This window comes from Saccostrea cucullata, unplaced genomic scaffold (assembly GCF_032062105.1).
Source record: "Saccostrea cucullata isolate Sc308-1 unplaced genomic scaffold, CSIRO_AGI_Scuc_v1 ctg2905, whole genome shotgun sequence".
Lineage (NCBI taxonomy): Eukaryota > Metazoa > Mollusca > Bivalvia > Ostreida > Ostreidae > Saccostrea > Saccostrea cuccullata.
In genome coordinates, this window is record NW_026937687.1 from 1,772 (window position 1) to 73,860 (window position 72,089).

Genomic DNA, 72,089 nt, shown 5'->3' on the forward strand with positions numbered 1-72,089 from the left:
CTTCCATGCATGTCTAATCAATATAGGACATAGAAGTACTTAAAAAGAAAACTGCTCCAAAAAACTTAATCTTAACCCGGGACGCCGACGCCGACACCGACGCCGAGGGTATCACGTAAGCTCCCCCCAACTTCGTTGAGGTGAGCTTAAAATGATTTAACAAGATGTGTTTGTGAAACACTGATGCCCCCGTATGGCAACATAGCAAAGATTAAACTTTTCTTAAATGCAAATTTAATGGTACCAAAAGTAGCGTATTCTCACTGGAAAACGATTGTGAAATTTGAAAGTAGGCCAATGTTAAAGTTTTTTTCAATCAGTGCAAAATCTCCAAGGTCAAGGTCAAAGGGTCAAGGTAATTGGTATCCAATGAAAGATCTTGCCACATAGAATACTTATGTAGAGTATGGAAGCCTTAGCCCTAACCGTTCAGAAGTTATGGCCAATGTTAAATTTTTTTTTTTGAAGTAGGTCAAACTCTAAGGTCAAGGTCAAAGGGTCAAATTTCTTGTCAGCAAATGAAAGGTCTTGTCACAAGGATTAAAAATGTAAAGTATGAGAGCACTAGCCTTAACCCTTAAAAATTTATGTTCAAGGTTTGCTTTTTTAAAGTAGGTCAAACTCAAAGGTCAAAGTCAAAGGGTAAAAGTGCTTGGTATCCAATGAAGGGACTTCTCACAAGGATTACATATATAAAGTATGAAAGCCCTATATCTTACCGTTCAAAAGTTATGGCCAAGGTTAACGTTTTTTCACAAGTACAGAAATCCACAAGGTCAAGGTCAAAGGGTCAAGGTTGTTGGTATCCAATGAAAGGTCTTTTAACACACATTACATATGTGAAGTATAAATGTCCTGGTATCTACTGTTCAAAAGATATGGCCAAAGTAAAAGTTTAAAATTTTCATGTAAAAGTGGGTCAAACTCCAAGGTCAAGGTCAAAAGGTCAAATTTGGTGGTACCCAAAGAAAGGTCTTGTCACAAAAAATACACATATGAAATATGAAAGTCATAGCTCAAATCAAAAGTTATGGGCAAGGTTAAAGTTTTTGCGGACAAACAGAGAGACAGAGAGACGGACGGACACGACAAAAACTATATACCCCCGAAACTTCGTTTACGGGGGCATAAAAATAGACATTTACATTTATAAATATCCGTTGATATGTATCTAACACGTTTCACAATGGTTTACCGAACTGGACTGAATGACTCTACCATGAACGTTATATTCAGCACATCTTTTACCTAGAATGTTCTCGTTCATTATAGAAATGGAATATCGAAAGAGAAATAATACACATATTAAAAAAATTACAGTTATCTCACTTGTCTTCTAGGTGAAGTTTTCAGGAGTACGTTTTGTCATTGCAGTCTTAGAAAAAAAAATTACATACTAAACTATAACATTTAGCTCTCTGGTCTGTGAATATTTATACCCCCCGCTTGAAAAGTGGGAGGGTATATAGTAATCGGGATTTCCGTCCGTCCGTCCGTCTGTTACGCTTATCTCTTATCAGCAACTCCTCTTATACTACTGGGTGAAATTTAATGAAACTTTCACAGAATCTTTATTACATATTGCCATTGTGCCCCTCCTATTTTACTTTTTTATTCGACACATATTTTAGGTCTCCCATAGCAAAACATGGACATTGCCATTATATGTTTACCTATGACGTCAAATATAGAAGCTTCTGGATAACATTTGATAGGACAAGTTATTCCTCTTTACACATTACCGTAAAACAATATATAGCAACTCATGGACAATATGGGACTGGGAGGCGGGGGGTATCATTAAGTGAGCTCATTGCTCACAGTACCTCTAGTTTTTTTGCTGAGAGCTACAGTTCTGCAGCTAATTTTTACCACGACCTTATTGGTTTCAAAATGCAATACGTTCAAGTCATGGTAACTGAAATTGAAAATTATGTAAAAATTAAAAGCTGCTCCTACAGTTGAAGTCTTGTTGCAATCTTGCCACAAAAAGAGAGTTAATCAAGAATCATTATACTATTTATTGTTGTTGTAAAGTTTCAAGTCCAAACTGGAACTTTTCCTTTGTTATACATGTAAGTACAGAACAGTAGAGCTACAGTCTCGACAGAGACTTCTGGTTATCGTTTCAATGGACTTGTTAGCTTGATTTCTGACCGTTATATCTAACTACGTGTTCCATTCTTTAAAAAACCTTGGCGAAGTTTCCTTCGATCTTCCACATACCTTAGTATGTATGTTGCAGGCATGCAGACTTCGTACGTTGCATTCAAAACTCGTTTGGCAAGCGGTGATAAACGAACGTTAAATTTGAACTTCCAAATGCAGCACAGGTATTTTGAGGCACATAACATCCTTTTAAATGTTCCCTCTCTCTCCATGTCTTAATAGGTTTAGGACATGATGTTACTTTCATACTTTGTTGACAGGAAGTCGATAATGTTCTTATGACCTTTTAAAAATACACAGCATAAACAGGCATAAAATGGCATAGGCACAGGCATAGGATGTAAAGCATGTTAAAGTGATTTGGAAATTACCTTAAAATTAAGAATGATACCAACGATAGCTGTAATTGAAGTTTTCATTTTATCTTTTCTTCTTGATAATTTACCTACAAGAGAAAGTCGCAAATATAGTCTCGTATCATAAAGTTTTGGGCAAGATTAAAGTTTTTGCGGAAAAGCAGATAAACAGACAGGCAAACAGACGGACAGGAAGTTATGGACAAAGTTAAAATTTTAGAGGACAAACAGATAAACAGACGGATAGGACAAAAACTATATTGCCCCGAAATTTCTATTATGGGTCATAAAAAATTATCTCAATTTGCAGAAACTTGAATCTACAATAACTTCAACAAGAACCTTCTTTTGTGTGGTAGTTAATGAAACCACTTGCCAATAAGCTATCTCATTCACAGCAAATACGTGAAATTTTATCAGTTTGCCAGTTTATGAAGGGGATGTCAAATATTGTGAATGAAAAAAATCATTTCAACCTCTCTATTATTGTACTCCTTAATTTTTAAGCGTAAAAAATTAAATGCTCATTTTAGCATCAAACTGTTTCAACAGACTGGAATATACATATTCACATAAATTTATACTTCCTTAATTATATTTCAAATTGAATGTTATATTTTTCAGATAGGTCATATAATCAATCTGTAAAGAACAGGAAGAAGTTGAAACAATTATTCCAAGTGCCTGTTTAAACAGGGTTCCAAAAATGAAAATTTTCTACTTGGTATTATGTCAGAGTTTCATAGGAACTCTTTCCAAATCACTTTGTAGGAGGTAAAATTTATCCTATTTACGTAAAAGTGAAGAGAAAGAGGAGTTTTACATTTTCTAAACTGACTGTAAATATTTTCAGCAAAGAAGGCAATGTTATATGCTGTCTTGGATACATTTGGGACAATCAATTAAAAGACTGCACAAGTAAGAATTTTTGTATAAATAATAAATAAGCAACAAATACACAATATCTGATCAATAGCTCTTGGAGCTACGAAAAACTTTCCGTTTCTAAAGAATTACATTGAGCAATTTTAGAAAGGTTTCCGAATCAGATCAAAATGTTTGTAAATTATGATCTTAGCCTGGTGTGCCTATGAAGTCGATCTGCATTTTACTTCACTTTATACATGAAACTTCTACACGCCGAAAAATGGACGGATGATAATAAATTGCAATATTGACCTAAAAGTACTTTAACTAGTATGCCCCCCCCTCCACCCCCCCCCCCCCCCGCCCCAAAAAAACAACGTAGACTTGAAAGTCTCAATTAATACAAATTCAGTTTTTGTTTCAGAATGTGATATTGGGTATCATGGTGCCCATTGTCGAGAAAAATGTCCTTATCCAACTTATGGAGAGAGTTGTTTAGAAACATGCCAGTGTGGTGAACATCTTTGTAATTTTGTGACAGGGTGTGAAGATGAAGGTACAGTTAATTCTCGATAAACTGCCACCTTTTTGTAATTTCGAATTTGGGGATGAATTGAATTCCCTATCTTTTAGGAAACAAGAAGTAGAGTTACCGTTCTAAGAAATACCATTTAGCGTTTCTATTCTTATAGTTACATGTAATAACTTTACTTTAAGACGAATACTATACGCCATACTTTATACAATCAACACTATGTCTACAATACATATACTCATACACTTATACTTTTACTTACAACATATATACTTTACATGAGCGAATACGCGTACTACTTTGAATCTAACTTACGAATGAAAATATAGAACAAAGTTCTGTGGCCATTTCAGGAATAAAAACCGCCATAACTAAAAAAATACAGCTTACAATAATAAATAAAATACACTTACCCAGAATAGGCGGACTTCTGGTCATGAAATATTAATCAAACATAGAACAAAATAATGTAGAAAGTTAAGCAGTCTTAGACACTTCTGCTCTCTTCAATTGCTACGCCAATCTGATTTCTGAAATCAAGGGATTTAAAGCGCCAGGTAAAACCTGCTAAACAAGCTTAAAAGTATGGAAAACATATTGGGCAAATAATATTAGTTATATAGTAATCAGATAAAACATATGGAAATCAAATATGGACATGAAATGTGACATTTACCTACCTTGCAAAGTTATTTCACTTACACGAGATACCACTGTATGCCTTAAAGGCTTTAAATTTATACCCTTACTTGAATGAAAAATACACAATGATAAACATTCTACAAATATTCAAAGAATGTTGCTATAATTTGAGGTCAAGGTTTTTTTTTACAAGCAATAAATATTACTTCAGCTGCAGATACTTTAAAAGATTATTAATTACATTCAGTTGATTTAAAGATGCATGGACACAGATTTAAAGTTAATATTTTCTGTATAAGAATATTACGACTCATATATTTTAATAGCATTTCACACAAAATAAATTAAACATCTTATTTATCAAAAAGTTATTAACACTACAAATTTTTAGACAGGTTTGATTGACTCATCCTTGCACTTTCACAAATTTTAATTTTATACTTAATTCCGGTACTTAGGAAAAGTGGCAATATTGTTGTGTATAAATGAAAGATGTTAAAACTATAATCCAGAAAATTCGAAAAAAAACATAAACACAGTATATTGTCAGTCCGTGCAGTTGTAGTGAGCAGACTTTAACAATTGAACGCACTCGCTGAATCGTAAACATCAACAATAACAGAGCTCGTGTCATGTTTACAAAAACTGCCTACGTTTTACGGGTGTTATCAATTTGCTAACCTCTGTACACAACACTAAGCTCGGAATGACGATACTTGTGAAGGAGTTTTGCTTTCTAACATTTCTACTCTGAATATAATTATTTTTCTGGATTAAAGTTTTGATATTTCTCATTAATATACAATAAGATTGCCAGTTTTCCTAGGTATTAAGAATAAATTAAAGTAAAAATTGTGAGAGTGCAAGGATGTGTCAATCAAAAACTTGAATTAAGATGAAATAAAATTTTTAATATATTTTTGTATGAAATGGTATTAAAATATATATGTCGTGATATTATACAGAAAATATTAACTTCAAATTTGTGTCCATGCACCTTTAAATACTAGACTTTATTTCATATATTCATTATTTTCAATAATGGTCTTCCCGGAGTGAGCCTGAATGTATTCATAGAAAAAAACAGCCCTGGTAATAAACGTAACAAGTGTCAGTATTCAAATTGAAAAAAAAACCATCAACAACATGATCATGGCTATGCGGAGCATTTCTTTGCGACAGGAACTTCACTGGTCAGGCAATGTCTCCATACGAGAAAAAAATTTGCATTAAGGACGTTTACACAAACACACATACACACAAGATATAATCATCTAGTAATCAAGAGCACACAGTATTACTATACTATGTAAAAAAATATATGATTGCGCCCATGACAAAAGGGTCCTTATGGCATTTTCACTAAAACAGAGAAATAACGTCATAAAGACGTGACGTTGCAGATCGACGGCGAGTGTCAACTCAGATTTTTTTTACCACATGTTTACGGTTTTGACACTAACTTTTGTCGTAGGTCTGAATATTGATAATAATGATAGAATTTCATTCGCATATTTGATCTGTGTCCAAATCCTTTTGTCCAATAGTTTTAATAAAAAATGACAGAATTTTTATTCCAGTTCGGTTCCTTTACTAGTACAGTTGAAGCTAGTATTTATTTATTTTATTACTATCATACTATGATCTATATATTCATTAATTTTTTGCCAAAAGCTTCATAAAATGGATTAACTGGCTTGTTGAATACATGGACGAATGAATTCGATTTTGATATATGTGGACCAGTTTTAGATTACGTATATGTATTGTACTAGACACGGACATAAATATAATATAGCAAAAGGATTTTGATCCGCTCCACCATTCACAACATGTAAACATTGAATCACCGGTGCAGTTTTTATGCGATGTACATATATTTGGTATTAAAATGAAGCTCTGTTAACTTCTCAAGAAAGAAATTAAACTTTAAAGTATAATTCTTCTGAAGGCTTCACAATTCAAGAAGAATATACACAAGAAGAATATGATAGATTTTCTATGAATAAAAATAAGAGAGATAACTCGAGGTACAAGAGAGGTACCAGAGAGGGAATTTCGATGCAAGTGTACATTTTTTCCTCATTCGATCAAGTTCAATTTCTTAACAATCGTCTTGCATGGCTTTGCTACTGGATTTAATGTAAAATATATATATATATTAATTTACAGCAGCTTAAACGTTTTAATCATCATCATTTTTAAATAAAAATTCTTGTACAATTCTCTAAAAATGTCATGTTTTTTTTTATTTAGCTGTATGACAACAACAAAAAAATAAATAAAAATATCTAAATTAATAAATTTTAAAAAAGAGAAAATAGCATAAGTTTAATAGTTCACATTGCACTGATCATTCAGTAATTTCAGCACATTTAAAATATTTTTTCTTTCTATGTTAGATAGCCAGGATTTAAAAATTATGAGAGAGAGAGAGAGAGAGAGAGAGAGAACATTGAAATCAATTTATATCCAATTTGTTTGTTTGATTTTCGTTTGTTTTTTTTTTTTTTTTTTTTTTTTTTTTTTGGAAAAATTATTCTTCATGAATTAATTTATTTCGGGTTTTATTTTTACATGCTATAAAATAAAGCAAATACACTGCACAAAACATGATCATTATGCTTGCAAGATTCTTGTTTTGGCTGCAGATATGGGGGTTGAGGCATTTGAATTACCAAAACCTTACTCTTACTCTTTCTTCGAAGTTTCGGGTGATCATTACCGCCGCTACATTTTATCAATAAATTTATGGGCAATTACATATCAATACAGTTACATATTAGAATCTGCCAGTAATGACACATTATATGAGTTCTTTTCAGACCGGAACGAGAATTACAACAAAAGTCAGAAAAAAAAATGAAAGTGGAATATAAAATTGGCGAGATTTCCAGACAGCATTACCTCAAGCGAAAGGCCTTCATAGTGGTTATGCCATACATGTACAAATGTACAATGACGTTTTGTTTTATCCATAAAATAATGGTTTAAACTTTTTTGAAATGTTTTATTCAGTAAAATAGGTTTAAAATTAAAAAAAAAATAGTAAAAAAAAAAAAAATACATGTACTGCTTAAAGTCCTAACACCCCCTCCCTCCGATAGGACCTGTTATACATGTTGCTATTTATGCAAAAGCCGCTGGCTAACGAAAGATGTAATGTAGAATTTTTTGTCTACTTCTAAATGTAGCAGTAATATAACTTTTTTGTAGCAGTAGTTTTGTGTGTAGCGGAATTGACAATTTTGAAAATGTAGCGGTAATGATACACCCAATGCTAAGCATATTCATGTCTTTTTTATGGTACCAGACTGAAATTCATAAAAAGCAAATCATTTGGAATACTTTCAACATAGGTATGTATTTTTTTATTAAACCTCGACACAGCTTACATATTAGAATTTCGTACACAAAAGAAAGTGCAGAAAAGGGGGGGGGGGGTAAGTGTTGAATTTATTAAAACAAAAATTACATCATAACTAAACAACAGTATACCTAGCTATATGTACCCCTTTGCAAAAATTTGTCATTTCAGAATTTGGCCAATCAGAGGATATTACGTGTACATTGTATATAACAGACGCATAACTGCATGGACACGAACCACAGGCACTTGTTTCGGAAATTAATTTTAACCCTTAGTATATATTATACTATGGTTTAAAAATTAATTTCTGAAACAAGTGTCTGTGACATTAACATAGAAGTCTGATTTCCAATTGAATTAATCTTTTCTATAAATTAAACGGCGCGATTTATTAAAACAACACATAAAATTACATGTATTTCTTATCACGCGCGATTTATTTACTAGTATTTGATTAAAATAAATGAATAGACCGACAAATCATTTTCACAATTTAACGAAATTCGGATTAAAATTGTTTTTTATTTTAACCAAAATGCCCGGAATTATATTATTACATTAAAGGTTACGCTTCGGTGCCATTTCACTCGTTGATAGTGGTCAGTCAAGTTTCTACTTCGAATTCCGGGCATGTGTTGCCCAATAATTGATCGCTGACTGGTTATGAAAACAACATTGTTTAAAATCACCATTTGAAAAATAAATTAAAGAATAATTTCCCAATATTATAGTCTAACTGGGTTGTGTATTTATTTTTGTATGGGGTTGGGGTGTGGGTGGGGGAGTGGTGAGGCTCATATTGACTACTTGTACATGTATAAGTATGTCATTTATCTATTTAACGCCTACCCCCACCCAACTGACATCATCCCGAAATAATTACCACCGGAATTCCTGGAACTGACCCTGTCTTATTTCATGCATGCGAGTTTTATATTATTTTAATAAGCAGCATATTTTATGAGTAAATGATAAAAAACCGTTCAACATTGGGATTGAAAAAAGGGTGTATTGTTTCAATTAAAATAAAGATTTTATTACCAATGCAAGACAGATTTCTTTCCAAATGTTTTTACAAACATTCTATGGAGTATTGCTTAATGTGCAATCTGTCTACAGTGTATCAAATTATTGTTCTTAAAATAATTGTATTTTCGTAAATAATTGCTTTTCAAATGTTTGTCTTCATCATATTTATATATAGAAAAAAATATTCTACATTATTGGGTAGATTCTGGTTTATTGTCGTTCTCGCGTTTTTATTTTCACATTTGGAAAAATGTATCAGATTTATACTGTACAACCAAACAACAAAATTGTTGCTTAATTTAAAATGAAATTTTAAATATAAAATAAAATGACTTTTGAACTCATCCTGTATACTTACAAAACAATTTTTGCCCGGAAGTTGCACCTTCTCAGGTGTAAATTTTCTGTTGTCCAACATGAGAGAAATGTAAAACAAACAACTCACATACCATGCATTGATAGATAATATTTATAACAATTTAATATTTAAAAAAAAAAAAAATGAGAAAAAAAGGCTCTATATCTTTGATGGATACTACTTAAAACAACTAAAAAAAACTATAAAAAATGAGTCCTTACAATCATATTAGGAACGTTACAAAAAATGTAGTAAATGTTTGACGTAACGTTAACCTGACGTTATGATTCCACTGTTACAAAATAGAAGTATCATTGATATAAACGAAGAAAAAAACATACTTAGAGATGGATTAGAACCATAAAAATTCATATTTGACAACTCCTGACCTTGTTCTATCAAAATTCATGAAGAACTCAAAATGTGTAAAAATTGCCATAAGGACCCTTTTCTCATGGGCGCAATCATATAAGGGAAAGAAAATAAAATATATTGCGAAACTAGTTTTTAACAAGTCAAGACTGATATCATAGTGGGTGGGGAGTGGTCCATTTTTTACAAAAATCAAGGTGCATAGCATCTTTTGGGTGGATGGGGGTATTGCATACATATGTAATTCGATAGCTTCCCTTACTCCTACTCACATGACGTATGCTCTAACTTTTAGTAATTTACCTTCTTGAGTTTATCCCGGCCTAAATTTGCATGCTATCTGCATAAAATCTGAGAATACCCAACGGAAGTAATATTTTTGTAATGAAAAAATTACTATATCCAGGTTTGAAAGGTCAACGAATGTTTTGAAATGTCCTAAAAAATATAGCTTTCAAGAATTATGTGCGCCTCAAATATAATTTTCATTTAGTAAACAGACCTTAGCTAATGAAACCGAGACATTCATCAACTTATTTGATTTTCAATTTATACAATGTATACAATTCAAACAGACCCTCGGAAGATACACACAATAATATATGACGAAACGCAAATATAAAACTTACAATAGAGACTCTCTCGAAGCGAACCATATTTTCCAGTTTAATTAAGTGAGTATTGTCAATTCGAACGTCAAAGAAAAAAAGCAAAAATAAAATTGAAGAAATCAAAGATATGAATACGAGGGACGTTCAATAAAGAATGTCATTGGGACTCGGAAAGAAACAAAAAACGCTTTTCTATGACTTAGTCTTAATGATTTAACTAAAATATTCTCTTTCAATTAAAACGCATATCCGTAACATTTTCATTCAATTTCTAAGTATTTTTGAGTATGACCCTTCGTATACTGGAATATGGCAGATCCTATGATTTGCTGTACTTGTTTTTTCTTTCTGATAGATGTTTTTCTAAGTTTAGGAAATGAAACAAGTCAAAGGTTGAAAGATCTGGCAAATTATGTTGTTTGTTGGTATTTGTTGGTGTTTGTTGGTGTGACAAAACATTAACTTTCTGTTTATCCCCAAAACTCCTTTACTCTTCATGGTCTGTGGGTTTGGACGCCGTCATGAAGACATTTAATGTAGTTAATTCCTCATTCTGTTTCCTTCCTCTCATAAACCTTTCAATTTTTATTTCAAAAAATTGTTTTCTAGACTCCTCCAGAAATTGAACTTCCTCATCGAATATGAATTTGAACAACAAGCCTGCTAATATTTAAGAAAATAGCATATAAAACTGCTTTATGCTCTTGCAATTCTTTGCTCTTCTTAGGCATTTGCAGTTTTGTCAAGTACATTTTATTGTAAATTTGTTTTGAGGGCTTTAAGCCAAATGGATTTAAGTTTCATTATCTGTTAGAATTTCATATAAACGTGGATAAGTACATTTTTTTTATTTTTTAAAATAATGTTTGGATATTCCTACACGCTGTCGTTTTCACTCATTTTCAAAATATAGGGTGACCTTTGAGTATTAAACTTTTTAATTATAAAATGTTTCTTTAAAACAGTATGAACTATCACCAAAATGATTTTTATCAATTTTGCTATGCGTCTTAAAGTCAATAAAACATAATCAGTGATAATTTGTTGAAATTTCGCAAATTTACATCGGTTGTTGTAAATCATTGTTGCCAAGGACGGTACCAATTTTTGATGCCCATAATATAATTTTTGTTTATTGAAATCTACATGTTCACCTTTCTATAAAACAGGCATTGGTTGCTGTAAATTTCACATATTTCAGTCAATATATTTTTGGGATATTAACAAGTTTTACAGCTGCTTTAATGAAGCGTTTAATTTTACTCTAGTTTGCTGATTCTTGACCATTCATTTTTAATGCAAGTGTCTCGAATAGCCCTTGTTTTCCAGCTTCCCACGATGAAATAATGCGATGAAAAGTGGTCAACCAAACTGTTATCAATTCATTAAAGTTTCAATAATGATAGAAAGTCAAGCTTTATGTCATATGACTACTATGCTGTATGTCATCGAGCTAATGACATTATTTACGTCCCTCGTATTTCCCTGAAAATACAAGACAGGCACTTGTTTCGTAAACGGGGCACCCCAACTTATTTTTACCACAAGGTACTTCGGTATGAAATACTCGGAAGTTTCTAGTTTTACCCTACATCTATAACACCTACCGGAAATAGATGCATCTCATTCGATGTTTATTTTGTATCGAGGTAATTTTTGAGGAATAAATTCGTGGTTTACAATAAAGAGGCTCGGCCAGAGACTTCTGAAATTATTTAATTGAGAAGAAAAAAGTCTCTCGAAACAAACGAGTTCATTTTAAAGTAGGTTAATGATTGATATGCTAACAAAATACAAGCTTAAAGCGGGGGGTGCCTGAATTTGAGTCAGGAACCTTGTTGTAAAAACAAGTAGGGGTGCCCCGTATACGAAAGGTACCTGTGAAATACAAGGGTTTAACTTTGTCTGTTTAATACCCTGGTATGTAAAGGCATCAAATACCCGTATACATCTTGATGGTGTTCGATTTGTCATGGTTCCGTCCTCAGGTGGATTCTCATTCACTGGGTGTTTCGGTGTTGTCCACTACAACCTCCAGAGGTACATCGACTAAGAAGATCAAATCCCAACCCGGAATCACCCAGCTCTCTGCCTTCATTGCAACCGACTGAATGTTCATCACCATCACAAAAAATCAGAGAGTCAGTTTTAGTGTTGCACTTGTCACTGCTCTTTTTGCTTCTTCCAGATCCACATGGATTATCATATATTCTTTGTTGAAAACATTCTAATTGCAGGACTACGATGGAGCACAGTTTGAAGCATTTTAAGTCTACACGATTTTCATTTTTACCAAAATGTTTGGTAAAGCAACTGGAAATTATTGATACATGTACATTTTTTATGCACTCTATGCTAAAAGTAAATAACTGAATAACAGCCCTACAAAAACGCCTAATTTTTGTGGAGAGCTAAAATTGCTTTTTTATAATTATGCCAACCATATGTCTGCTTATTGGCCAGGTGTAGGGTAGCAATCGGTTACCAAATTTACTTAGGTGATCTATAAACATTGATGGTTTTAATAAGATGCAGATCGATGACCACTGTTAAGTGCGTTTAAAAAAAACTTCGTTGCGAGAACATGCACAAAACCTAAAACGGGAGGGGAAAGCTAGCCATCAAAATAATTCATAAAGATATTTATAATTTTTAACATAACAATATCGTTTAGAATATTAATTTAGTGAAGCACGAACCGATCTCAAACCATGTATAGAAAATCAAAATTCCGCCAAAATCAGTGAAGCGGAATGAAATGCAAATCTGATCTGTAACTCATCATGATACACTCACATATCAAAATTAAGCTCAATATCTGCAGGCGTTTAGAAAAAAAGTGCGGAAAACCAAAACGGACAGATGGACAGCTAGACAGACGGACAGACTCAGAATTAAGAAACCTAAGGTCTCTTCTGGATTCACCGATAGGGGATTAAAACGGGAGACAATTCTAACTTAAAGTATACTAGTTCCGAATGTCAACATGGTGTGTAAATGTGAAGCGAGAAAAAGACGTCGAGAAAATGAGTTGAATTTTCGTCCTCATGTACATTCCTGTTTAAGGTTAAAAGCAGATAAAATTTCAAACAGATAAGATTATTCTATCTAACTGGCAAACCATAGATCAAATTTGATTTTTGGTACAAAATTGTTTTCTAAACCCTTTTTAAGCTGTTCAATTTCAAAGCATCTATGTACATGTTTAATGGCATTCAAACACGACCTTCTTTGTAAAGCAGATTGACTTATATTGATTCCAATATATTACAATCATAAACAAGTACTTTAAATGACATCCTGATGAGAAAAGGGGATCCCGGTAGGGGACATTTTATTGCTAATGCAATACTCTCAGAATGCTTATTATATTACATCTACTGAATATTATTGCCTTTATTTCTTATGAAAACCATTGCCCGTTTTAATATCAGCCAGTAAAGTCATCTGCATAAGTTTTAGCAATAGCTTTTCCATCTTTTGCGGATAATATTTTTTGTGCAACAACAGCAACATTAATTCTTGTACTAACGATCACAGAAACCATTTTATCTAAATCGCATCAATGCAAAATACACATTAATACTTGACCATCGTAGTGAGTTTTTCATACCTGATTTGAATTCACACAAATGCATAAAATTCAACAACATGTATTTCATAGTTGCATATTTATGTATAAGAACATCATAAACTTAAGTGTAAGTAATACAGTAATAAGATAAAGTAGATATAACGATCTACTAGTATATAAGGGAAAATTATTTGGTAAACCATCTTATTAGATGCTATAGCAACTAGTATTTATTATGACCATAACTTCAATATAAATTAAAATATCATGGTTGATATATCCATTTATTAATCAACAAAAAAAGAGAGAGAAATCCTTTGTAAACCGCCTTATGAGATCCTACTGGACGTCAACAACGGCTCGCCAGAGACATTTTTGCAAGAAGATAACAATTTCAACCGGATAATAATAAAAACAACTCCAACAGCAATCACAAAAAAAGAGACAGCTAATATTGCCAATAAAGCGAAGACCACGTTCCAACGAGTAAAGTCCATCCTGAAAAAAAGTTAAAAAGAGAATGGTGACAACTCTGAAAAGCTAGTGGTATCTTTTGTTTCAGTAGTATTTTATCTGACATGCTTGACATATTTTATGCAACTTTTGATGCAAAGTTAAAAATTATCTGTAAAATATGAGTTGAGAAGAAAAAGTGTTGATTTACTGACATATATCTGTTTTGGTGTTCGATCTTGTCTGTTGAAACTTCTTTTGAGCTGCTCAGAATGTCATAGCAACTTTGATCTAAAACAAGAAGGGTGAGGATCATACATGTACCTTGTAACAATTTATACCTAGGAATGATAGGCTTTGCTGTTTATTATAACTTACTACACTGATTTGTTAAAGCTGATAAATGAACTAGTTAAAAACTATCCAAAACTAAAAAAGAATGCATGTATACACTTACATTTATAGATATCTGTTGATATGTACCTTACAGGACAGGTTTCACAATGGTTTTCCAAACTGGACTGAATGACTCTACCATGAACATTATATTCAGCACATCTTTTACCTAGAATATTTTCGTTCATTATAGAAAGTTGATACCGAAAGAGAAATAATACATGTATTTTACAAGATGTGCAACACTATGCGACCGACGGCATCAAAGTTCGAAAAAGCTATTTTTAGCAAAAAGGTCACAGTCAAGGTCACAAGGTAATTTACCTCGGTGTCAGGTTTGGGATAATGCTAATTGTTATGGTAATGCTAATAATGTGTAATGCCCAAAAATTTGCATTACATGTAATGGTAATATAATGCATTACTTCATAAAATCCAGTGTAATGCTGGCATTAAACAGCATTAATATTACAAAGCATTATTTTGCATGTACCTATTTTAAGAAATTAAAATGGACATGGATGATGGAAATTATTGTTTAGGTTATTTTTTTTTATTCATTTATTTTTATTTTTTATTTTTTGCAAATGATAAAATTGAATTAAAAGTATTTAAATAAAATTTCTGTATCAATTTAAATACACTTTTTATTCTGTTGAAAGTAGACTTACTTTACATTTACGTTTTCAAACTTATTTCAGATAAAAGAGATTTCAAATAACTATATAAAATATTTTTAAAATATCTTTTTTAAACAATCGCACATGAGCTACACTAATAAATGTACAGGGTAAACTAATAATTGCCTCAATTTGAACTGCTAGAATGTCACACCATGCCTCTGGATTATGTAACAAAACAATGCTTTCTTTGGAGAAATGCTACAAATTACCAGTCCCTTTCTCCTGACCGTGTTTATAAAACGTTAATTGAGCTGGCCTAGTTTGTACTGACCATGAATGATCCATTGTACCAAAGAAAATAGAAGACATGCAGGAATTCTATGTTTAGCAGATCAACATGTACATCCTGTCTACTTTTTCCGAAAATTTGTCAATGCATTTATTTTTTCATAAGGTACTTATAAAAATAGCCTATATGCTTTATTATTAGATATTTTAGGCAGGGGTTAAAGTGCCCCAAAAGTTAAACTTCCTCATGACATCAATATATGCACGAAAAGTGGACATTGTGCATGTGTTATATAACTGACAATTTAAAAGCTTGAACTTTCTGTGAATGTAATTATTGACAGTGTAATATGTACAAAAACTTGAAATCAAATTTCAATTACCATTTATCATGTTTAGTTTTGAAGAGGGTGGATACATGCTTAAGAAAAAAAAATGCAAAGTTTTGAATAAATTTCTATTTTAAAAATCCTCCAAAAGTAATGGTAATGGTAATGCATTACTTTAACAAAATAGAGTAATGGTAATGGTAGTTTAATGCCCATATAGTTGAAGTAATGGTAATGTAATGCATTACATTACAATGTTATTCGCCCCAAGCCTGATCGGTGTCATTTGAAAGAACTTAATTAGTGGAGTATGCATACCAATTAAATATAAAGTCTTTATCTCCTATGGTTCAAAAGTTATGGCGAAAGTTCGAAAGGGCTATTTTTAGCATATAGGTCACAGCCAAGGTCACAAGGTCATTGACCTTGGTGTCATTTGAAAGAACTTTAAAATAAGTAGAGTATGCATATCAAATATGAAGTCTGTATCTAATATGGTTCAAAGTTATGGTGAACATTTGAAAAGGCTATTTTGGCATATAGGTCACAGTCAAGGTCAGTGTCATTGACCTTGGTGTAATTTGAAAGAACTTTATTAATAGTGGAGTATGCATATCAAATATGAACTCTCTATGTCTAACGTTTCAAAAGTTATGGCGAAGGTTAAAGTTGACAACAAACAGATAAATGGAACAAAAACAATATACGCCTCGGATCTATCGATCCCGGCGCATAAAAAATTTACAGTTATCTCACTTGCTTTCTGGGTGAAGTTTGCCAGGAGTGCGTTTTGTCAGTGCAGTCTTAGAAAAGAATTTACATACTAAAACTAGTTATAACATTTAGCTCTCCGGTTTGTCAATAATTTTTTCCGGAGAACTACAGTTCTAATTATTTTAATCATGCGCCAAGATCGATAGATCCGGGGTGTATATTGTTTTTGTCCTGTCTGTCTGTCTGTTTATCTGCAAACTTTAACCTTCCCCATAACTTTTAAACTATGAAAGATAGAGACGTCATATTTGGAATACATACTTAACTAATTAAGTTCTTTGAAATGACACCACGGTCAATGATTTGTGACCTTGACTTGACTAAATATACTAAAAATAGCTTTTTGGTCAGGAAACTTTACCATCGCCATAACTTTTGCACCATGAAAGATAGAGACTTCATATTTGATATGCATACTCCACAAATTAGGCTATTTTAAATGGCACCAAAATCAATGACCTTTAAGCTCTTTTTAAGGTCAATGACCTTGACTGTGACATGTATGCTAAAATCGTTTTTTGTACCTCACCATAACCTTTGAACCATAAGAGATAGAGACTTCGTATTTAGTAGACATACTCAACTATTCAAGTTCTTTCAAATGAAACCAAGGTCAATGACCTTGTGAACTCGACTGTGACATATGCTAAAATTAGCGTTTTTCGAACTTTGTTGCCGCCGGGTGCACAGTGTTTCACAAATACATCTTTTTATCATGACTTTACTGGTTTCAAAATGTAAGTTAAGTTAAAAAAAAGATTTTGCCATGATAACTAAAATTGAAAATTCTGTAAAAATTAAAAGCTACTTCTACAGTTGCAGTCTTATTGCAGTCTTGCCACAAAAAGAGACTTAATCAAGGGATATTATACTTTAATGATGTTATAAAGTTGAAGTCCCAACTGGAACTTTTCTTTTCCTTTGTTATAAGTACAAACCAGTAGAGCTACAGTCTCGACAGAGACTTCTGGTTATCGTTTCAGTGGACTTGTGAGCTTGATTTCTGATTGTTATATATATAATATTTTTGTTCAGTCTTCCTTTGTTATAAGTACAAACCAGTAGAGCTACAGTCTCGACAGGACAGAGACTTCTGCTTATTGTTTCAATGGACTTGTTAGCTTGATTTCTGATTTTTATACCTTCATGTTCCATTCTTTAAATATTAACATTGGCGATTTTTTGTTCAGTCTTCCACATACCTAGTATATATGTTGCAGGCATGCAGACTTCGTAGGTTGCATTCAAAAACTCGTTTGGCAAGCAGTGATAAACGAACGTTAAATTTGAACTTCCAAATGCAGCACAGGTATTTTGAGGCACATAACATCCTTTTAAATGTTCCCTCTCTCTCCATGCCTTAATAGATTTAGGGCATGATGTTACTTTCATATTTTGTTGACAGGTAGTCGATAATGTTATTGTGGCCTTTCAAAAAAATACACAGCATACGATATAAAGTAAAAACAGGCATAAAATACATAGGATGTAAAGCATGTTAAAGTGATGTAGAAATTACCTGAAAATTAAGAATGATGCCAACGATGACTGTAATTGAAGATCTCATTTTATCTTTTTTTCTTTATAATTTACCTACAAAAGAAATTCGCATATATAGTCTCGTATCATAAAGTTATGGGGAAGGTTAAAGTTTTAGCGGAAAAACAGATAAACAGACCGACAAACAGACGGACAGGACAAAAACTGTATTGCCCCGAATCTTCGATTACGGGGACATAAAAATTATCTCAATTTGCAGAAACTTGAATCAGCAATAGCTTCAACAGGAACCTTCTTTTGTACATGTTTGGTAGTTTATGAAACCACCTGCCATTTAAGCTATCTCATTCACTGCAAATAAGTGAAATTTTATCAGTTTTCCAGGTTATGAAGGGGATGTCAAATACCGGTATAGCGAATGAAACAATTATTTCTTCCTCTCTATTTTGATTATTGTACTTCCTAATTTATAAGCTTTAAAAAATCAAATGATCATTTTAGCATCAAACTGTTTTAACAGACTGGACTGGAATACTAATTGACATATATTTATATTTCCTTAATATTTCAAATTGAATGTTAAATTTTCAGATAGGTCATATTCAATCTGAGTAGAACAGGAAGAAGTTGAAATATATATTTTATGTCATGGATCCAAGTGCCTGTTTAAACAAGGTTCCAAAAATGAAAATTTTTTACCTGGTTTTATGTCAGAGTTTCATAGGAAGTATTTCCAAATCACTTTGTAGGAGGTAAAATTTATTCTTATTTATGTTAAAGTTAAGAGAAAGAAGAGTTTTACCTGATTTTCTAAACTGACTGTAAATATTTTCAGCAAGGAAGGCAATGTTATATGCTGTCTTGGATACATCTGGGACTATCAATTAGAAAACTGCACAGGTAAGAATTTAGGGAAAAATAAGCAACAAAACCACAATATCCGATTCATAGTTTTTGGAGCTACTGAAAAACTTTTCGTTTCTGAAGAATTACATTTAGCAGATCAAAATGTCTGTTGAATTATGATCTTAGTCTGGTGTGCTAATGTAGTTTATATTTACTTCACTTCATACGTGAAACTTCTACACACCCCTCGATTTTCCCTGTTTAATTAGTACCTAAACACAAAATAACATACCAAAGCTCGCGCATGCGCTAAACACCGTATGCCTTTTGGAAGGCATATCTAGCCTCAGCTTCAATTTTTCAGATTACTTTTAACTGTTTATGCAGTGATGTTTTATTGCGACAGTTAAATTCATTATTCATTCATTTGAAAGCTGGTTAGTTTTAAGTTGTCAGTTAGGTGTAAGGCTGTCTAAAATAAATTCTACGTTTAACGTCACCCGCGCGCGTAGGTTCCGGCGAAATTGCCGTTTTAAAAAAGCAAACAAATCGGAATTTGATTAGTCGTTCCGGTTTGGTTTTTCATTTAGCGTCTTAACTTTATATCCCGTTTGAGAGGAAAACGTGCACTATCTGAGCCCGTACGAAGAAAATGGGAATATATGCCACGATTAAAGTGAAGGAAACGTACAAAAATGGTTTGAATCGAACAATTATGGATCATTTTATGATCGAAATCGATGATATCACCAAATTTTTAGAGTGTTTTATGTCAGTCATTAAGTCACAGAACCTGGGCTCTTCGTTGTTTTTGCACAGATTAGACCTACCTTCGCCCAAAGACGAAGTTCGCTGCTTTATATCTAAAGTAAAGGACAAAGATGAAATAAGAATGAGTCCGTCATTATGCATTAAGTCAGTACTTGAGACCCATGGTTGTCAATTTCTTCTATTTGAAATAGTTAGAAATGATCATGATGCAATCACACCCACCACTGCATCTAATTCAAATGCATTCAACATTCTCATGAAAAATGCAAGATCCCAAGCTTTGGCATCACGCTTTTATCCATTGAAATATGCTAACCCACAGAGGGGTGACTGGGTTTTATTTAATGATATTTCTGGTTTGTTTGAAAAGGAGGGGGCATATTTTAATAGTAGCCAAGAGCTTGTGGCTAGGAAAATTGCCAATGAAATTAGCAGCAGTATTTATTACATTTTGCCACATCTTTCTAAACTGAAAACAAGGGGATATAGCTTGCCAAAGATTTTTTATGGAGAATCTGCAAATTGGAGAGGATACATCCCAGCAGTATAATAACCCTACTAGTCACAAGCATAGGGCTCCAAATTTATCAGCAAACACATTAAAACAGTTTGCTGATGCATTATTTGGGATTCTCACAGAGCCTGTTTTTACAACAGACAGATTTTATACTTTGAAACAGAATGTTACAGAATTAGCAAAGTTATTTGTAAGGTATGCACAGTATCTTGACTCATGTAATGAAGCTATGAGGAAAAACCATTCTTCGTTTGAACTGCTCAGATCTGCAAATGATGGTTCTTCCTCTGTGTTCCAAATGAAATGCTCTTAGAACACAAGTCATTATTGATCGCTACAAGTCACTTGAACTCAAATTAAGTTCTGTACCATTTTATGAGCCCCTACTTTTGAATGAATTTGCTCCTATTGATAGAAAAAAGAGATATAGATTCATTTCAGATTTATCTCTGCCCTACCAAACAGAAACATACAGTTATAGTGCAGGAAATTATGTTGGTTCATCTCATTTTGTGTGGCGTACACCACCATGTCCAGATTTTAATATGTCAAAGCAAGTTATGTCAGATGTAGACAAGAAAATACCTGTGTACCACACAAGAATGATGCGTTGGGAGTTTCAGTCAAGGTTTGAGGGGTTAGTCAATACAAAGCCTGTAATACTGCAAGAAATGTATCGATTTCTTACCAATGATAAAACACAGGTTATTAATGATATTTCAAAGGAGATGAAGGCAAGGTTAGACATTCTTATTCAAACTGGAGACTATGAAAACTTGATAGATCTCAGAGAGCTAAACAAAGACAAGCCTGTGAAATATGATGCGTTTTTTGATGGTGTACAAGCTTTTCTCAATAGAAATGCATTAGAAGCAGTTGATGAGAGAAGGCATGAGCAGCACACCCATATGGCCTTGGCAATTTCTGTCCATGATCTCAGAGAACAAGTCTCAAAAGACTTGCCTGAAGGTACAGCAATTCCCAGTGAAAACTATCTGAGGCTTCAATTTTGGCCTACTAACTCTTACTTCAGGTCCGCTATGTATTATACAGGGAAGTTCAATGTGAAATACATGGTTCAATCTCGACAGTTGCGCTCTCAGCATGTAGATTCCCTGTCAGAGTTACATAGATCCTGTTGAAAGAGTTATGTCTGTCTTGAATCTTGGTTTGCAGTCAGTTGGCATCATGCGCCAAGAAATGCCAAGAGGATATGAAAAGCAGATCAGTGGTTTAAATACAATGGCAGATATTAGAAACAAGGTTATGAAAAATGGTGCTCTGAAAAATGAGATTGATTCTTGTATCAAACCTGTTACTGATTGCTTGGAAGCGCACTTGGTAGACTAAGCTGGAAAGGAAAACAGATTAAAATTCAAGAAGCAGCTTCTGAGGTTGAAGTAGATGCTTTGTTTGATATACTTAAAAATCTCGAGCCAAATTTTGACAGAAAAAACATGCAACAGAAACACCTAAAAAATTATCCAGTTCTCCAGAAGTTCCTTGAAAGTCATTGTCAGAGGCATCATTACTTGTTCACTATGAAAAGGTGCAGAGATCAGGATTGTGCAGTCTGTACTATCTCAAGTGATGACAGAGTACCTATTGAGCTTTTGGAATCCCTCCACAAGTTTCCTCTTCCTGTTCCTGGTGATCAAGCAGATCATTACAAATCTTTTGATGAGGTATAAATAATTTTAAAAATATTCTTCATTGTATTTATTCTTAAACATCAGAATGTTAGTATATGTACTCAATTTACTAAAGTTTAAAGAAATATTTGTAGGTTTGGGGTTCAGTTCCTACAGAAAAGTTCAGGCCAAGTCTGGGAAGACTGTTGGATGAAAGCCAGGAGGTGGTAGTTCCATTCACTGTGTCTGGGGAAAACTGCAGAGGTTTTTATCAAGTGTGAAGTGTGCCTGAAACCAAGATGTTATTATGCACAGTGAGAAAATCATTCATTGAATAGTTTTCTTTCAATCTCATCATTTCTATCCATGTTTAAAATTGATAGTGTAAATGTACTTCAAATGTTTTGAGCTACATACTTTTTATGCAGAGCTGAATAAGGTGGTCATGATTCTAAATTTAAACATGGGAAAAGAAACAAAAACTAAAGATTCATATTTTAATAGGAAGAAGCTTACAGAGGATGAAGTTGTACAGGTGGAGGAGAGGAAAGAAGATGTGGAGTACACTTGTGGAGGGCAAATATTCCAAGAACCCTGCCTTGTGTTTGTAGAAGTAAAGGTACAATGATTTTCTTATAGTTGTGATACATATACATTGTACACCAATTAAAGTTTTATTTCAAAACTAAACAATATTGAAAATTGAAAGAAAAAACACACAGCATATGTTAAATTCTAAGATGATAAATGAAATACTGTCATCATAAATTTTAATTGTAGATAACCTGTGAGTCACATGTGTCAAGTAACTATTACCATAAAAGGAAAAATTTTCACTTGGTTTGCTATGTTTGTGGTGATGAAAACCCATTGGTTGTACCTCCTGATGTAATTGAAAGCCACTCATCTGCTCACCCAGTATGCATGGTGTGTTCACAGAAAGGATACAAACCCAGATTAAGGAAAAAAAGTCTTTGTTGGGAAAGCGCAAAAAATGACTTAAATTTGAATATGAAATCTTAAATATGAACTTTAATTTGGGGCAGACATGTATATTGATAAACATGATAAAGTCACAAAATATGTGATTTTCAATAGACTTGAACTTAATTTCAATTCCTACAGTATGTAGCATTTGACATTGTTGAGTTTTTGTTCACCGAGTAAGTGAATTTTAATAAATACACATTTGTTTAAAATTTTTGTTTGTTTTTTTTTCCTCCCTCCCTCGTAGCTTTTTGAACTTTGATGTGACGTTAAACGTAGAATTAATTTTAAGCAGCCTAATATGTCTTCGAAAGTCCTCCAAGAAAAACCTGCCACGAGTAAATGTCCTGTCAATTCAATCTTGTTTCTATTTATAATGAATTAATTGATACATCTTGCTATCATTCACAATATTGATTCAAATTGTTTTGATAATAATTAATATGCTTGTTCACATGGACCTAAAATAATTTTCATTGATCAATTTCAGCATAGATGAGTACATTGTTAAAAATTTCTTTTCACGTGGTAAATCCTTTTTATATTCTACTCCAAGAAGTTTTGAACTAATATTTGAGTATTTCATTCACAATGAATATTTAAGGTTAGAAAAAACAGAAATCCCTGACCGAGGGACCATGAATTTTATACTAACACGCAAAAGAAACGCAACATCCTACTTTAGGGGGAAATAATCATGTAAAGTAAAGAATTTTGTATCTTAAAATTATGGATATCTTCAATTTGGTAAACATCGGTAATTTAACGGTTGAACGATTTTCATACCATAACCGGAAGTCAAGTTTGCGTCTGCTTAACAGAAATCAAAAATTGCATGTTTAACAAAACATTTGGCAATATTATGGAGTTTAAAGGGTTCTACTGTTCATCATAAGTAATGCAGCAATATTTCAAATAATAAACTCTCCTTTCGTTTCCCGTAATGATGCTAAGTCTTCTTGAAAATGGCTTAAGTACGCATTTCCATTGCTCTAGCTGGAAAATTTCAATGTAAAGGTGTGGCTGATGCAAAAATTCACTACATTACACCTCAACAGGGTCTTATGTATCATTGCTAGCGCTCTCGAGCGCTAGCAATTACATTAGTCCAAATTCCTTGAATACGCATGCTCGGCTTCACGGTCGTGCATTCTGGGAAAACTGGGAAAACTACTATAGTTAGACCGTTCGATAAAAAAAAAATCATCGTATCATTAAATAACTTTGTTTATTTATTGTGTAGCTCACACATTAGTGATAACTACAAAATTGTAATACTTCAAATGTTCCCCTTTTTCTGACGGAAAAGCCCGAGTCATTATTTGATTGTTCTAAATAAAGGTTACGTCAAGACCTCATCACCGTAAAAATTTATTCTATATGCTCGCAATCATGACCCAAAGGACCAAGCTACTTCACATCCTCACATTCGGAACTCTCTGGAAACTCCAATGGGTCAACACAAAAACTTCACTCCCCCTCGTTTCTTTACCTATGTGTCTATAAAATACTCATAAATTTTTTTTATAACTTTATCACACCCCAGCCTCGATAAACACTAAAAAAAATACAGCAAAATAAATCACTTTAATTGATCACGGACCTTCCTTTCTATTTTTAAAAATTGCTACGGTGCTAGCTCACCTGTCTTTTTTAAAAGATAAACTTGTATGCATTAAGGACAGTCCTTGTACCGGAAGTCCAAGGGTGGCTACTACTCTTACTTGGAGAAAATTCGACCTAATCATCTGAAAAAAGGGCATTTAAAAATGGCAAAGAATAATTCCTACGCTCAGATCTCGATATTGATGAACCCACTGTATAGTAGAAATTAAGCTGCAATTGTTGCTTAGGGCAGTCTTGCAGGTTTTACTTGAATGTCCTTGAGGGGGTGTTTTAACAGTCATATGTTACTTAGTAAAGTAAACAGATAAACATTTAACATTTTTATCAAATCTCTGATATTCTGAAAAGTGAGTTTAGCCTTACTGTATTCATTTTTAAAAATCATTAGATAAAAAAATCAAACATTTGTAGATTACTGCTTGTTGCGTTTCTTTTGTGTTTCAGTATATAATTTTAGAAGAGACATGTCAATAGTTGGACTACGCCTGAAAATGGACGGATATAAATATAGAATGCAATACTGACCTAAAATAACCCATACCAGTATTTGCCAATAAAAAAAGTTGACTTGAAAGTCTTAATAAATACATATCCAGGTTTTGTTTCAGAATGTGATATTGGGTATTATGGTGCCCTTTGTCTTTAAATATGTCATTATCCACGCTATGGAGAAGGTTGTTCAGAAACATGCCTGTGTGATGAAAATCTTTGTAATTTTGTGACAGGATGTGAAGATGAAGGTATTATATATAGCACCATTGAATTTATACAATTTGATTGGAAAAGTATTAAATATTTATTAATTAATTAGGGAAGTAACCATTTCAATATTTATGCCCCCGTAAACGAAGTTTCGGGGGTATATATTTTTTTTCGTGTCCGTCCGTCTGTCTGTCTCTCTGTCGGTCTGTCTCTCTCTCTGTCTGTCTATTTGTCTGTCATGTTTCACATGTGTATCCAATGTTACAAGACCTTTCTTTGTGTACCACCAAATTTGACCTTTTGACCTTGACCTTGGAGTTTGACCCACTTTTACATGAAAATTTTAAACTTTTACTTTGGCCATATCTTTTAAACAGTAGATACCAGGACATTTCCACTTTACATATGTAATTTTTGTTGAAAGACCTTTCATTAGATACCAACAACCTTTACCCTTTGACCTTGACCTTGTAGATTTCCGTACTTGTGAAAAAACTTTAACCTTGGCCATAACTTTTGAACAGTAAGGGATAGGGCTTTCATACTTCATATCTGTAATCCTTGTGAAAAGACCCTTCATTAGATACCAAGAACTTTTACCCTTTGACATTGACCTTTGAGTCTGACCTACCTTAAAAAAGCAAACCTTGACCAAATCTTTCAAAGGGTTAGGGCTAGTGCTTTCATACGTTACATATTTAATCCTTGTGACAAGACTTTTTAATTGATAACAAGAACTTTGATCTTGACCTAAGAGTTTGACCTACTTTTAAAAAAAATTAACCTTGGCCATAACTTCTGAACGGTTAGGGCTAGGACTTCCATACTCTATATAAGTATTCTATGTGGCAAGACTTTTCATTGGATACCAATTACCTTGACCTTTTGACCTTGACCTTGGAGATTTTTGTACTTATTGAAAAAACTTTAACATTGGCCTACTTTCAAATTTCACAATTATTTTCCAGTGAGAATACCCTACTTTTGGTACCAATTAAATTTGCATTTAAGAAAAGTTTAATCTTTACTATGTTGCCATACGGGGGCATCAGTGTTTCACAAACACATCTTGTTATCTTTAGTCATCCTGAGTCGAGAGAGGGCACACAAACAATATTTTAATGTTGACCTTTTTACAAGCAATATATTCATTTAAAGATTCTCTTTACAGATAATTAATTAATTTATTTGATGTATTTACTAGACTCATTTTCATATAATGTAGAAGTACTTTTTCCGCGTGGTATTAATTTACGTGGTCACAAACTTTCCGCAGAAATTTGTCCAAGCGTACTTAATATAAGTGTGAGGTATATAGTGACAGTCCAAGAAATCCGCGTACTTTTCTACCCGCGGATTAAACAGAAATTGAGATTCCGCGGAATTACAACCCCGTGGAAAAAAGTACGTCTACAGTTTTGGTTATATTCAATAAAGGTTCTCCTGCATTGCGCCTGAATGAATTAACAGAAACACCATCCATGATAATTAACGTGACAGGTGAGTACTCAAAGTAATAAAAAAACAATATTTAAGGTATCTACATGTATTTGCCATATTTATTCATACACGTACAACTTACACCTTGATCCCCGTGTCAAAGTTCAATTTATGTTCAAGGAAGAGTGATTTTAAAATTGATTAATATTGAAGCATATTCCTGGAAATACTTACCAAGGGTTTATTTACAGTGTATCTGATAATACCCTCGTATGTATTAAGTGTCATCACATATGATAGTCAACGTTGTTAAAACATTCTCTAGGGCTAAGGCGGTGCACAGTTTGAAAGCATTTTAATAAAAGTAATAACATCGGTTACTGTTGAGCCCCTTATCTACACAATTGCAATTTAACAAAAAAAAAATTAGTTGAAGGAACCGGAAATTATTGATATACTAACTTAAAATTCTATACTGCAATTAGGCAAATAATTGAATAACGACTCTACAAACGTATAGCCTACATAATTTTTTGGGGTGTGTTTTTTAATAACCATGCCAACAGTTTGACTGTTATTGACCAGGAGTAGGGTAGCAATCGGTTACCTAAGTTACTTAGATGACCTATAAATATACTGGTGGTTTTGATAAGATTCAGATGATTATTATGTAAGTGCGCAACAAATTATAACTGGTTTCGAAAATTCAAAAGGGCAAGCGAAGCGAGCCATCAGAATAAAAATATGAAGACGTTGAGAAGATATTAACTTAAAAGGGGTAGGGGTGAATTTTCACCACAACAGCACCAGTCAAGTCGGTATATCCGTCTGTCTGTCCGCCTGTCTGTTACGCTTTTGGGGTATCCATCTCTTATCCAAAACTCCTCCGATACCACAGAATGAAATTTGATGAGACTTTCACAGAATCTTGCCATTGTGCACCTACTATTTTACTTTTTAATCCGACTCTTATTTTGGGTTTCCCGTAGCAAAACATGGACACTTCCATTATATTTATCTTGGAGGTGGGGATATCATTTAATGAGCTCATTGCTCAGAGGACATCTAGTTTATATACCTGTCAGTAGGGAATAATTTTTTAAAATCAAGGACGGGCTATTTCTGTCCAAAGCAGAAGCCTCTGACTCCTCAGAATTTTATAGTCATTCCCTTACCTCGTGATTTTTCCCCTGAAATTTATATGAATATTCATTTCATTTTTATCCAGGTTATAGAAAGGAGAACACTGATGGCCTGTCAACACTTACGTTGGTGAAAACAAAAGGACTACTTAGTGAGTTCACATCTTGTTTTAAAGTCAAAAGATTCAAGTCTACACAAAGCTTACATGTATGCGGTCAAAATTAATACAATATTAATACAGGGAAATTTTCGCCCCAGTTTTATTTTCGTCCCTTTCGCCCTATTTTCAGTTGGGCGAATTTAAAACGGGGCGAATTAAAAGAGCAAAGTATAATTTCTTTTATATAAAACTGTGGCTGGGCGAATTTAAAACGGGGCAAAATTGTTTGCAAGAGTAAAAGGGCGAAAATTACACGGGGCGAAAATAACCCTGTATACATTACGTATTTTTACGAAGAATTAGAGATACTTTAAAATGCTTATAAAACATATTTCTGTGTCAGTATCGCAAAATTTAAATTATCTAATAAAAGAAAATGTTTTGGTTTTCCCTCTCTATAAAAATAATCGTTCTCAAATGTGAACGAATAAAAAAAATCGTGTTGTCAATCTCTCTACAGGTATGCAAACAACTTATCCAAGACATGCACGTCGAAATGATCGAAAAAGAAAGGACAGTGACAATTCATCCACATCAAGTGTATTGTTTTACTTTGTGTTGAGTCTCGTTGTGTTTTTTATGTTGCTATCTCTTGCATACTTTTCAAAGTTTCTATACAGAAGAATTATCTCCCAGAACTTAAGAGTTTTCAGCATACAAAATGCTGAAAATACCGATATTCAAGAAAATATTTACAACATTGTAGATGAAAATGACACACAAACACAATTGTGATAATATTTATGAAATGTAAAATTTGATTTTTGTCCTTTTATACACAAGTGATATCTAAGTGATAATTTACACCTTTACATATACCATCAGGGTTTCGCGCAGACTATCAAACTTTGGAGTCCAATCGCACTTTGGAGTCATGTTATTCTTAATTGTGTGTGATATATTCTTGTGAAATTTATTCAAACATTAAAAACATACTGTTACCAAACACTGATAGAATTCATTAATAAAAAAATAAAATAAATTGTGACCACTACACAGGTCAAAAACAAAGGCACTTGGAAACATTGAAGGTGGGATCAAGTGTCTAGAAGAGTATAATTTGTAGACCAGTGTAAAGACGAATAATGACCCCCATAGAATATTAATTGATCAGGGATCATTTTTCGACGTCCAAAAATGACTCCTGGTCATTATTCTACGGCGAAAAATGACCCCTGGTCATTATTCGACGTCGAAAAATAACTCTTTTGCCCGTAGAAAAAGTGTCATCACTCCAAGTATTTGCATAACCCACGTGAAGAAAAAAATGACCCCTGTAGAATAATGACTCCCTTGTGGATTAAAGTTAAATTTCTTAGGAGGCAAAAAATAAATAAATAAAGGGACCTATTGGTCAAAATACTCACCTGAGCTAAATAGGGAATAAATTGGCGATATCTTGATCTCATTAAATTATACAAGTATTGCTATTTTAAGGTCATTGCGATGATTCAAATTCTAAAGGAGTAAAAGGTTTATCGAGCCCAAAGGGCTAGGCGAACATAGTTTTTTCGGTTATGGAGAATCATCATACTGACAGAAAAATGTAGCAATATTTTATATGACTAGTTTTGTTATCCTGCTCAAAAAGCGGGTGATATAGTGATATGTTCGTCTGTCTGTTACGCTTTGAGTTACCCCTCTCCTATCCGCAACTCCTCTTATACCGCTGAATGAAATTCAATGAGACTTTCACATGCAGAATCTTTGTTACATAGTTTCATTATGTATCTTCTACTTTACTTTTTGATCGAACACATATTAATGAATAAAAATGTCACTTAGTGAGCTCAATGCTCAAAGTACCTCCAGTTAAAATCTTGTTTCATCCACCCTTTTACTCTGATCTGTGTATATTTTTGTAGAGTGTTTAATATGAAAATCAGAACATTTAATTTCATTTTTGTAACGTCTTCTTCATACTGGAGCGAAATATGAACATACTGTAACGTGCAAGGGAGGTCACTGCCTGTGAACCCCCGCAGGCTCGTACCCGTGATAAAAACGGATAGCCTTGAGATGCTGCAAATATGTACAATGCGCAGTCTTAATCACTTGGTACTGCGTTATATAAAGTCTTTACTGGTAGCGAACAAGTGACACTGGCAGGGAAGTCCACACACCAGCGCACTTCCACAAGAGACAAGCAGGGATGACCGCACACTTGCCCTTGCGCAGTGACAAGCAGGGATGACCACACACTTGACACTAATACGGTTCTAGCCTAGAGACACTGGCAGGGATTTCCGCACACCAATGCTCTACCACAAGATGCAGGCAGGGATGTCCACACACCTGATCTTGCGCAGCAACAAGCAGGGATGTCCGCACACTTGCTACTTTAAGATGCCAATCACAGAGCAGGGATGACCACACACTCTGTCAAGTAATAAGCAGGGATGACCACACACTTACTACTTAGAACAGTACAATATAAGCAGGGAAGTCCGCACACTTATATGTACACACACAGGTTTGTCAAGTTTTACCTCTAGAACCGACCTCGAGAAAAATGCCAGTAAAAACCCTATATATCTTAACACCATCTATAATACACAGTGATTATTTATTTACAAAGTAATTAAAACACGAATCAAGCTTCCAATCAACCAATCTTTAGTAATCCAGCTAGTGTAACATACAATGATTATTATTGATAACTTTAATTCAAATTCAACACTAATTAAGTATTTATTTAAGCACATATATAATTAGTTATTAAAATGACAAGGGCGATAACTTTCGCTATAATGAAAATATAGAAAACGGCTTTCCGTTTCATCACCCCCACCCCAGCTTTATGCGTCCTCGCATAAGAAAACTACACAACGGCATTAAAAAAATCTAACAAATGCTATTTACAAAAACAAATATCTACACTGTATTCCCCATTCTGCAAAATAAAATATGTAGAAATATTCTACTCAACAGAATAGTAATTACAGTATCACATTTACCATTGCGCAAAACAAAATGTTATATTTTGTTTAACCCAATGGTAAACAGAACCAATCAGGTTCACTTGCTGGCCCAGGTGCCTTTCATTTCTTTGAATTCCCTCCGCAAAGTCTCAAACTTTGCGCTTAATTCCTCAAGTATCGAGGCAGTTCTTCCTTCCTCGGATTCAACAGTAGTTGGGCGCGCATAGTTCTTTTTCTCAGCTCTGTTGTAAGCTTCTAATTCCACAGCCAATTGAACAGCTTCATTAAGATGCTTAGGACGCGCCTGCTTTATGCGGATGCGCATTTCTGAGTCAACCAATGCGTCGACAAATTGGTCTTTAGACAGTGTTTCCCGAATCTCAGCTGTCGCAGTACTAGTAGGGAAGGCTAAGTTGGCAAGTCTGCGAATGGCCTGTCCTAGCTCCGGAAGAGATTCTCCAGCTCTTTGGCGCTGCTCACGCATCTGCACCCTGTATAGCTCCGTTTGACTCGGGGGTGCAAATCTATCTTCCAGGGCTTTAACAAGTGTTTGATAATCGGGCTTTGTCCCCTTTGGCATGTTCCCTAACACTCCCTGTGCACTTCCCCGAAGAGAAACTGCTAAATACAATCCTTTCTGAGGATATTTCCATCCACTGATTTCCGCACATGCCTCGAAATGCGCATGATAATCCAACCAGGGACCACTGCCATCATACGTTGCTGGCTTTATCATTTGTCTTGGTGATGGAAACTCTGTTAGGGCATCGTCTCCCCTTTGAGGACTTCTAAATCTTACTCTGGATCTCCTTGTTATCCCAGGGAGAAGAGAATCATCTTGATCATCTCTGTACAGTTCTTGAGGATGAAGTCTACGCCATTGTTTGTCGTTTCGCGCCGCTTCTCTATCGAATCTTGTAGGAGACTCTGAATGAGTGTAATCGCGAGGTCCCTTTCCGGCTTCTCTAAACATGTCCCTGAGTGATTGTCCTGTAGACTTTTCTTCAAGGATAGGTGCGTGCTGGGTTAGCGCACCATCATGTTCAAGCGTTAATGACTTTTCTTCTGTCTGCCGCAATTCTCCGGAGATGTGAGATTCACCAACACCCGAGTCTCTTACTTTGTCTTTTATACGCGGGGTCACTGGAGTCGACGACTTGAAACTTCTATTCCTGATACTTTCCTCTTTCAGCTCCGCTAGCTTCTCTTCTATCAGAGATAATTCTTTGTCTACGTCTTCCATCGCGCAGCTATCTCAAGGTATCCCACCGCTGCCACCAAATTTTATGTAACGTGCAAGGGAGGTCACTGCCTGTGAACCCCCGCAGGCTCGTACCCGTGATAAAAACGGATAGCCTTGAGATGCTGCAAATATGTACAATGCGCAGTCTTAATCACTTGGTACTGCGTTATATAAAGTCTTTACTGGTAGCGAACAAGTGACACTGGCAGGGAAGTCCACACACCAGCGCACTTCCACAAGAGACAAGCAGGGATGACCGCACACTTGCCCTTGCGCAGTGACAAGCAGGGATGACCACACACTTGACACTAATACGGTTCTAGCCTAGAGACACTGGCAGGGATTTCCGCACACCAATGCTCTACCACAAGATGCAGGCAGGGATGTCCACACACCTGATCTTGCGCAGCAACAAGCAGGGATGTCCGCACACTTGCTACTTTAAGATGCCAATCACAGAGCAGGGATGACCACACACTCTGTCGAGTAATAAGCAGGGATGACCACACACTTACTACTTAGAACAGTACAATATAAGCAGGGAAGTCCGCACACTTATATGTACACACACAGGTTTGTCAAGTTTTACCTCTAGAACCGACCTCGAGAAAAATGCCAGTAAAAACCCTATATATCTTAACACCATCTATAATACACAGTGATTATTTATTTACAAAGTAATTAAAACACGAATCAAGCTCCAATCAACCAATCTTTAGTAATCCAGCTAGTGTAACATACAATGATTATTATTGATAACTTTAATTCAAATTCAACACTAATTAAGTATTTATTTAAGCACATATATAATTAGTTATTAAAATGACAAGGGCGATAACTTTCGCTATAATGAAAATATAGAAAACGGCTTTCCGTTTCATCACGTAATTGAGAACCATTCCTTTTTATTATACATGTATATTAAAATACTTCGCACGTGTACCCATAAAGTATCTAAATAGCCCAGAGACAGTCAAAACTAGTGGCACTGCAAGCTATGAACTCACTAGATGCTAATCATCACCCCACCCCACCTCCTATATGATTATAATTGCAAAATTTATGTTTTGTGCTGGGACACCCGAAATAAGTGTCGGAATACGAAGTGTTGGTTGTGTTAGAAGAATGTGCACATGGGGAATTGAGGCGTGATTTTCTCATTGCCTCGATGAATTAATTACTTATTGATAACAAACAAAAATCATGAATGAACCACATGGAGATAACGAAAGTATTCGAGATCAAAAGTCCGTAAAACAATACAAACAAGGTTAGCTTTTTTAAAAAAGCTGAGTGTCAGCCACTGGAATACAGAAAGTTTCTTTCTTGTTTTGTAATGGTTTATGATGTGATCTATCCATCATGTTGTGTTCCTTAAATGTAATAAATGCCATAGTAAGAAAAGTTAAATTCTTGTAATCGTTTTCTTATTTGTAACATAATGCTGCACATAATAAATGATAAAGCATAGAATAATTTTGTTAAAGAAAAATTATGAATTTATGAAAACCACCACAATATGAAATATTTGTAAAATGGAATGACCTTTGTTATAGCGTCCGTAAAAAATGAAAAAAGGGGCAGGGGGTTAACTCTATACTTAATATATTTTAGTTTAGAAAAAATTCTGCATCGAGATCATTAAAATGATCTTCAATAAATTCTCTTCGGCGCAGACATCAGAGAAAGTTCATCTTATACCGGTAAATGAACAAAGCCACCATGGCGACTAAGATCACGTTAAATTCTATAAAAATGATATAGATTATGATGAATAAAAGGAAGGTAGACTTTGTGTTAGATTGTTTTTAAATATTATTAAATAAGTTTTCATTTGTGTATTTCGAGGTTTTCATTTGTGTATTTCGAGGCAATGCATGATGTGGGGGTGGGGGAGGGGGCATTGCTGCATGCATATTTAATTCCATTTCTAAGTTTGAGCATCCATTTTAGTGTTATTAGGAAAGAAAAGAATTGCTTCCAAAAAAGGATGAACGCCACGGAAAACAATTTAAATTGGAAATTCAAAATATGTTTATACATGTAGTACGTATACATGTCCACAAAATGTCTTTGATGATGTCTACCATCATAGCAAAACTATAGATTAAAAACTGGAATCCCTCTCTCCTTTCATGGGGGGGGGGGGGTGTTGACCCTGTCTATAAATCAGCACAGTTCTCTCAGGCTATCGCATTTCCACTGTGGTAAATTTCTCACATGTGGGCGCGGTTCACGTGCACAAGCGGCACTTACATGTCTATCATCATGTAAATTATAAGAATTAAATGTCTCACAGTGGTCTTCTGATGTTCTCATAACTTCCATCATTAGAGTGAAAAGAAATTGATCTTTCTATTTTTTTTAATACTATTTTGGAACCTTTGTGGCAAGTGGATTGTTGTGTGAATTCCGACCCGTATACATGTCTTATGCAAGGTATTGAATATTGATCGAGGGAGTCTTGCATCAGGCATCCAGAAGAATACACAATTTAAATCTTCGGCTTGCAATGGCGATTGAGGGAATAAATGTACTTATCTTTTATTAGAAGCAATGAAATATTTTCATAGTATCATTTAATACTGACAAATATCCCATCTAGAAGCTGAACAGTCTATGTCATTCATTTTCGTCGAGAACGACGAAGAACAATGCAGTCTATAAATAGATCGAGGTCGTGAGTGTGCGTGAAAAAGCACGCCCTCTGCTTGGAGAAAATTGTGCAAATCTTTTTCCCAGAATTCCGTTTAACGCAAGCGCACTTGCAATTTCATCCTAACGTAACTAGTCAGCCCGGGGGCTGACTAAATAGGAGCAGAGCAAACACGAACCTCCAAAACATTAGAGGTGCGATCATGTGCCATGGAGGAGTGAGCATCCCTTACCGACCGGCCACACCCGCAGTGCGCTCCTTGTCATGATCGGGAAATAACGGAAAATTCTGTCGTCAATTCAGTGTTTAAATATTGAATGGACTAAGAATTAGTATAAAAACGTCAGTCAGCATTTACTCAATAATATATTGTATTTACTGACATGGGGGGGGGGTATAATAACACAACGATTTTTATACCCCCCGCTTGAAAAGTCCCTCCGTCCGTCCGTCTGTCTGTTACGCATTGGGGTACCCATCTCTTATCCGCAACTCGTCTTATACCCTGAGTGAGATTCAACGAAACTTTCACAGAATCTTTATTACATATTGCCATTGTGCAACTCCTATTTTATTTTTTGATCTGACACACATTTTGGGTTTCCCGGCCACAGCAAAACATTGACTTTGCCATAATAACCAAATGGGGGGCGGGAGGTATCATTTAGTGAGCTGAATGGCGTCATAAGCAAATTGATAGTGGGAGGGGGGGGGTAGAAGAGAAAAAAAATCCCAACCCCCAAACAAGAGGCCCAGGGGCCACAGCGCTCATCTGAGCACATCGGCTAGGAAAAAGCACATATCAGATCAGAACTGAAAGTTTACTGAGGTTGGGGGAGGGGGGTTGAATTTTAACCCCCCAGGGGATCATGATTTGAACGAACTAGAATCTACACTACCTGAGGATGATTCCATATAAATATTACTAATCATGGCTTTGAAGTACTTGAAAAGAAGATTTTAAAAGGTTTCACTATATATTCCTATGTAAAACTTCGGTCGGCCATTTTGGCCCGGGGGTCATGATTTGAACAAACTTGAATCTACACTACCTGAGGATAATTTCACAGGAGTTTCATCTTTCCTGTCTCAATGGTTCTTAAGAAGATTTTTAAAGATTTTTCCTATATATTCCTATGTAAAACTTTGATCGGCCATACTGTGCCCACCCTGCCCCCAGGGGTCATGATTTGAACAAATTTGAATGTACACTACCTGAGGATGATTCCACATGAGTTTCATCTTTCCTGGCCCAGTGGTTCTTGAGAAGAAGATTTTTAGCTCACCTGAGTGAGCTTTTCTGATCACATTTTGTCCGTCGTCCGTCTGTCTGTCCGTCTGTAAACTTTTCACATTTTCGACTTCTTCTCAAGAACCACTGGGTCAATTTTGACCAAACTTGGTACAAAGCATCCTTGGATGAAGGGAAATTTAAATTCATAAAATGAAGGGCCAAGTCTCCTCACAAGGGGAGATAATCAAGAAAAGACAAAATAGGGTCGGGTCATTAAAAAATCTTCTTCTCAAGAACCACTGGGCCAGAAAAGCTGAAACTTGTGTGGAAGCATTCTGGGGTAGTGTAGATTCTAAATTGTTCAAATCATGACCCCCGGGGGTAGGGCGGGGCCACAATTGGGAATCAAAATTTTACAAAGAAATATATAGGAAAAATCTTTGAAAATCTTCTTCTCAAGAACCACTAGGCTAGAAAAGTTTAAGCTTAAGTGGAAGCGTCCTGGGGTAGTGTAGATTCTAAATTGTTCAAATCATGACCCCCAGGGGTAGGACGGGGCCACAATGGGGAATCAAAGTTTTACATAGAAATATATAGGAAAAATCTTTGAAAATCTTCTTCTCAAGAACCAATCGGCCAGAAAAGCTGAAACTTGTGTGGAAGCATCCTAGGGTAGTGTAGATTCTAAATTGTTCAAATCATGCCCCCCCCCCCCCCCCCCCGGGTAGGGCGGGGCCACAAAGCGGAATCAAAGTTTTACATAGAAATATATAGGAATGTTTAAATTATGTCAAAATGTCTAAATTATGATCAGTGGGGTAGAGTGAGGTCGCAATATGTATTAAAAGGGGGAAATCTGCAGGCATATTCACGAAGCTATCTTAGGACTACGGTGTGTCCTAAGAACGTCTTAGGAAATGTCCTAGTCTTAAGTCAGTTTCTCGAAGCTTTCCTAAATTTAGGAACTTTCCTAAGTTTTTCCTAACTTTAGGACGAACAATACCTGTCCTAAGATCATCCTAAGTTTGTTTTGATGCTTATGATTTTGGACATTGCAAGTATAAGCTACAATTTCTTCTTTCTCAGCAGTCCGTTTATGAGCTGATGATCTACAGAAATAATTAAACAAGAAAGGTTACCCATAGGCCTCTTTTCATATATGCTATAAATTTCGAATGTGCTGTTTCGGATACCTAATACAAATTTTGGATATTATTATAATGAATATTTTCGGTATTGGTTGGAGAAATATAATACAACGTTCTTCGGGCGATGAAGTGTAAGGGGGGGGGGCTTTTATTATCAGTCGATCTGCTCATTCCGTATCAAATACAAAGTAACTGAAGACAAACAAGGTTATTACAATGAGGGTAACGTTTGAAGGAAAAAAGGGTTATGAAAGAAATTTAAACATAGATCCCGTCCTCTCTATCTCTCTCCAAAATAGGATTTTCAAGTTTGGACAATATTCCTTCCCCTTTTTTTTTTGATTGTCATGTTTTCTCAGGTAAGTTGATTTTTTTTAATCGCCCCCCCCATTTCATGGCCGTTGTTATGTCACTGTCAAAGACATTCATCTCATACGTTGTATTATGACCGCCACCCCACCCATTCTTATTTTTAAATTTTCATATTAATACATTGTATGAATATAGAAACAAATACCCCCTCTTTCGATATACTCGTACATATTCGTCATTTATCAAAACTTCCATCATAGATTAATAGCAATAATCCTGTCTTCGAAAAATAAGGAGGGGCCAGCCCGCCACCCCCTCTTCTCGATCTGCTAGCCTACTACGTGCTATTATGAGACAATGAAACAATTGACATGCTCTAATTTTTTATAAATCGGTTGGGAGAACGTAAAAATTTTTAAAAACTTCCCAATCAAATATTCAAACTATTGAGACTTTTAATATTCAAGAATACAATTTTGGCTTCAAATTAGTGATTTTCCTGATTTAATACTTTTTTTCGTGTCCTACAAAATTCATTTTATTTTGAATCAGCTTCTTTATCAAAAATAAAGTAAACTTTCATAAGACTTTATTTAAGGAATAACTGTCTTATTTTTCGAATTCATGAAGTGATCAATGGATTGGCTTGTGTGATAATTTGCATAAACGCCGAAGGCGTTTATGCATAAAATTATCACACAAGCCAATCCATTGATCATCTTCATGAATTCGAAAAATCTGACAGTTATTCCTTATATTTACATGCTTTGATTCCGCCAATCCACGGGCTCCAAGCCTGCTTCTCTCTATGTGTTGTCTCGCCCTGCACGTGTTTTTTTTTTGGAACCGCGCCAAAACATTCATGAGGAAATAAATTACATTTACAATTGGTAATTTTATCTCGGACAAAGACATTGGAAATGTAAATATATCATAATCGTCATCAAGGTAGATCACTGAGAGTTTATGATTTTTAAAACTATATATCTTAGCTACAATTGTTAAATGTTTCAATGCGATTTACAAGCGGTATAAAATGCTTTGTAAAATCAAAAAATGCTAACATTAAAATATACTGAGGTCACATGGACATGTAATCGGATTTTCTTTTTTATGTTATGTAATTTCTTTCCCGTAAAATGTCTCCAAAATTATCTATGGATAAATTTATGTTTCAGAAACAAGTGTTCATTGTAAGTTAGGATGTCCTAACTTAAGATCTTCCTAAGTCAATGTCGAGATACATCTTATGATATGTCCTAAGTTGGTCTTAGGATGTTCCTAAATTTCTTCCTAAGTCATATCTTAGGAATGGTCTTAGGACAAATCTTAGGAAAGTTTCATGAACATGCCTGCTGGTAAAGAACAGAATGGTCAAAGCTTCTCAGGTGAGCGATGTGGCCCATGGGCCTCTTGTTCCTATATATTCCTATGTAAAACTTTTCACGGCAATTATGGCCCCACCCTAGCCCCAAGGATCATGATTTGAACAAATTTGAATGTAAACTACCCGAGAATGATTCCACATGAGTTTCATCTTTCCTGTTCCTATGGATCTTGAGAAGAAGAATTTTAAAGATTTTTCCTATATATTCCTATGTAAAACTTTGATCGGCCATTTTGGCCCCACCCTACCCCTGGGGTTCATGATTTGAACAAATTTGAATCTACACTACCTGGGGTTGATTCCACATGAGTTTCATCTTTCCTGGCCCAGCGGTTCTTGAGAAGAAGATTCTTTAAAAATGCCATTAATTTTTCTCTAATTCATAATTATCAATTGCAAAAAAAGGGGGGAGCTAAATGACCTGCAAAATAAATTTTCATTAATTGTATGATTTCCTTCCTTATCTAAATTGGTTTCATACAATTAAATTCTTTTTATAATATAATATCATCCGTTCAACAACCGTTTTCTTAGAAAATAAGCACAAATCGGTTTAGTAATGTAAAGTTTATGGGAGCGTTTGAATTTTACGATATTTCTTATCAATATACGCATACGTGGCTTTTCTGTTCTTGAGAACATCTTTTCCTTCCTACATCTCCCATTGTGGCCCCACCTTACTTTGGCTAAACCCCGCCTTGCTGTTCTTGGAAAGATTTTTTCCCGATATATTCCTTTGAACCCTGATTGTGACCCACCCTACCCCTTAGGGTCATCATTTGAACAAATTAAAATCTACACATGTAAAGAATGATTCATATAAGATTCAACGCTTAGACCCAGTGGCTCTTGAGAAGATACTTAAAACATACCACCATATTTTCACTACTGCAGTATTTCTGAATTACCTCTCCTTGAAATAGGGCGTGGTCCTTCACCCAAGGATAATTTGTAGTAAATTTGATTAAAATTGGCCCGGAGTTTCTGGAAAATAAGTAAAAAAATTGAAAAATTTACAGACGGACAGCTAGACAGACAAAATTGATCAGAAGAGCTCAATTAAGCTTTCATTTCAAATGAGCTAATAAAATTAGGTAATAATGCAAAAAGGTGTGTCAGTTTGATGAATTGTACACACCTATTGGGAACACCTAGCATTTTCATATAGGTACCGGTGTGTTCAAAATAAAATCGTAGCTTTAAATATGACAAAATCCAAAGATGTTAACATTTAGCAATACATTTTGTATATAGAAAAACATACCTCTGATATTACTTAAAAATTCAAATACCACAGCTAATATAATAGTCCTCCATTTTTAATATACCTAGTTTCCTTGGGGAAACAAATATTTTTTAAAATTTACCTGTACTTTGCAAATTTTGACTGAAAGATAACAAGCCGTTATAGGCCTATATAATGGCCAATTATTTCCTTCCACAATTTAAACGTAATTATTTGCTAACTGGTCCTTGCCGTCAATATAATAAGAAACAAATGAGGTAGTTTCTATTTCAATTTCATCGAGTAGAAATATGACACTTGAATAGATGGTTTTGTTAACTGATAAATCTTTTTTCCCTCTCATTTAGAAGTTTTTAAATACATTTTGCTCACAGGGGCCGGTAACATACAGTATTTGATTTAACATAATCACTAGGACCCAGGCGGATCTAGAATTTTTTAAAAAGGGGGTGGGGTTGGGGGTTTGTAGAGGGGTTGAAGAAAAAAAGATTTATTATGTGTTAAGTTTAACATGTATATATGCAGTTAATTATGTATAACTCAATATGATACAGGGTGGATTGTGGTTTTTAAGGTTGGGAAAAATACTTGTATGAATTATCTAAAAGTTTTTGAAAAAGAAAGGAAAATAAACCTCTGAACCTGAAAATCCTCATTTGTAAAGAGGTGGTGTTTTGCATTCACAACCAAATTTCTTTATACATGACAACCTGGGTAGGGGTCAATTACTTTCAAAAGTAATCGATTAAATTACAATTACTTTGGATTTTAAAAGTAATCAATTACAGGCTGATTACTGCTATTTTTAAAAGTAATGGATTACATTAGATTACTATTCTCTCTTGTAATATTATCATGATTACTTGTGATTACTTTAGATTAAATTATATTTTTTTATTATAAGTTTATTTTTTAAAGTTAAAATGGTTAAGTAAGACACTAGTATGTATTTTTTAAAGTAATCTTTATTCTGATTTCAATACTTATTTACAAGCTTTTTCATTACACTTTATCATCATTAGCATTTAAATTGTACAGTCACTAAGTCTACATCTATCTGGTCAGAAGATTTTCCCAGCAATACTAGAAAGCCGTTCAACTGGTGCAGAAGAAGCTGGTACATTGAGGCTTTTTTTGGCAAGTTTTGCAAGAATAGGAAATCTGTCTGCATTTTCCTTCCAGTATTGCAGTGGATTTGATTCCTCATATGGCTCAATAATTTGCCTCACTGCCACATGAACACGGGCAGAGACGTAACCCTTATCTTGCCAGGTCCAATGAATAAAACAATAAACAGTTTTCTGTTTATTTATAGCAAGACATGAAAGGGTAAAATACTGAAAATAAACAAATAACACATTACAATATGCTCATAATGATAACATCGTAATTGCTTACATATATCTGAATAATCTTACATACATGCATTCTGACTTAGGCTATTTATGAAATGATAGTGCACGTCCGAATTTCATCACCGGAAATAATGTAAACATTACAGAACTTGTTATACAAATTAATTATGACCGAATAGAGAGCATACACAATATACACAAAACACAAGCAACATTTACTTACACCATGGGAACACGCACTCGGTTGCAATTAAACAGTTACAAGGAAAGGACGGCCAAAACCGTGAGCAGCCATGCCATTCTGCTAATCGTATACGCAACGTTACCTAAGTGCGTATAATCCAAAAAACTTAAATACGGAACGCAAAAATCCGGAAAGTGTCAGAACACTCCCCGCCTGACGCCAGTCACTACACTACACCTTCCACAAAACAAGTCTTTCCATCACCGATGTGGGACTAGAAGAACAACCTCTGTAATCGGCCTCACATAATGAACGAGTTGTCCTCCTCTGTTGGTGCGAACATCAATAACTATACACTTAGCAATTGCTTAGTTTGGTTACTTAATACCCATAGGCAGGGTAGAGGGAAAAAGCATTTTAACTAATCAGTAATATTCAGCAATAATCAGTAGTATTACTGATTACTGAGTGACTCAGGTGACCTAAAAATGAACAACTGTTGAAAGTTTACCGGTAGTTTAAACGGAAGCAGTACATAAAAACAATCTTTCGGACCTTGCCATCATCATCAGGGAATGTTCGATTGATAACACCCATACTCCAATCATTGCGATGAGCTTCCTTCTCTCGAAGCAGAACAACATCATCAACCTGTAGATTGTCCTTAGAATCTGTCCACTTTCTCCTTTGCTGAAGAAGTTGCAAATATTCACTGTGCCACCGTTTCCAAAACTGCTGTGCTATAACCTGTACATGTTTCCAGCTGGAATTACATACAATTATTTCCTTCCACAATTTAAACGTAATTATTTGCTAACTGGTCCTTGCCGTCAATATAATAAGAAACAAATGAGGTAGTTTCTATTTCAATTTCATCGAGTAGAAATATGACACTTGAATAGATGGTTTTGTTAACTGATAAATCTTTTTTCCCTCTCATTTAGAAGTTTTTAAATACATTTTGCTCACAGGGGCCGGTAACATACAGTATTTGATTTAACATAATCACTAGGACCCAGGCGGATCTAGAATTTTTTAAAAAGGGGGTGGGGTTGGGGGTTTGTAGAGGGGTTGAAGAAAAAAAGATTTATTATGTGTTAAGTTTAACATGTATATATGCAGTTAATTATGTATAACTCAATATGATACAGGGTGGATTGTGGTTTTTAAGGTTGGGAAAAATACTTGTATGAATTATCTAAAAGTTTTTGAAAAAGAAAGGAAAATAAACCTCTGAACCTGAAAATCCTCATTTGTAAAGAGGTGGTGTTTTGCATTCACAACCAAATTTCTTTATACATGACAACCTGGGTAGGGGTCAATTACTTTCAAAAGTAATCGATTAAATTACAATTACTTTGGATTTTAAAAGTAATCAATTACAGGCTGATTACTGCTATTTTTAAAAGTAATGGATTACATTAGATTACTATTCTCTCTTGTAATATTATCATGATTACTTGTGATTACTTTAGATTAAATTATATTTTTTTATTATAAGTTTATTTTTTAAAGTTAAAATGGTTAAGTAAGACACTAGTATGTATTTTTTAAAGTAATCTTTATTCTGATTTCAATACTTATTTACAAGCTTTTTCATTACACTTTATCATCATTAGCATTTAAATTGTACAGTCACTAAGTCTACATCTATCTGGTCAGAAGATTTTCCCAGCAATACTAGAAAGCCGTTCAACTGGTGCAGAAGAAGCTGGTACATTGAGGCTTTTTTGGCAAGTTTTGCAAGAATAGGAAATCTGTCTGCATTTTCCTTCCAGTATTGCAGTGGATTTGATTCCTCATATGGCTCAATAATTTGCCTCACTGCCACATGAACACGGGCAGAGACGTAACCCTTATCTTGCCAGGTCCAATGAATAAAACAATAAACAGTTTTCTGTTTATTTATAGCAAGACATGAAAGGGTAAAATACTGAAAATAAACAAATAACACATCATAATGATAACATCGTAATTGCTTACATATATCTGAATAATCTTACATACATGCATTCTGACTTAGGCTATTTATGAAATGATAGTGCACGTCCGAATTTCATCACCGGAAATAATGTAAACATTACAGAACTTGTTATACAAATTAATTATGACCGAATAGAGAGCATACACAATATACACAAAACACAAGCAACATTTACTTACACCATGGGAACACGCACTCGGTTGCAATTAAACAGTTACAAGGAAAGGACGGCCAAAACCGTGAGCAGCCATGCCATTCTGCTAATCGTATACGCAACGTTACCTAAGTGCGTATAAACCAAAAAACTAAAATACGGAACGCAAAAATCCGGAAAGTGTCAGAACACTCCCCGCCTGACGCCAGTCACTACACTACACCTTCCACAAAACAACACCCCTACTAATGTGTTCGGAACCTTTTATTTTTCGGTGTTCTGCAAATTATAAAACCCGATGAGTTCAGAGTAGCTCTAGCAGTGGCTCTGGCGAGAGTTAGCGAGACTTCAGCGAGATAGGGTAAATTATTCACGGAAATGTGGCTAGGAAGTGACTTGCACGTGGAGGCATGGTAAACAGGAAAGTTATGTTGCGTTTCAGTTTTCACCACCCTAGAATCAGCTGATAATGTCTGTAGAAATGTACTTTAATCAATCGATCTCTCTTACATTCATTCAAACTTAAATAAGAACTCTCTATAATACAATTTTCTGCAGTCATTAATTAAAATTTCTCTTTGGACAAATATCTTTGCATGGGAACCGGGACTATATTTTTTGGCGTCAGATCAGCAAATGAGGCACCAGCGTGATTTTAACTGACCAATCAGCTGAATGAGTATTGCATTATGGGTTACTATGAATACTACAGGAATTTTACGCTTGAAAAAAAAGGAAAATCTTATGGTGAAACTAAATCAAAAGCATTTTTAAAAATATCATTTTCATGCTCATAATGACAAACATTTGTTAAATAAACGGCGGAAGTCTAGGTTTCTGAAAGTCATACTGCAAGAGCGATTTGCGTCTGTATTAATTCCTTTGTTGTACTATCGGTGAATACAATTGCCAGGTGAATTCCCTGGCTGAACACGTGATCACGGACGTAAACAAAGTTTTGTCCATTTAAATGCAGATGCTGCTCATTTTCCTTACCCTTGAAGCGCTGGTGTTCTGAACTAGACACAAACTACATTTTATTAAACATTTTTTTCCCATTTAACAACAAAATAAAAACGCCCGTAACATCTTTCATAGTTTCTTATCTTTGTATTTTGTTCGTAGGAACATTTTTTGTTATTTTGCAGTCCATTTATTTGATCGTAGATTGACCTGAACTACGTGTTCGAAGTAAAATGTAAACATGTACTAGTATTAACGTTGCTATTCATAATCATTCAACGATTGGTCAGTTGCTCGTGGTAAGATCATCTGTGCGCATTTATAACAATAGCCATATAAGGCAAACAAAGGTTTGTCAGTGTAGATGATAATGCACATTTTTTACCAGCGAAACGGTCACTAGTGAGCTCTAATTTTCGTCGAAAAGTATAAGATATATTGTTAATTTAACATTCCCTCCTTTAGCCACCCTTTTTCTGTTGAACATCATGTAAGTCTTTCAGAAAAGTCTGGAAACGTTAATTACAGGACATGTTTTCACAAGAAACAGACTATAGCAATATCATGTTTACTGCCAATTTTATTTATAAAACCGGTTCTACCCTATAACCTTTGAATAGATCAACCTAAACCACGTGTCTTGAATTTAAATCACAATAACATTAGTGGGGGTGAACAAGTCTTTCCATCACCGATGTGGGACTAGAAGAACAACCTCTGTAATCGGCCTCACATAATGAACGAGTTGTCCTCCTCTGTTGGTGCGAACATCAATAACTATACACTTAGCAATTGCTTAGTTTGGTTACTTAATACCCATAGACAGGATAGGGGGACAAAAAATACATTTTAACTAATCAGTAATATTCAGCAATAATCAGTAGTATTACTGATTACTGAGTGACTCAGGTGACCTAAAAATGAACAACTGTTGAAAGTTTACCGGTAGTTTAAACGGAAGCAGTACATAAAAACAATCTTTCGGACCTTGCCATCATCATCAGGGAATGTTCGATTGATAACACCCATACTCCAATCATTGCGATGAGCTTCCTTCTCTCGAAGCAGAACAACATCATCAACCTGTAGATTGTCCTTAGAATCTGTCCACTTTCTCCTTTGCTGAAGAAGTTGCAAATATTCACTGTGCCACCGTTTCCAAAACTGCTGTGCTATAACCTGTACATGTTTCCAGCTGGAAACATACATGTCTCTTATGTCAAGTTCCTGAAAGGGTGGAACATCTGCTTCACTCTTCTGAGTGAGCAACATATTAGGGGTAAGTACCAATGGGTTGTGTGGGTCCATCGAAACAGGAACCAATGGTCTGTTGTTGAGTATTGCTGTAACTTTCGCCATCAACGTTACAAGGACATCATGGGTAAGTTGACGCTTCGGCTGCTTTAGGAGAATGGCATCAAGAATTCGTCTTGCAAGTCCAATAACTCTTTCCCAAACACCACCCATATGGGAAGAGTGGGGGGCGTTGAAAATCCAACTGCAGCCATTCTTGGTCAAGAAGTTTTTGAAGGTTGGGTCTTCTACATTCACTGCACTGATTCCCAACGTATCTGTGCTTCCAACGAAATTAGTGCCTCTGTCAGACCTAAATTCTGCAACACGTCCTCTAATGGCAATAAAGCGGCGAAGGGCGTTGATGAAGGCCGATGAAGACATATCTTCTACCACCTCAATATGGGAAGCTCTGGAGGACAGGCAGGTAAACAGTATTGCCCACCGCTTGCTATTGGCACTTCCTCCACGTGTCTTTCTTGTCACCACCTCCCATTGACCAAACATATCAACACCCACATAGGTGAACGGTGGAGACTGACGAACTCGTACGGATGGTAGATCTGCCATCTTCTGATGCTCTAAACGTCCACGCAACTTGCGGCATATTACGCAGTTGTAAATCACAGATGACACTAGTTTCTTACAGCCAACAATCCAATAACCAGCACTTGTCACAGCTCCCTCCGTAAAGTGTCTTCCTTGGTGCTGCACCATGTCATGTTGATGGCTGACGAGAAGTCGAGCTAGGTGTGATCGGGAAATAATGCAAGGATTCTTGAAATTGTGGTCAATAGTATCCATTCACGTCATTAACCGTCGGGTGGCGCTGCGGTATTAGAGGTGGTTACGCAAACGTTTGAATTTGTCAAGCGCTTGACTGGGTGTAAACAAATGGTAGCGTGGCGAGACACTGTGGTTTCTCCTGGACATGTACCTCCAAATTAATTAATTTGTAACGAATGCCAACTCTCTGTGGTGTGCCAGGATGTTGTAGAGGTTGTGGACACTCATTATTTTCAGATCTAGACATTTGTTTGAGACGAAAAGTGACGCTAAATCGGTCATGAAGATGATCAGCTGATTATGGAAGCTTGGTAAACACGATGTCGCTTGTCGCCAGAATTTCAGAGTCGGCGATATTAAGGATTAGATTTTTGGTAAAATATTGATTTTGATTAATTTTAATTAGTATCTTACGAAATATATGTCATTAAATCATATAGATTTAACAGAAAAATGAGTTACTATATACAGTATAATACACATTGACTTGGTGAGTTTTTAACTTTGTCTTAAATTGAAAAAAAGTGAACTCCCTCTTTATTTTTTTTTTTCGTCAAAAGACATTTGAATTATTTATATTAATAGTGTCTTAATAGCTTGACACATGGCAATATTATTTAATATATTATTTCAAAAGTTTGAAATCTAATTAAAATGTCTAGAGCTTTTGTTGCTTTGTGATTTTGTTGTTAAACAGACAGACATAACACTGGTAAATGTAATAGGTTTAAATCTGATGAATTTAATGTACAGCAGCAGTTTTCTTATAAAAATGTACAAATAGAGTGTATGATGTGTTTATCATATGTCCCCATATAATTTACTTGATTTATTAACAAATGGAATTAGTAATGCAATTTATAATTTAATATCAATGTTAAATTTTATTATATTAAATCGTGTAAATTTCAACACCAGAAATAATGAGCTATATTTCCCCGCTTGATAAGTACGAGTAGGGTCTTTGGTTTTCCCTGGGTAAATATTGATTTTATAATATTCTACTTATACTCAATACAATTACAAAACAAAAATAATATTTGCACAGTTCCTTGTTTACAGGAGAGCAAGAGTAGACTAAAAAAGGATGCAGTAAACTTAACATCCAGTTTTGGAATTGAAAACTCCAGCAATACAAGTCCAACAGCTCCGTGGCTGCAGTCAAGACAGGAAGTATGTACAAAGACTGAGCTGTTCCTCAAGAGTTGTGAACTAAAGTGTGCTTCGTGAAGTTTAGACCAGTATCCCCAATGATAACTAGCCGTCACTGTGAAGTTTCTTTAAGATCAGCCATATTCTTTATCAAAGAGATGAAAAATTCAATGCAGGCATTTTAGCTGTTGAAGACTCTATCCGAATGATTCTTTCTCATATTGGTACATATTGTAGAAACTATTAGCATGATTAGGCTATTAAGCGAGATGTGCTTAGAAGATGTACAATTATTACTTTTTAAATTTCAGAACACAAGTACATAGTTTTAAGAATTTTTGACACATTTAATTTTTAGAAAAAAATTTAAAAAAAATTCTTTTTGCTTGCTTTGAAAAAGAATTAAAAATGATTGTACATGTATTATGAATTCTTTGGAATGTTTTTATTAATCATGTTAATTTGTGGGGTTTAATGTTCATGGACAAGAAAAAATGTTCATGGGTATGTAATTTTGTAAATTATAACTCATTAATAATGTACATTCAATCAATATGTTAACAAAATCCATGGGCAAGAGAGACTCGTCAAATCCACGAACATGGGTTTCCAAGAACATTGTACCTGCATGCTCAAATTTAAGTATGAAAGGAATAAATATGTATAAATATTTAATACAATCTTTATTGTTTTATTTATTTACTGCCATGAATAAAATAAGCAAAATCCTTAACGGAGAAAAGTTCAAGCTTTGGAAAGATACTGTACATGTACATAATTTGGCATTTTCAAAATTTAGCGCAGTCAATGGATATGGAGTTGTTGGCATAATCATGAATTAGCGCTACAAATATTTGTGTCATATATTCTATTTATAAATGACTTCTTAGTGGTATTCATGAATTAACGCATCCTCGTCTGCGCAAAAGCAGCTAAAATGTGAAGCCCGCTATTTTAAGTACAAATACAGTAAATTCCTTTCAATGTCAATTTTTGCACAAACAAATTTTAACATGTTAAGTGTGCATTCTTTCATTTCATAAATTAATTTCTCTTGCTAGGGATTGTTTGAGTACATCAACTTCTTTTCTCTTTCAGTTTTTGGTGTAATCCCTTCAAATAAGAATAAGTAGCAATTAGTATAGAGTAAATAGCAATATCATGAGTGTACTTGTTTTTTGATAAATTAAACTGTCTTTAAATATTTTTAATTTATAAAATTAATCTATTTTTCAAATTAAAATGGAATCCTTACTATTGTAATTGTAAAGAAGAAGGTATGGTTTTAGCTTTATTGTGCCCTAAAAATTTAATGACATCAAAAAGTTTTGAAACTGACTTAAATATTAGTTAAATAAATGACTCTGATAAATCAGGAAAGAATATGGCATGAAGGTTAACCATTCTGCAAATATGACATCATTAATGTGAAGCATTTCTCTATTTTCAACAGAAATAGCCTCAAAATGGCACATTTCAAGGGTGATTTTCCTTTAGAAAACAGTGTCCACAGCCGTCGCCCACGTTAATTTTTTGATACTTTGTACAAAATTCAATAACAAATCACATTTCTCAAGATCTTTGTGGGCCATGCCTGTGGACAATGTTATCTGAAAGAAAATTCCAATGAAAATTGGTGTCTTCTGCAACTTTTTAAGAAAATACGGGAAAATGCACATGTTTATGACGTCATATATTAGCATTTTAAAAAACATGTGAGAAAAATTACTTGTATGATTTTTCTGCATTGAATTTCAATTATCTAAAAAGCATGAGTTTTCAACTTTTACACCAGTTTCATTTTTTAGAAAATCACAGGGCAAAATTTGTATACAAACCATACCTTCTTCTTTGTGAAAAAGCCTGAAGATACTGCATACAAGATTAATGTATTTCTTCTATTAGAGAATTTTCCAAGGATGAGCATAACTAGTCTGTGCGTGTACAGGCTGAATGTTGCCCCATATTTCCATCAGACCATTTTCTCTGTGAATGTATAGGACTGCCAAACATCTCAACACTTTGTCTTAGGTTGTAATACACCTAGTGATAATAAAAGGAAATACATTTTTTTAAGAATTAAAATTGGAAGCATTGAAGTATTGCTTTAGTATAATTTATGAGTACTGTAAATCACTTTTTATTCGCGAGAACTTTATTTTCGCGTAATTACGCGAGACAGTGTGCTCGTGAAAATTTAATTCTTGCGTATAATAGTATCCCTTAAGAATATATAGGGCAATATCCACAATTCGCGAAAATTTTGTCTCGCTAATCAAGAGTCATTGACTATCTCGCGAAAATAAAGTGTCGCTAAAATTTAGTGATCTACAGTACTTTCTATTATTTAAAAAAACACAAATGCAACGACATACCAGTTCTTTTTTTTTCCCTGGCAGCACTGACAATAGGATGGATGCCATTTCCTGAATTGGATGGGGAAAAGTAGAATTTTTATGTTATATGTACCATCCAGCCGTAATAAAGCTCCCTGTAAGCTTTGACGTCTTATTTTACCTGCTGATCTCCCAAATGAAATAAAACGAAAAAAATATATTCTTAAGTAATTAAAAACAACCCAATTTACTCACTATAGGCTTTTATTTAGAAACAAGTACACAGCCAGCCTGTAAGTGAGGTCTATCCATAGTCCTGATAATAAATTCTTTTTTTTTCCAGAAGACTGTAAAATTATGTTTTTTGTATTTAGTTGTAAATTAACAGCTACTGCATGTTTATATTCCGTTTATTAAACATATTAAATCTATGTTTGTTTGTTGTCTGATGTCCCTCTTAAGAATTTTTACTCGTATGGAGACACCATCATTTGCTGATGGCGGACTTCAAACATGTCAAATATACCTATTCTCAGCACTCTGGGCCACTGAGCATTGATGTATCTTTTTTGTGACAACACCTACTGCAAAACAGGACCACGGTTTTTTACGGTCTCATCTGTAGGACAGAATCCACGTTATGCAGTGGATTTGAACATGCGACATTAGGTTCAGTTTTTAGCTTTGGTGACTGTAGAAAGGGCAGACACTCTAACCACAGCGAAATGTTGGCAACTTACATCAAAGTAAAAGTACCAGTCTCATTTTTTAATTTTTTAATAATAAAAAAACCCAAACAATATGAGGCTGATCCGAAATCATTTATCTTTATCCAATATCAATGAATGACCATTTAATGTATCTCTGCAAGTTCTGGAGAGTCTTTTGGTGAGGGTTGAAATGTGTCAGATGTTTGTGTTTGTTTCAGTTTTATTTATTATTATTTTTGCGATCTGTTCAAATAAAATGAATGTTTAGTTTGTATTTGCCTTGCAATGAATATTACGTTGCACTTAATTACCCTTGATAATCATTTGGGACGTTGCTCTTTTATACAACAAAAACGAAATGCATGTAACCAGTGCAGACCTACATTATAACCTAGCTGTGCGATGATTGTCATGTAAAAAGGAATAAATAACAACATATAGCCAAAAGCATTCATATCATATACTAATTCCATTTGAATCTGGAGTTTATGTAAGTGGTAAAGGTGATTATACATCTGACAATTTACAAAAATGTCGATTGTAAACTCAATGCTTTGTCGTTGTACTATCTTCGTCATACAGGCATGTTACACTCGATAATTCTTAGAAAGTTTCTATAAATGTATAATATTTACAAACAATAATTACCCAAGATTCGAATAAACCTTTCTCCCGGCTGTGACAGCTCGATTAAAGATCGATTCAGCCCCTCCGTTTAGCTCCAAGTTCGAGAACACGTCCATTTGTTTACATTGTTACAAGCGCCGCGGTGATTAAAGCGTTTACGTAACCACCTCTAGTACACCAGCGACACCTGACGTCATAAATATGACGAATGAGTCCTATTTCTGCTGAACGCAGGCGTCCACCAACACGAAGAATGGAATCATCATCCAGGTAAGGGTCAAGGTTGACAATAGAGCTGTTCTTAGGAATAGCTTCCCTTCTTGAAGATTCGATATTTCCTGGTGAAAGGTCTCCTGCTGCACCAACTTTATAATGAATGTCTCTGTAGTTCGACGGAAACGTGATGAGAACCGATCACACTGAACTCCATGCCTACCCAATACGACATATCTCAAAATGCTAATAGCATTGACCAATGGCTTCCAGGTGGAGAATCTCTGGAATCGTTCAATCCCGAATGGTCTCTTTGTGACAGTCATAAGGGTTGACAGCTGTGGCCTCACATTACTGTCGTGGTCTGCATCAACCAAATGAAATTCCTCCTTGTCACCTTGCACACTGGAGAGTATATCAGGTCCCTTGATCCACTCACTACTTTGAAGGTCTCTTCCTGAAATTGACCTTGACCCGATATCTGCTGGGTTCTTTGCTGACTGCACAAAGGTCCAGTGACTAGCTGGAGCGAACTTAAGTACCTTCTGAACCCTGTTTGACATATAGGTATAAAATCGTCTCGAGGTATTGTACAGGTAGCCTTATACTATGCGACTATCCGAATAGAACTGTAAATGGTCAATCCTTGAGTCTAAATTATCTGTCACTATGTTTGCAATTTTACTTGCGAGCACGGCTGCGCACAGTTCTAGTCGGGGAACTGTGTGTCGATGTGCTGGGGCCAACTTGGATTTCCCAAGCACGAATCCAATTTCTGTATGATCCATTTCAACTACCTTAAGGTAAGCAACTGCAGAGACAGCAATCTCCGAGGCGTCCCAGAAAACGTGTACTTCCACTCCAGAAGCGTCGTGCAGGCCTGACGATGTATATGGTCTAGGGATGCTAATGTGGGCCAATTCCTCAAGTGAATCAAACCAATTCCGCCATTCGTCCTCAAACTCAGATGGAAGAGGATAGTCCCAGTCAGACGGTGAAGTCAGGGCCTTACGAAACAATATCTTTCCTTTCAGCGTTACTGGACTGATGAAACCGATGGGGTCATATAGGCTGTTTAATGTGGACAGCATTCCACGCTTTGTAAATGGCTTCCGCTCAAGGGACACATCCACCTTAAAGGAATCAGTCTGTAAGTCCCAGGTCAGTCCTAGACTCTTCTGTAAGGGTGCTTCATCCAGTCGCAAATCAATGTATTTCAAGTCTTTAGCTCTTTCTCCTTCGTCAAATGCACTCATCACTTCCTGTGAGTTGGAGACTACTTTGTGTAATCTGAGCTTCCCGCCTTCCATCAAGGTTTCCTGAGTCTTTCTGATAAGCTTGACGGCTTGCTCCGCAACTGGAACTGAAACCAACAAATCATCCACGTAGAAACTTCTTTGCACTAACTCTCTTATTTAAGGATCCGGATGATCAGCAACAGATTGTCTCAGGCCATATGTTGCAACAGACGGCGACGGCGTGTTGCCGAAAACATGCACAGTCATTCTATATTCAATTAGTTCATTTGATGGGTCATTGTTCTTGTACCACGGAAAACGCAAGTAGTTTTGATGATAACACGGAAACAATAAAACATTTGTTCTATGTCTGCCATGACTGCGACTCTCTCTTTGCGAAATCGAAGAAGCACGCCGAACAAGTTATTGGTCAAATCCGGTCCAGATAACAGAACAAAGTTCAATGAAATTCCATCGTAGGAAGCTGAGGAGTCAAAGACCATCCTGATTTTTCCTGGCTTTTTAGGATGATAAATGGCAAATATTGGCAAGTACCAACACTCATCTTTACAATGTAAAGGTGGGGCTATTTCAGCATGTCCTTTGCTAAAGATCCCTTCCATGAAAGTTAGGGCATGATCCATCTTTGTAGGATTCTTCCTGAGATTGGAGTCTAGATTTTTGGCTCTCTTGACTGCTTGAGTGTAATTGTTTGGAAGTCTTGGTCGTCCAGGCTTAAAAGGGAGGGGAGCTGTCCATTCTCCCACTTGGTTGCGATGGAACTCACTTTCCATAATATCGAGGAAAACAATGTCCTCCTGAGAAGGTCCTGGCTTATCATCATTTGGCGTTCTGTCGAACACAGAGGAAAACTGTTCCTGGTCGATGCAAGGATCCTTAACAGTGAGTGAGTTGTTACAGGGCTGCAAGATAGAAGGCCTAAAATTGTCATGCAGGTATGTTTTGTTCACTGAAACTTTCGCTGGTAGGTGTACCTTGTTCAAGCATGTCTCACCAATGATCGTCCAACCAAGACTCAACTTCTGGGCATATGGAGCATTATGGCTAATTCTTTGGTCATGGACATGGTGTGCAACAATCAAATCACGGCCGATAAGAAGCAATATCTTTGCTTTAGAGTCTAGTTCAGGAATGTGACAAGCTATATCTGAAAGGTGTTGAAACCTTCTTGCCAAGGCTGGCGTTGCAATCTCGTCACGATTGTTTGGTATGTGATCACATTCCACAATAGGGGGCAACAAATGCTTTGTGCGTCCATCCAGTGATGTTACAACAAGATTTTTGGCAATCCTGCTGGTCATAGTTTTTACTCCTGAACATGTTTGTAACTGATAATCCTTTGTCTCAGAGTTAATGTTTAACATCTCAAAGAGTTCACTTTTGGCTAATGAGCAATTACTTTGATCATCAATCAAAGCGTAAGTTTTCACAAAGTTATTAGGTTCTCCTTGTGGATACACATTAACCAGAATTGTTTTTGAACACGACTTTCCTCCTTGAATACCACCACAAATCTGCGCACACTTGTTATTTACTGTAGCTTTTGTCTCTGGATCTTGTCTTCTCTCCCCGCCTTGAGGGCTCCCAAGGTCAACATGAAGCGCCGACGGATGTGCATCACTTGCACAGACTGAACATGTTACTTTCTCATTACAGTTCCTTGAAAAGTGCTCAATAGAATTGCAACACTTGAAACAAATTCCGTGCCTTACAAGAATGTCTGTGCGTTCTTTCATTGGTTATTTGCTAAAAGTTCTGCACTTATTTAAGGCATGAAAATCCTTCGGATGAATTAGACATTTTTTCCTAGGATCAAAATGGTCCTTGTATTTCTCACTGTTGCTAGCTTCAAGGTCTGTCTTTCTGTTTATAACTCTGCGCTCAGGGCGATGTACCGGTATGTTTTCCTTTCTCCGATCCTGTAGACATAGCCCAGGGTCGTTCCTGATTTGACTCATCTCCATTATGAAGTCCACAAAATACTTGAATGGAGGATGTGGTTGTCCGGAATGTCTCTTAAAGGCCGAAGCTCTTGTAATCCACTTTTCTTGAATGTTCACAGGGAGCTTTCTCACAACAGGTAAGATTCCACTGGAAGAGTCGAAATATGACAAGAGGGTTGAATAGGTAGGGTCCTCCTTAACTGCATCTATTTCGGTCAACAGATCAGCCAGTTCATACAGTTTTTTTACTGTCACTTATAGATACAGATGGAAACTTGTCCAGTTTAGACTTTAAAGTCGCTTCAACAAGTTCTGGGCTACCGTAGCGTTCTTGTAAGCGCTGCCATATCAGTCGCACAGCCTTCTGTGGATCCTTTGGATTTGCTGTTCTCATGCTCATGGCAAATTTCTTTGATTCTGCTCCTAGCCACTTTATGAGTAAATCCAACTCCTCTCCTGGTGTTGCCCGCAGTTCCTTCAGAATTCCTTGAAAGCTGGTTTTCCAAGCTGTGTATGCTTCTGGTTGGTCAGTGAAAGCCATGAATCGTGAAGTCAACAAGTCTTTTTTAAGTAAAAAGGAAGTGAAGTCACCAATGCCTGGATTCGGGTCAGGCATAGCTGATGGCCTTGGAGGGTCAGTGTCCTTGACCTCAAGCACAGGCTCATGTGGAGTTGAAATAAACTTGGGCGGAGGCAGTTTAACAAATCCTTCTGAGGACTGGCTGTCAAGTGATGATAGGAAACGAGACACAATCTCATCCTTCGGAATTTGTGAATGACGCTCTTCTTTGACATGGAACTCTTGAGGTGTGATATAGTCTCTTGCCACTCTGACTTCTGCTTCCGCGACAGCAGTTTCTTGCTCCTGTTTTAACAAACGAAGATTCAACTCAAGTTGTGACTTTCTCTTTTCTAATGTTAATTCATGCTTCAGGAACTCTAATCCAGTCTTCTGTCTCTCCACATTTAATTGTTTCTCTAACAGTATGACTGATGGACTTGTTGAAGTTCCGGACCTCTTGCTGCTGCGACTATTATGTTCGGATGCCATCCTATGCGATATGTTTTCCACTGCCTCTAACATACGCTCTGCAATCCCAGCTAAGAATCTATCAACAATTCCTTTTCTTCTAATGAAGGTATCTAAGTGTCTTGACCTTTCTACTGAACTCTCTGGTGTATTGGTCCTTATAAGATATTCGACTAATGTTCCAGATGATGCAGTAAGTTCTTGACGAAGACAGCCGACATCATCATCATATTGCTGTAACACACGGGGTTCAATTTCTGACACCTTAGAGTTATAATCAAAAATGGCCAATTCTATGTCCTTCCATATTCGATCAAAAGTTGTAGTGAATTTCTGAATCTTGGATTCATATATCGAATATGCCTTTTCTGTAAGAGTTTTCTGTCGCTCAGAGTGACGAAGAATATTATCCTCATGCTTAACGCCTAACTGATTTTCGTCATTTTGGTCACTCATGATTGATACATATATGCAAACAATGTGCTGAATAATACCAAATCACAATATTATTTTACGTCATAAACACACTGTTTATTTCACACTGTCAGTTTCAGCTCGATAAATTTATCAGTTGTGTCACTCGAATACACAATACTATGCAAAAACTAGAGCACTATTGTATAGTGCATGAAAAATGTAAAAAATCATGCTAACTTCATGCAGTCACAAAATAAAACAGATGCCTACTACAGTACATTACAAGTTGAATTTCAATCATTTGACAGCAACCAAACATTTACCTAAACTAGCCCTACTGTTGCGTAATATACACAAAATGATAAAATGTTCAGAAACGACAGTACTAGTATTCGACTACAAAAGATTTTCAGACAAAGGGTATATGTATATAACAACCACACTGTTTATACACAACAGCGTACACACATGAATGTTCATCATAAAAATGCATGACAAATACAGGCAGCATATCAAAGAGTACTACAGTTTAATAGTTGCTGACATTTGGTACGCGCAATCACTAATGTTCATGTCCATGCACGAGGAACTGTTGGTTGAGGGAGGGGTCGTCACGCTGGTCAGCACGCTACCCTGGAGCTCCTGTTCGGCAACCATACATATGGAATATGGAACTGCAACATCTGGTGTAGAGTAGATGGTTATTTTACTGTTCTGCCTCACTGCCACATGAACACGGGCAGACGTTACCCTTATCTGGCCAGGTCCAATGAATAAAACAATAAACAGTTTTCTGTTTATTTATAGCAAGACATGAAAGGGTAAAATACTGAAAATAAACAAATAAACAACACATTACAATATGCTTATAATGATAACATCGTAATTGCTTACATATATCTTAATAATCTTACATACATGCATTCTGACTTAGGCTATTTATGAAATGATAGTGCACGTCCGAATTTCATCACCGGAAATAATGTAAACATTACAGAACTTGTTATACAAATTAATTATGACCGAATAGAGAGCATACGCAATATACACAAAACACAAGCAACATTTACTTACACCATGGGAACACGCACTCGGTTGCAATTAAACAGTTACAAGGAAAGGACGGCCAAAACCGTGAGCAGCCATGCCATGCTGCTAATCGTATACGCAGCGTTACCTAAGTGCGTATAAACCAAAAAAACTAAAATACGGAACGCAAAAATCCGGAAAGTGTCAGAACACTCAAGCAGGTACTGTGATACTTCCATTTTCACTGTATCACCAGAAACATGTCGTTTCTTCACCTGCTTTGTAGGTGTCATAAAGCTGAAAAGTCCGTTATCAAGCTTACTAACTTTTCTTGGAGGAGATCCATTATCACTAGAAGTTTCACTTGCTAAATCATGCCTTCTTGCATATGAAAGAAGCTTTTCTTCTATGTCCGCAGGGGATTTCGACCACCGAAATTTAAATCTTGGATCCAGTGCTGCAGAAAGTTGATAAACATCATCATCTTTGTTTACTGTGAATCTCTTTGTCATTGAAGATAACAATGTGGACGCCATATTGTTGCTATAAATATAGTTGAAAGTTCTGCAAGCTTGTGCTCAAGGCCGAGTATAAATGGGATGGCTAAACTTCCAGAAACATTTTTTTCGGGCTGCACCATCAATGTTGCATCTTCAAATGGTTTAAGAACAAAACAGGGTTCCTGCAATAATTTTCGTTCATATCCAGTTAAGTGAGTCGTGTCCAGTTTATTAAGTTTTGTATCAGGTATCTGAAGGATGGAACGGATCATTGTTAGTTGTGAATTCCACCGAGTTGCATTATTAGCTTGAAGTCTCTTTTCATCTTCCAAGATTTCATTGGCTTTAATTGATTTCCTTACATATTTCACTATGTTTGAAGCCTTTGCAATGACTGTTTTTAAATGCGGGCTAACGTCCTTCATCCCATCTTTGACAACTAGCTGTAAGATGTGTGCAAAACTTCTTCCATGCTTGGGGATATCATCAATAGCATAGTCGAATTCCACTGGCTCCAAACTAGAATCATCATTTTCATCTTCATTGTCTGACTCACATGTGTCTTCTTTCGAGGTTGTATCTTTCTCACATTCAAATCCCGGCAGAGCAAACTAAAAGGCCTTAGCCATATTTGAAGCATTGTCTGTCACAATGTTGGTTATCTTTTCTGCTATATTATAGCATGCCACTGCGTCCTCGTATTCTTGACGCATGTTTTCTGCACAGTGTTGGCCTTTAAATCGTTTACATGACACCATGATTGATTCCATGCATCAATCCAATATAAAGTGACCTGTTATACCGAGAAAGCCCTTCATTTGTCGATTTGACCAGAGGTCAATAGTCGAACAGACACTATTCACAGATTGTAACTCGTTCTTTATTTTAGTTTGAATATTGGCTGACCTTTCCAGAATTTTTAAGAAGTTTTGTAGAAAAATGTTTACGAGATGGTAGCTTATATTTGGGATTCAATGGTTCAATTAACAACCGGAATTCTGGATTTTCAACAACTGAAAGAGGTGTCAAACTTCCTGCTATGAAGGAAATCGAAACCTCAGAAATTTGCTGCTGGTTCGGATCATTTGAATTAATTGTACTTGTTTTTGAAGAAGTTTGGATGTATGTTTCCATGTTTTTGGTTGATCATCTTTTTCTCTCGTGTAAATATCTCTATGTTTCCTCTGAAAATAATAATCATTAAATTAGTCAACAAAATAAGGCATAATTATTGCTTGGAATATAGGTAGTGGACAGAAACTGTTTTACATGTAATTAACAGTGTCGACATGAGAGAAGTAATTTAGACTACAATTGGTAGATGTTTTTACAAGGATTAGCACAATGGTTAACTGGTCAGGCTTGATAGAACACTGTTGATAATTATAATTACCCATGCCAAGCCAACCTAAATCGCACATCATTCATCAATGAGGATTTTATAAATAAATCTGCTTTTTTTTTTATAATGAAGGCTCACATACATAAAAATTTACAGTTTAATAGTATACATTTATGTACCAAAGCTGATATAACTGCCATAATCATAGTAAAAGTTATAATTCAATGTAAGTCACTTAAATTTGAAACTTGCGATTTTATAGGTATACCGGTATATCACGATTTTTTGTTGCGTGATACGTATCGTGATATGGAGACCTAAATATCGGTATTTAGATACATATTATTATTCATTTATTTGTCCAATCTTTCAAATTAAAATTATAGAAAGTCTAAAAAAAATGTGGCAAAAGGTGAAAAGAACGGCATTTTACCATCCAAACATAATCTTATTTACATAAAAACCGCTATTTATAGTATATAGGTCAAAGTCAAGGTCACAAGGTCATTGACCTTGGTGTCATTTGAAAGAACTTGAGAAGTGGAGTATGCATACCAAATATGAAGTCTCTATTTGTCATGGTTAAAAAGTTATGGTGAAGGTTCAAGTTTGCCGACAAAAAAGCTATTTTTTAGCATATATGTCAAGGTCGAAAGGTCATTGAACTTCATGTCATATAAAAGAGCTTGATTAGTGGAGTAGGAATACCAAATATGAAGTCTCTATCTCTTATGGTTCAAAAGTTATGGCGAAGGTTAAAGTTTGCAGAAAAAAGCTATTTTTAGCATATACGTCTCAGTCAAGGGCACAAGGTCATTGACCTTGATGTCATTTGAAAGAGCTTAATTAGTGGAGTACGCATACCAAATATAAAGTCTTTATCTTTCATGGTTTAAAAGTTATGGTGAAGGTTAAAGTTTGCAGACAAACAGACAGACAGGACAAAAACAATATACGCCTCGGATCTATTGATCCGGGCACATAAAAATTTCCAAACAGTAAAATTTTGTTTTCTAGCATATTTTTAAGAAAAATTATGACTACTCACTTAAAATCATTGTAAAAATTGCTTGTAAAAATATTGTGATATTATCATATTTTGGTAAACCAGAAGTCTCTGTCGAGACTGTAGCTTTACTGGTTAGTACTTATAACAAAGGAAGATAAAAGAAGCCATTGCCATCAGACCAAATCTGTAGGAGGAGTAGCATTTTGAAAGAATTTCACAGAAATTTCTATTTTTAATAACCATGGCTACATCGGTCATCGAAATCAAAAAATGATGCACTTAATTATGTATCTTAGTGTTGTCTACTTGTGTGCCAAGTTATATTGAAATCAGATCAAAACTGTAGGAGAAGTAGCATTTTGAAAAATTGTTTACAGACAGACGGACAGACAGACAGACGGAAACCTTACTATCGTATAAGCTCTTCTGGTCTCTGATCAGTAGAGCTAAAAATCGTGATATATTGCGATACGAAATATTTGGCGATACCCATCTCCAATTACTTGTAATCATAAAATGAATGATTACTGATTACTCATGATACTCAGCAATCTGTAATCGATTACAGCTAATTACGATTACCCAATCCCTGATGACAACATATGACTATTCACTTAAAATCATTGTAAAAATTGCTTGTAAAAATATTGTGATATTTTCATATTTTGGTAAACCAGAAATCTCTGTCAACTGTAGCTCTACTGGTTTGTACTTATAACAAAGGAAGATAAAAGAAGCCATTGCCATCAGACCAAATCTGTAGGAGGAGTAGCTTTTTAAAGGAATTTCACAGAAATTTCTATTTTTAGTTACCATGGGAACACCGTTCATCGAAATCAAAAACCGATGCACTAAATTATGTATGTTAGTGTATTCTACTTGTGTGCCAAGTTATATTGAAATTAGACCAAATCTGTAGGATGAGTAGCGTTTTAAAGGAATTTCACAGAAATTTCTATTTTTAGTAACCATGGCTACATCGCTCATCGAAATCAAAAACTGATGCACTAAATTATGTATCTTAGTGTAGTCTACTTGTGTGCCAAGTTATATTGAAATCAGACCAAAACTGTAGGAGGAGTAGCATTTTGAAAAAATTGTTTACAGACAGACAGACGGACACCTTACTATCGTATAAGCTCTTCTGGTCTCTGATCAGTAGAGCTAAAAATCGTGATATATTGCGATACAAAATATATTTGGCGATACCCATCTCCAATTACTTGTAATCATAAAATGAATGATTACTGATTACTCATGATACTCAGCAATCTGTAATCGATTACAGCTAATAACGATTACACCATCCCTGATGACAACATATGACTATTCACTTAAAATCATTGTAAAAATTGCTTGTAAAAATATTGTGATATTTTCATATTTTGGTAAACCAGAAATCTCTGTCGAGACTGTAGCTCTACTGGTTTGTACTTATAACAAAGGAAGATAAAAGAAGCCATTGCCATCAAATCTGTAGGAGGAGTACATGTAGCTTTTTAAAGGAATTTCACAAAAATTTCCGTTTTTAGTAACCATGGCAACACCGTTCATCGAAATCAAAAACCGATGCACTAAATTATGTATCTTAGTGTTGTCTACTTGTCTGTCAAATTTTATTGAAATTAGACCAAAACTGTAGGAGGAGTAGCGTTTAAAAGGAATTTCACAGAAATTTCTATTTTTAATAACCAAAGCAACACAATTCATCGAATATAAAAACCGATGCACTAAATTATGTATCTTAGCGTAGTCTACTTGTGTGCCAAGTTATACTGAAATCAGACCAAATCTGTAGGATGAGTAGCGTTTTAAGAAATTTCACAGAAATTTCTACTTTTAGTAAGCATGGCAACACCGTTCATTGAAATCAAAAACCGATGCATTAAATTATGTATCTTAGTGGAGTCTACTTGTGTGCCAAGTTATATTAAAATCAGAGCAAAACTGCAGGAGGAGTAGCATTTTGAAAAATTGTTTACAGACAGACAGACCGACAGACAGACAGACAGATGGACGACGGACACCTTAGTATCGCATAAGCTCTTCTGGTCTCTGACCAGTAGAGCTTAAAATCGTGATATATCGCGATATAAAATATTTGGCGATACCCATTTCCGTGCAACCGTGATCCCCCCTCTAGATCCGCCACTGCTAGGCCCTATGTAAACAAAAAGAGAAAGAGAACCAACGTCAGCCCGAATCTACACAGGGTCGATCTCGGAAATGGTTCCTGTTATCATTAAAATACATGTTCCTTGCAGTTAGTGGAATAACGCCTGGAATCCTACAGCAAAAATTACTCTTTAATAAAAATTTCATTTCGGTCATTTAAGATTCGTATGAATTGTGTTTAAACCTTATAGTCTGTTATTCAAGTGATGCAGTTTAAGTCGTCCACAAAATTCGCTACACATTGCATCCAAGACTTAACACGAGATTTGATTGGTCAACAGTGCAGATCTGACCAATAACGTCCCGCTTTTTACCTTGCATTGGTTTTTCCAATATGTTGTTACAGGGTGAATAAATTAATATGATAATAAATACTATATAATTTATTTATTAATGATTTGTGACCTAATCTACTAATCATTTCAATACCATCATCATCATTTTCACCCATACAGCACAGTCCTTCTGAATTTACTATGTGTTAAGCTAGTTGATTCATGAAGTCGCTAATTCATATTCATGGGGTTGAATGCCTATTGGTTGGTTTTGGAGTGTGAAAGGTCAAAGGTGTTTGTGTCAGAATGGGATTGGTTGATATTTTAGTGTGAGAAGTGTGTCACCCCTACAAATGTGTTCGGAACCTTTTATTTTACGGTGTTCTACGAATTATAAAACCCGATGAGTTCAGAGTAGCTCTGGCAGTGGCTCTGGCGAGAGTTCGCGAGACTACAGCAAGATAGGGCAAATTATACACGGAAATGTGGCTAGGAAGTGACTAACACGTGGAGACATGGTAAACAGAAAAGCTATATTGCGTTTTAGTTTTCAGCACCCTATTATATCATTCTGTAGAAATGTACTTCAATTGATCTCTCTTGAATTCATTCAAATTTAAATTATAAATATTATCTATTTTATCTATGATACAATACTGCTATCGTGAATTAAAATTTCTTTTTAGACAAATGTTTTTCCATGGGAACCGGGACTATATTTTTTGGCGCCAGATTAGCAAATGAGGCACCAATTTGACTTTAACTGACCAATCAGCTGAATGAGAATTGTATCATGGGTTACTACGAATACTACAGGAATTTTACGCTAGATAAATTCCTTTATTGTACATACAACTGTCAGGTGGATTCTCTGGTCAAAACACGTGACCACGAGTATAGTTATGTAAAAAATGTTTTGTCCATTTAGATGCATACGAGAAACTGCTCGTTTTCCTAACCCTAGAAGTGCTGGTGTTCTGAACTTGACACTAACTACATATACATTTTATTAAACATGTTTTTTTTTCTAAAAAAACAAATTAAAAACACCCGTGAGATCTTTCATAGTTTCTAATCTTTGCATTGTGTTCATAAGAACATTTTTTTGTCCCCCGCTTGAAAAGTGGGGGATATTAATTTGGGTTTGTCCGTCCGTCCGTCCGTCTTTCTGTCTGTCTGTAACGCTTTCGTTTCCACACGATATCTCGAGAACCCTTTGAGCTTTTGCAATGAAAGTTAGCATAGCAACTCCCTATGGACTAAAGAAGACCCCTATTGATTTTGAGGTCAAAAGGTCAAAGGTCAAGGTCATAAATAAGCAAAATCTGTCCGTTAAAACACTTTCGTTTCCACACGATATCTCTAGAACCATTTGAGCTATCGCAATGAAATTTTACATAACAACTCCCTGTGGCCTAAAGAAGACCCCTATTGATTTTGAGGTCAAAAGGTCAAAGTTCAAGGTCGTAAATTTATACATTCTGTCTGTGTGTAACACTATCAATTCCGGGCGATATTTCAAGAAGATTTTGAGCTTATGCAATGTAATTTTATACCAAAACTCCCTAGGACGTCTCTCGCCCCTCTCAAAGTGCCCCGCCCCGTTTGTTTTATTAGTATTTATAGTATTACATGTCGCTATTTTTAGCGCAGGGGCATGAGGAGAGTTATTGCGTATAAAACAGGTTCTCGGCGGACTTTATGTTCTTATTACATCTATTATAACTGTTTAATAAAGGCTAAATAAATCAAACACCATGGATTGTGTAAAATTTTGAGAATACCGAACATGAAAACATGAATATATACATGTATGTGAGTTCAGTTCTGCATATACTTCACTACGGGTAAAGCGACTCCGTGGTCTAGTGGTTATGTCTCTCGCTTCAGGGACTTCCGGTTTGCTTATTGAAGTGAGCACGAAGGAATTAGGCTCCGCATAAATTGACCTTTTGTGTCAACTGTAAGTAGTGAGTTTTTGTCTTCTACGTTTTAGTGGGAGGCACAGTGTATATATGTTTATATTTTGTTAGTTTTTGACTTGAACATTGTAAACTATTGAACAATTAAAGAGTGTTCGAGATGCCTGCCACGTCGAGTGGCGGCCATCTTGGCGGATCCAATAATTTGAAACCATTCAAGGACAGAAAGTATTGTAAAGAGAACACCGTCATAGTGAATGTCAAAGATAACTCTAACGTGAAACCAGATGAAATAATCAACTTCATTCATGAGAATTGTGGTATTGGGTCACTCTTTGCGTGTGTACCAAAGTCTGGTAATCTGTACGAATTAAGTCTTGACGGAAAAGCACCGACACAGTATTTGTTAGAGGGAATAAAGGTCGGAAATGAAATTTTTCAGTGCTATGAAGTGGTTCAATCTACTATTGTCGTAAGTTTTCTACATTTGCCGGCTTACATTGATGATGTTGAAATCGAACAAACACTGAATACAATGAATGTAGAAATTCTATCGCCTATAAATAGACGATTTTACCCAGGAACGACCATTGCGGATGGGACCAGGTATGTAAGAGTGAAACTACCTCCCAATATGTCCTCCTTCCCATATACACTGAAGTTCGGCAAAGAGTATTACCGATGTATACACAACGGTCAAATAAAGGTGTGTTCACTGTGTTATGCTAGCGACCATTTATTTAGAGCATGTCCACAATTCACCTGTTTTAAATGTAAACAACAAGGTCACTACGCTCGAGTGTGTAAATCCAGTTTGTGTGATCGGTGTGGTGAATGGACTTACAAATGCCATTGTAGCTTGAGTGATCACAGTTACGACAATAATAGTGGAAATTCTGAGGTCGAGGACGAAGAAAACCTATCGAACATGGAAGCAGATGTGGTACACGAAAGGGAAGTGGACGCCGACGATATAGAAAAGGATACCGAGATGTCGGAAAAGAACGAAACAGGACTGATTCATGACAAAGAAACAGAACCTTCACAGGAAGTAAGTAAAACCGTCGATCCAGAAAACTCATCGGCGAAAGTAGAGGAAAATACAGAGAGTGTTGAGCAAGAGGAATTGTGTACCGCGCAGGGCCTCAACAAGTGCACACAAGAAAAGGAAACGATTAACAATAGCGATCAAAAGTTGGGCAGTGAACTATCGGAGGAACAACTTTCAGAGACAGACACAGACACCGGAAATGAAGTGGTAATCACGGGAAAAAAGAAAAGAAAGAAGAAAGTAAAAAAGAAGGTTAAGGCAAAGAAAAATAAATAGAAATGATGACAATAAACTCCCTTCTCTCTTTCTTTACAATGGTCATTATAACATCGTGGAACTGTAATGGATTGTGTGATGTTAATAAGATGAAAGTGGTATTTGCTTTATTTGAAGAAAGAAAATATGACATTATTGGTTTACAAGAAACGCATTGGAAAGATGATTTTATTGAAAAATATAAACATTTGTGGAATGGTAATTTACTATATAGCAATTTTGAAACAGCATCAAAAGGTGTAGCATTCTTAATTAGAAATGAAGTAAAAGATAAAGTTCAATTTATGAAAGGTTTTGATGGTAGATATTTACACATAGTTTATAATGAAAATAATGAAAACATAGATGTTATAAATATTTATGCACCAAATTGTACAAAAGAAAGAGCGGCGTTTTTTCAAGGTATTTCACACGATATTCCTCAGTCTAATAATTTATTGATATTGGGAGATTTCAATAATTCTCTTTCAGAGTTAGACAGGTCAGGAAAGACAACTCATGTTTATGATCAGTCCTACAAAGCTCTTTTTAATTTGATGAGTGAGCACAATGTAGTTGATCTGTGGAGGAAAAGAAATATCAGGGTAAAAGCATTTTCTAGAAAGTTAGTTGTAGAAAGTGTTTTAGTTCAGAGTAGAATAGACTATATTTTAGTTTCACAAAGTATTTCTGGTTTTGTTAAAAATATATATTATGTTGAGACTACATTAAGTGATCACTCAATGGTTGTGCTATATTTTAACAATGTAACGAGTGAACGTGGACCTGGTTTATGGATACACAATAATTTATTGTTGAATGATGATACATACCGATCAAGAGTAATTGAAATAATTGAAAGAGAGAAATCTTGCCATTTATTTGAGAATTCAATACTTGTATGGTGGGATAATTCGAAATACAAGATTAAAAAATTTTCACAAAGTTTTAGCAAAAGTAGAGCAAAGGAACGAAATAAAGAATATTACAGATTACAAAATAGTATTCAACGGATGTCACAAAATATTGCAGAAGGTATGAATATTAACATAGAGAAATATGAAGCTTTAAAACAAGACTTGTCAGATTTTGAACTAGAGAAATGCCAAGGAGCAATATTAAGATCAAAAGCAAAATGGGCGAATGAATCGGACAAATGTACAAAATATTTTTTGAACTTAGAGAAATCTAGACAAGAATCAAATTCAGTTAAAGAATTAATAGATAATGATGGTGTTACAAAATCAGACATAGAATCTATTTTAGATATAGAATACAATTTTTATTCACAATTATATTCATCAGTTAAAACAGATGAGGAAAGCAGGAAGCATTTTTTATCATTTATGAGTAAAAGAATGAATGAAAATGATATTGAAATGTGTGATAAAGCAATTGAAAAAAATGAAATTGACAATGCAGTAAAAGAAATGGCAAACAATAAAAGTCCAGGGTCTGATGGATTGACAGTAGAATTTTATAAAGCTTTTCTGCCACAATTGAGTGGAATTTTATTTAAGGTATTTGAAGAAGCTGAAGAAAGTGGTAATCTTTCACATTCAATGAAAATGGTTCTTTTAACATTGTTATATAAGAGAAAGGGTGATAAAAAGCTTTTAAAAAATTGGAAACCAAAAAGTCTTCTAAATGTCGATTACAAGATAATAGCAAGGGTGATGTCTAGTAGATTAAAATATGTTTTACCAAACATTATATCTGAAAATCAAACTTGTTGTATTATGGGAAGAGATATTGCTGACACTTTGATTAGTATTAGAGATGTTATTGATTTAGTTGATATGGATAATATTGAAGGTTACGTAGTTAAAACTGATCAGGAAAAGGCCTTTGATAGGGTCAGTCATGAGTATTTGTTTGAAGTTTTAGAATTATTTGGATTTGGACCATATTTTAGAAAATGGATACATATTTTTTATACTGACATATATAGTAGTGTAAAATGTAACGGATTTTTGACTAGATATTTTCCAGTCAAGAATTCAGTGAGACAAGGATGCCCGATACCTGCTTTGTTATATGTTTTATCAGCTGAACCATTAAGTTATATTATTAAACAAAACGAATTAATAAAGGGTATTCCAATTCCAATGTCAGATAAGACAGGACTTATGTTTCAGCATGCAGATGATACAACATTGACTCTATCAGACAAAACATCTGTTTTTGAAGTTTTAAAAATTTTTGATTTGTATGGAAAAGCATCCGGGGCCAAAATTAATATTCAGAAATCTGAAATAATGTGTATAGGAATTGGAGACATTTTAGAACATGAAAAAAGATCACTCAGTATTTCTCAAACAAATGTCATGAAAATACTTGGTATTTATTTCGGTAAAAATAGAATAGAATGTGAACATTTGAATTGGGATGAAAAAGTGAAAAAAATCAAACAAGTTATCAATTTATGGAGACAAAGACGTTTATCAATTCAAGGAAGAGCTATTGTAATCAATTGTTTGCTTATGTCTAATTTATGGTACACCTTGACAGTTATTTCAATCCCTCAGTGGGCAAGAGAAATTATTCAAAGAGAGTGTTCTAATTTTGTCTGGAATTTTGGTGCTCACTTAGTTTCGTATAAAACTGTAATTGGTGAAAAACATCATGGTGGATTGAAAATAAGTGATATTCATTTAAAAATGTTATCATTTAGATTGAAGGTTTTAGCCAAATATTTTTGTCACACAAAAGAATTTTTATGGAAAGATATATTCAACTATTTTTTGACAAAGATTGGTAATTTAAATTCTGGTATGGAAACATTTTTATTACAGTTTAACAAAAAAGATTTTAAAAGCTTACCTAGTTTTTATGTAGAATTATTTAGTGCGTGGTATGCTGTAAAAGAGTATGTTTATAATCCCGAAAGAGAGAATGATATTTTTAATTACTGTTTATTTTGTAATCCGAAAATAATGAATGGTAACAAAATGTTATATTGGAAACATTTTATTAGTGCTGGTATAACTCATGTGAAAGACATAGCATACGAAGTTATTCCTGGTTTTTTACCGTTGTCAAGCATTGTTGAAATTATACATGAAGACAATCCAGAAATAAGTGTATCGTTAATTAAGGAAAATTATACAAATTTACTTTCTATTTTACCAGAGGATTGGAAGGAATATGTTTTGAAAAATGAGTACAGGAGAGATGTTTTTAATACTGAGTTTCTTGTTTCATTTAAGCAAGAAAACATTTTGTTCAATTCATGCACTACCAACATATTTTATAAAATATTGGTTGAAAAACTCTTTCAAATGCCTGTATCAGATACATACTGGAAAAACAAACTTGGATTGTTGAATGATAATTGTTTAACAAAAAGATGGATCTCATTGTGGGAATCGCATAAACCCCCTGATCTAGTTGAATTAGATTTTAAAATATATCACAATGCTATTTTTACATATGAAAAATTATTAAAAATTGGAAAATCAGAAACAAATTTATGTCCAATTTGTAGATCTGAAAATGAAGATATCTTACATTTGTTTTTAACATGTGATGAATTAGTAGAATTTAAAAACAATTTCGTGATTTATTATTTAGAGTCACTTTTAAAAGACGTTGATATTGGTGTGTACAATAGTCTAAACTTTGAAAGTATATTTATGGGAACATTTCCATGTGAGGTAAAGAATGTTAATGTATTTTTTGTGAATTTTTTTATATCCATTTGTAGATTTTGTATTTATAGAAGACGACAAATATTTTTACAAACTTCAAATAAACTGGACTTGATAAGACTTTGTAAGTACATGTTAAAGCATTATGTCTCATATCAACATTATCAATTATGTATTGTTGAAAAGAAAAAGGAAATGTTTTCAAAGAAATTTTTGCACAGAAATCCTTTAGTTAAACTGACTGATGATGTTTTATTATTTATTTTTTGATCATGATTATAAAATTTTTATCTTGATTTTAACGAATTGTAAGAGATGTTTGTAAGTTTATTTATTTTGATGTTCACCAATAAAAGAGAAAAAAAAAATGTCTCTCGCTTCAAATGTGAGAGGTCCCGGGATCAAATCTCGGTCGAACCTTTCTTTTTTTCTTTTTTTTTTTTAAAAATACTTTTTTTTTTTACTAAATGATAGTATTCAGCATGTGAAATGAAAAATTTATGAGGTTATAAAATCATCATTACAGTGTGATAAATATTCCATATAAAAAAATCTTCTATACACATAATAAAGAATAAGCAATCAAATCTTTATATGCATATTGACATACATGTATTTTATTTCCTTCAGTATACATGTATACATTTAATAATTCTACAAATTCAGTCAGGGGGAGCCGACTTTTTCCCTAAGCGGGGGACACGAATTCTCTGAATTAGCTTGTTAATTTTGCACCCCATTGACATGATCATAGATTGACCTGAACCACGTGTTCGAAGTGAAATCTAAACATGCATTTGGCGTGAATGTATTCAATCAACAAATAATCAGTTGCTCGTGGTTAGATCCTCTGTGCGCATTAATAACAATAGCCATATAAGGCAAACAAAGGTTTGCCCGAGTAGATGATATTACACATTTTTTTACCAGCGTATCGGTCGCTAGTGAGCTCTAATTTTTGCCGTAAACTATGATAAGATATATTTTTATTTACCCCCCCCCCCTCCCCATTTAGCCACCCTTTTCTACTGAAAATCATGAAAGTCTTTCAGAAAGGTCTGGAAACACATTTTTCACAGGACATGTTTTCAAAAGAATTAAACGGACTATAGCAATTTCCTGTTTACTGCCAATTTTATTTATAAAACCGGTTCTACCCTATAACCTTTGAATAGGCCAACCTAAACCACGTGTCTTGAATTTAAATCACAATAACAATAGTAGGGGTGTGTGTGAGTGATTCTACTAGTTTGGCACCAAATACGCATGCTTGGCGCCAAACACCCTTAATAAGTCACTCCTCCACCCTAAGACAGTTAGGAGGAAGGAAGAGTCAACCTCCTTGTCCAGAACTTAGTCTTCCATTTAGTAATGGAGACAAATTAATATCTGTCTTTTCGGTAAGGATTTATTTACAACCGTTGCTCTGAATATATTAAATATCATATCAATTTATTATCTAATTAAACTTAATTAAATCAGAACAGTTAATAAAGTATTCTAAAATAATTAAATGTGTGAGTGTAAGTGTATTTATTTATTTTACAGGTCACCTTGTTCTTGTTATTATGTATATATCCAAAGTAATTGAAAAGTAGAAATACAAATAGAACCCACCAGCCTTGTTGTTGTTTATTCAATTCATAGAGTAGATAAATTGCGACTGTGACATGTTAATCCGAGATTCCTCTCACTCTAACCCCCGCTTTTATATTATGAGAGTCAGAGCGGAGGCCATATTGAAAACTGGGAATATGGCTAGGAGGCGGCCTAAGTAAAGGAGAAAGTCCGAAAACTGTCCATTCTGTGAGAGAAAGAACTGCTCGAGGCCCGAAGGGCGGAGAATAGTTTTTTTCTCTCACAGAATGGACAGTTTGAGGACTTTATCCTACTTAAAACATTTTCTATATTGTTAACTTAATAAACTGTCCCAGGTAATGGTTATGTATTTCCTATGATTACGTAACACACTTGATTGTCCAGAGAGTGGGGGTGAAAACAATAGCTGTATTGTTTAACTTAACGGACGGTGCCAAATTTAGATTTAAATGATAGTTCCCTTGATTTCTGACCACTTCCCATGTAAAGCTTCATGAGTGAAGATGTCCTCATCGGATGGAGAAAGTAATACATATTTCTCCAAAATACGGGCCAAGTGGTGGTAAATACTTTACAGTAGGTAGACACAAGCAAAAGCTTGTAGGTTTTCAGATTCTGAAGTTAGTGTTGAAGTTTTGACAAAAGCTATCGCAAATCTTT

The 72,089-nt window shown here is 34.9% G+C and overlaps 5 protein-coding genes, 2 long non-coding RNA genes and 1 pseudogene across 7 annotated transcripts; 2 read left to right on the forward strand and 6 right to left on the reverse strand.

The window, feature by feature from the left end:
• Positions 1 to 12,305: 12,305 nt before the first annotated feature.
• Positions 12,306 to 40,325, reverse strand: LOC134248652 (uncharacterized). Its single transcript, XM_062731054.1, has 7 exons — positions 40,235 to 40,325; positions 39,879 to 39,954; positions 18,266 to 18,339; positions 17,949 to 18,174; positions 14,794 to 14,901; positions 14,548 to 14,627; positions 12,306 to 12,416 (listed from the first exon to the last, which is right to left on the reverse strand). Exons 3-7 carry the CDS (start codon positions 18,311 to 18,313, stop codon positions 12,306 to 12,308), a joined length of 573 nt encoding a protein of 190 aa, XP_062587038.1. The 5' UTR covers positions 18,314 to 18,339; positions 39,879 to 39,954; positions 40,235 to 40,325.
• On the forward strand, positions 21,808 to 22,359 carry LOC134248648 (uncharacterized). Its single transcript, XM_062731051.1, has 2 exons — positions 21,808 to 22,065; positions 22,167 to 22,359. Exons 1-2 carry the CDS (start codon positions 21,838 to 21,840, stop codon positions 22,290 to 22,292), a joined length of 354 nt encoding a protein of 117 aa, XP_062587035.1. The 5' UTR covers positions 21,808 to 21,837; the 3' UTR covers positions 22,293 to 22,359.
• Positions 22,475 to 23,189, forward strand: LOC134248649 (uncharacterized). The gene is made up of 2 exons (XM_062731052.1): positions 22,475 to 22,630; positions 22,792 to 23,189. Exons 1-2 carry the CDS (start codon positions 22,475 to 22,477, stop codon positions 23,032 to 23,034), a joined length of 399 nt encoding a protein of 132 aa, XP_062587036.1. The 3' UTR covers positions 23,035 to 23,189.
• An 838-nt stretch (positions 40,326 to 41,163) lies between the features above and the next one.
• On the reverse strand, positions 41,164 to 41,878 carry LOC134248650 (uncharacterized). The gene is made up of 2 exons (XR_009988092.1): positions 41,795 to 41,878; positions 41,164 to 41,553 (listed from the first exon to the last, which is right to left on the reverse strand). It is a non-coding gene; the product is annotated as an uncharacterized LOC134248650 (long non-coding RNA).
• A 1,421-nt stretch (positions 41,879 to 43,299) lies between these two features.
• On the reverse strand, positions 43,300 to 44,096 carry LOC134248651 (uncharacterized). Its single transcript, XR_009988093.1, has 2 exons — positions 43,919 to 44,096; positions 43,300 to 43,688 (listed from the first exon to the last, which is right to left on the reverse strand). It is a non-coding gene; the product is annotated as an uncharacterized LOC134248651 (long non-coding RNA).
• Positions 44,097 to 45,795: 1,699 nt separating this feature from the next.
• On the reverse strand, positions 45,796 to 46,953 carry LOC134248653 (uncharacterized). The gene has a single exon (XM_062731055.1). It carries the CDS (start codon positions 46,951 to 46,953, stop codon positions 45,796 to 45,798), a length of 1,158 nt encoding a protein of 385 aa, XP_062587039.1.
• A 5,622-nt stretch (positions 46,954 to 52,575) lies between these two features.
• On the reverse strand, positions 52,576 to 54,968 carry LOC134248654 (uncharacterized). Its single transcript, XM_062731056.1, has 2 exons — positions 53,522 to 54,968; positions 52,576 to 53,336 (listed from the first exon to the last, which is right to left on the reverse strand). Exons 1-2 carry the CDS (start codon positions 54,966 to 54,968, stop codon positions 52,576 to 52,578), a joined length of 2,208 nt encoding a protein of 735 aa, XP_062587040.1.
• Positions 54,969 to 58,159: 3,191 nt separating this feature from the next.
• Positions 58,160 to 59,285, reverse strand: LOC134248655 (E3 SUMO-protein ligase ZBED1-like; annotated as a pseudogene).
• Between the last annotated feature and the right edge of the window lie 12,804 nt (positions 59,286 to 72,089).

Bases quoted from the DNA above. Each gene is read 5' to 3' on its own strand.
- LOC134248652 (XM_062731054.1), bottom strand. From the start codon at position 18,313: ATGAGATCTTCAATTACAGTCATCGTTGGCATCATTCTTAATTTTCAG. The intron at 18,175-18,265 runs GTAATTTCTACA...TTTTTTTGAAAG, and splicing joins GCATCATTCTTAATTTTCAG to GCCACAATAACATTATCGAC. The intron at 12,417-14,547 runs GTAAATCAACAC...ATGAACATTCAG, and splicing joins ACCAAAACAGATATATGTCA to TCGGTTGCAATGAAGGCAGA.
- LOC134248648 (XM_062731051.1), top strand. From the start codon at position 21,838: ATGCAACAGAAACACCTAAAAAATTATCCAGTTCTCCAGAAGTTCCTT. The intron at 22,066-22,166 runs GTATAAATAATT...AAATATTTGTAG, and splicing joins ATTACAAATCTTTTGATGAG to GTTTGGGGTTCAGTTCCTAC.
- LOC134248649 (XM_062731052.1), top strand. From the start codon at position 22,475: ATGGGAAAAGAAACAAAAACTAAAGATTCATATTTTAATAGGAAGAAG. The intron at 22,631-22,791 runs GTACAATGATTT...TTTTAATTGTAG, and splicing joins TTGTGTTTGTAGAAGTAAAG to ATAACCTGTGAGTCACATGT.
- LOC134248653 (XM_062731055.1), bottom strand. From the start codon at position 46,953: ATGGATACTATTGACCACAATTTCAAGAATCCTTGCATTATTTCCCGA.
- LOC134248654 (XM_062731056.1), bottom strand. From the start codon at position 54,968: ATGAAAGAACGCACAGACATTCTTGTAAGGCACGGAATTTGTTTCAAG. The intron at 53,337-53,521 runs GTACAAGAACAA...TGTTGGTTTCAG, and splicing joins AACTACTTGCGTTTTCCGTG to TTCCAGTTGCGGAGCAAGCC.